Source organism: Chelonoidis abingdonii, chromosome 2 (assembly GCF_003597395.2).
Source record: "Chelonoidis abingdonii isolate Lonesome George chromosome 2, CheloAbing_2.0, whole genome shotgun sequence".
Taxonomy (NCBI): Eukaryota; Metazoa; Chordata; order Testudines; family Testudinidae; genus Chelonoidis; species Chelonoidis abingdonii.
In genome coordinates, this window is record NC_133770.1 from 244,891,100 (window position 1) to 244,963,188 (window position 72,089).

Consider the following 72,089-nt stretch of genomic DNA (forward strand, 5'->3'; position numbering starts at 1 on the left):
AGAAGCACACACAGCATGCAAACTGAGATGCAAGCATTACAAAAACTCAGATCTGGCATATGGATCTTGCCAGATCCAACTAATTTTCGGCCTCCACTCAAATTCCACAGCATCAACAGAGAATAAGTATAGCCACTCCTATTACACCCAAAAATTCCAGATTGTGATGAATTCTAGTGCATAACCCCTGCAATAACCTGACTCTAGCACCTAGGTCCAGATGGGTCTTGGCAATTGTTTGCCTCAAACCCCAAACTGTACAATCTAAATAGATCACAAGTTTACCTGCTCCTGTTTCAGTAGAGAAATCTGTATGTACTCTGATGGATCCCAGATCAACAGCACTGAAAAAACAAACAAACCTCACATAGCTGGTGGATCCTTCTGATCCTGCCAATTTTTAACCTCAGTCCCTTAATTTGTGTTGTCTTTATATATAAATTCCATGGGCACCAAAAAAACTTGCACCATGCTGCAAACTGAGACAGCAGTACCAATGGGTGAATGTATCCGGCACAAAGTCAGCTGGATCCTGCCATTTTTTGGACCGAAGCACCTAATTCATCAAAACAGACAACACCTTACCATTCCTGACCTGGCTAGAAAAATCCAAGCTCTGACAAAGCTCCATGTAAGAACAATGCAAAAGCACCTGTTTAACAGCTAAGTCTTGCTGCATTCAGCACCCTTTTGGCCGATAAACTTCTAAATTCTACTGGGGAGCAGGGAGAACAAGTGCAGCTGCTCCTATTCCATCTGGTCCCTGATAACTGGGTGGCTCCAGCGGGCTCTATGGGATCTGAGTTTTTGCAGTGTTGCTGTGTCCTAAGCCAGTTTTTTGGTTGGTTTGTTTGTTGTTGTTGTTGTTTGTTGTTGCAGCCGGACCTGTCATCCGTTTAGCTATTAGGTTAAACTGTAGGGACAGATGGTGCAACATTTGGCTGCATTCAGGGGTTTGACCTGGGTTTTCCCAGTAGGCATGTTGTAGGATCCAGAATGTTTTGCTGCAGTTGGAGCCACATTTGTCTTGACCTGATTTTGGTTTTTTAAGAATTTGGAGCTTCACGGTCAAAACTTGGCTGGCTGCAGCTGCAGGCTCTGGGGTTTTAACCGCCCTTGCTGCCGGTCTGGATTTGCTTGGTCCAGTGAGGACCTTTGTTCTCTGTTCTGATGGTACAATTTGGGGGTGAAAAATCTGCGGGAGGGAGGCAGGTAGCTGAGCTCAGAGGGAGCCAGCTTTTCCCTCTCCAGGCAGGGTTTCAGTGGCGCTAAGCAGAGCCCCTTTCCGAGTCTCCTGGCGGGTTGCTGGTGGGGCGGGGTGGCCACGGCACGTCACTGGGGGCGCGCTCTAGGCCCGGGATAAATGGGCGGGAGCAAAGGGGAAGCAAGCGCTGAGCTCCTGGCACTAGCAGCAGCAGAGGCCTTCGAGAGGCCGGAGCGAGCGCGGGAAGGGGACTCCACGTCCAGAGCAGGAGGCAGGGAAAGTGTCTGCGCTGAGGGGCTGGGACTGGTGGCACAAACTTCTCGCAGAGTTTGCAGGCGCAGCCTCCAGCGCGCCTCGGCTCCTGCTCTGCTGCTTGGGCAATTCCGCCGCATCTCCCGGCTCTGCAAGGCGGGGAGGAGACGCGAGCGGGCGGGCGGCGGCGGCGGCCCGAACACGGCTGTGGCTGGGTGGCTGCTTCCGGGACCTGGGGGTCCGAAAGGCCGGGCGAGGTAAGGGCTTGGCTCAGCATCGCTTGGGAACGGCTCCGCGCCCTTCAGCCCTGACTCCCGCAACCATCAGCAGCGCCCCAGCTGCGAGCCTGCGCGCGGCACCCCCCGGACCTGCGGTTCTTCCCACGCACGAGTCGGGGACTTCCCGGGGAGACCCAGCTCCCGGCTTGGGTTTTCTGTCCAGTTCTCCTCGCCGTGTAACAAAGGGCCTGAGGAGGGAGGGCAGGGGCCAGGGGAGAGCTCCAGGTCTGACTTGCTGGGACACTCAACTCTCCGCAGAGTTGTCGCTCCATCGCGAGCTCGCAGGACGCTTGCTGCTGAGCAGCAACTTTGGGGCAGCAGCAGTTGATTTGTCCGTAGAAGCCGGGCGGGCGTGTGGTTGAAATGCAGCCCAGATTGATATTTTTTTTTTCATAGAAACTGGAGCCAAAAAGCCAGGCTTTCTCATTCCAGCATCTTTATTTAATGCCTAACAGGTGCGGAAAGTGCAATTTTGGCCCAATAGTATAATACGATGTATCTTCCCTATTGGAACATTGGATATACTGGGCACCTATGCAGCCTTTCTGTGCATTTTCTTCAAGATGCGAGATGTTCCTTTCCCCCTCTACCCTCCACAGCTAGGTCCATAACTGGAGTGCTAGGGGATTGGTGTTACAGTGTTAATATATTTTGAGCTGGGATGAGGGAGCTACTGTAGATAGAGCACTGCAGCTTTCCAAACGGCAGTGGGCATCAGAAGAACGTTCTTGGTTGGAGAACTGCATCTTAAAACCTTCTTTTAAAATAATTCATTTTTGTTCTGCAAGTATAATAAATAAACCCTGTTTGACTAACAGGTTTTAATAATCTAACTTTTGTTGTTAAGTTTGGAGACTCAAAATGTTTTTAAATCATAAAACAAAAGCTTCTGATCAACATCAGATTTGATCGTTCTGATTTTTTTAAAGCATACTTCACATTCTTTTTGGGGGTGGTTTTCATTTTGGGATTCGCTGCAAGCCCCTTTAGTTTGAAAACAGCTATATTTATACACTGGGATATTCTAAGAGGACCTAATTTAATTTAACCATCTAATTTAGATTGCTTAAAGGGAGGCACTATCAGTTGAAGGCAGTTTATGAAAAAATTGCTTTTATTTATGCAGACTCTTAAGTGTCCTTTACATAACTACCTGAATGATCTTCAATTCATGAGGTCAAAGCCACAGTGTAAAGGATGGGTGTCTGTGTTCTCTGGCATCCCTAAAAACCACACTGGCACACTCCCCTCCCAACTACAGTTTGACTTTTGTTATTTAACAGATTAATTCAGGCCAACACTAACCTCAGAATCACTTTACTCTCTCTTATGCCTTTGCAGCCAACAGACCTGGAAGAAAGACTTTGTCCTGGAATTAACCCTGGGGGGTTTTGAGGTCATTCATCATGAAGTGTGTAGCACAGAAATGGCTCAGAGTAACTGCCTTGCTATTCATAGCTCAAACAGTTTCTGCAATGGTTCTTCCCAATGGTACACTATTAGAGGAACTTCTGGAAAAGTACATGGACGAGGATAGTGAGTGGTGGATTGCCAAGCAAAGAGGGAAAAGGGCTATCACAGACAGTGATATGCAAAGTATCTTGGATCTTCATAATAAATTACGGAGTCAGGTGTATCCACCAGCTTCCAATATGGAATATATGGTAAGGACAATTTGATAGTGGTGTCTAGAAAGAAATGTTAATGCAGTAGTTGCTGTCGTATAAAATAGCATACTTTCAGCCATTGTTTCTTGATGTTTGTCTATTTAAAACATTATTATAAAAGGATGAAATGCAACACAGTATCTTCAGGAGCTAAAAGATAAGCAGGGTGCTAAACTGGAAACATTGCATTGCAAAATAACACAGGTTCTTCCTAGTTCCTAAACTGGTATATTTCTATGTTTAATATATTAGTATGTGATAATTTCCCTTAGTTTTTGGCCTTTCCCCCCTTCAATATGTATTTGGTATTTGTTGAACCTAAAGCTTTCACTATTATCAACTTCTGTTTGTTTGGTTTTTTTATAGGATAATTTAGGTTTCATTATGACTAGGGTCCTACCAAATTCAGGGTGCATTTTGGTCAATTTCTAGGTCATAGGATTTTTAAAATAGTCAATTTCATAGTTTCAGATGTTTATATCTGAAATTTCAGAGTTTTGTAATTGTGGGGTTCCCGACCCAAAGGGAGGCCATGGAGGGGTGGGGGGCAGTCGCAAGGCCATTGTAGGGTGGGTTATGGGATTGCCACCCTTATTTCTGCTCTGATGCTGGTAGGGATGCTGCTATCAGAGCTGGGCAGCCGGAGAGCAGTGGCTGCTGTCTCAGTGTGCAGCTCTAAAGCCAGCATCACCGCCAGAAGCAGTGCAGAAGTGAGGGTCACAGGGTATGGGGAGTTGGTTACCATATGTTCCAGTTTTCCTGGCAGCCTCCTGCCTGGGTCCGCCTGACAGCTGCCCTCACTTGCCTTCAGAACTGGGCTCCCAGCCAGCAGGTGTGGAACTTCCTGGAGCCTGGGGAGGTTCCCAGAGGTGGGTCTGACCGGGCTTCATGAGTGGCCCATGCATGGGAAAAGGAAGTCCCATCCCTAGTCAACTTGGGCTGGGATTAGCAGCTGGAGCCTGGTGCATGATAGGAGCCCCCATCTGGGGCACTCCCAGCCAGAAATAGCCAGATTTCGTGGTCCATGACATGTTTTTCACAGTCAGGAATTTGGTAGGCCCCTATTTATGATCCTACTAACTTATTAGAGCACATTTGGAATACTAAAAGTCTATCCTTGGAACTACTCAAAAGGCCAGTGGCCTGAGAAGAATGAGGCAATTGTATTATTACTCTTACATCTGCAGAAAAAATAAAACTTTTGTCACAATGTTCATTTTTTTGACTATACAGATATTAAAGAGATTGCATTATTATAGGCAGGACTGACTGCACCCCTTTTAGTAAGGTTGCCCAACAGTTTCCATCATAAGATCCTGTTTCGGTTACTTATAATTTAGCCAGACTTGAACTGCTCAGCTGAAATTTTCCATGCCAGGTATCTGCCACAGGCTAGTGGGTTTTTTTTGTTAATTTCAGCCACAACAGTTCAGCCATAGGCAAAAATGAGGCTAGGAAAAAGTATGTTTCGTTCTTGCTAGAAAATTCTGCTGACCGTTGAAAAGCATGCTTTCAAACAGGAAATTTAAATTTGTCAAGCTGGCAGTGCTTTTGTTATCCATGTGAAATCCACCCAAGTTTAAGACATGTTAAAAGCCTTTGAAAAATCTCAGTTTGCACATGCTCAGTAGAGACTTCTTAGATTTTTAGCAGTTAAAGTTCCTGACAATTCTATTTGTGCTGAACATTCTCCAGCATGGGGCTGAGCAGGCTGCTGTGGGCTGGGTTTGGGCATCTGAACTGAAAGCAAGAAGACAATTTCTTTGGTGCTGTCAATGAGACAAGTGCTGGGCTCAGGCATGGAGGAAGAAGCTGCCTTATTTGAATGCAGAGGGAGTAATAGGTGGACCTGTGCAGATTAGAGTGAGGTAGATGGGACAAGGAACTGGGAGAGGGATTGAGACTGGGCCTAGAGGCTAGTTGGTGGTGGGGAAGGAGGAACTGGGACTTGACAAGACGACTGGGACTCAGAGCAAAGGGGAGACTGACTCACCGAACAAAGAGATTGGAAGGTGGGAAAGGAAACAGGTGAGGGAAGATACTGGATGAGGAACCTTGGAGGGAAACTGGAACTGGTTGGTCAAATAAACCATGACAATGAAGTGGTGGGATAGATGTAGCGGGACACTGTGGTTGGGTCAAGAGCCGAAAGAAGGAGTTTGGGACAGAGAGGTATTGAAGATAAGGAATGTGGGTGGGAAGTAGCTGGAGACCAGGGTGGGAGAAAGAAACAGATTGGATGAGTAGCTAGGAAATGGGGACCTGAAACTTACTCAACAAAGAGACTTAGGACATGGTGCTAGGGGTGGGACAGAACTAGGACTGGCTAGTCAGGAAGACTGAGACTAGGAAATGGGAGGACACTGGGACTGGGATGGAGAGTCAAGAATGCTGAGATTAGGACTGGGTGGGTCAAGAGGCTGGGACTGAGATGAGAGAATTTGAAGAGTGGAGACTGGGACAAGGAGAATGGGACTGGGATGTGGTGCCAGGGATGGGGAAGATGTAGGAATGGGTCAGGGACAGGTTGGGAAGGAAGTAATGGAAGGGATTATACTGGAGTGAAATGGACAAAAGAGTCTGTGCCCACTAGAACACACTTCCCCCGAGAGCCTGGAATGGAACCCAGGTTTCCTGAGTCTCATCTATCCTTTCTCTGCTATCAGCAAATATCTGTGAAACCCACTGGCAAAGCCTCTCATCCTTCTCTAGTGTTGGCCCACATAGAGGGTAACAACTTACTACTGCTATCACTTACTTTGTCAGCTCAAGTGCCAGAGGTACGTGTAGTGAATCTAAAGATACCAACCCTGCTGATGACCCACATGGATGTTCATATGATGCTACATAGTAGGGTTTCTGATTTTTCAGTTTGCTTTTTTCATAACCTAGGAAATTACAAAAAAAAAAAACCAACCAACTATGTTAAAAGAAAATAATTAAGGTTGCAAAGTGAAGCAAACACTCAAAAGTTAGGAAATTCTATAATTAAGGTTAATTTCTCCACTTGTAAGGTAACTCCCTTCTCTTCATGTGGCAATATATATTTATGCCTTTATCTGTTATTTTCACTCCATGCATCTGAAGTGGGGTTTTTTATCCATGAAAGCTTATGACCAAACAAATTGGTTTGTCTTTAAGGTGCCACCAGACTTCTTGATACTTTTGTGGATGCCACCACTTATGTGTATGTGTTATAATATAATAGAAGACTGTATCATCAAATACTAATTTTTCTACAGGACCACTGCCTAATTCACTGGCCAGGATGGATTTGCTCTGGGGATTCATAGATTATGAGGCCAGAAGGAACCACTGCGTTCATCTAGTTTGACCTCCTGTGTAATGCTAAGACCATAGGCCTTCCCTGAATTAATTCTTATTTGAACTAGAGCATATTTTTCTAGAAAAACATCTTAATCAGGGTTGTTTAGTGTGGGACACTGTTGTCTGGAGGCATCCCTGCTTTGTGTTGTCCAAGTTGGAAAGAGACAAGAGATGGCAGGAAGAGAATGGTTAGTCTCTTGGTTAGGGCAGTTGAATACAGTACTACCTAAGCAAACTGAATTCTGTCCCTGCCCTTTAGACAGGTTTCCTGTATGATTCTGATCAAGGCATTTGAACCAAACTCTTACAGCGGTCACTAATTGTGTTTTCCTCATTTTCTGGGTGCCTGACTTGAGACCACGGGGTCTGATTTGTGGAAGTGTTGAGTACTCACAGTGCAACGGAATTCCATGGGACCTGTGTTTTGAACAAACATAATGCTATATAATATTAAGTACTCTGAAAAATCAGAGCCTGGGTGTCTCAGCTTGGGCAACCAAAATTAGTGAACACTCCTGAAATTAATCTTTATGTGCCTCAGTTCCCCATCTGTACAATATAGAAAATACCACTTCTCATCTCTTAGCAGCGTTGTGACAATAAATGCTCAAAAAGTAGTTAGGCTCCTAACTTCTACTTAGACTTCTCATTTCTACTGATTTCAGTAAGTTAGATGCCTAACTCCTTTTTGAGCATTCAGCCCTTAGATGGGATGAGCAGGGCCGTCCTTAGGGTGGTGCTGGGCCTGGAACAACCCCCCATTCTGGTCCAGGCCCTGCCTCCACTCCACCCTTCCCCCAGTCCCTGCCCCGCCTCTTCCTTCTTCACCCCACCCTGCCTTTTCCTGACCCTGCTCTGCCACCATTCCACCCCTTCCGCCAAACCCCCACCCCCATCTCGCCTCTTTCCAGCTTCTGTCCCCTCCTCCGAGTGACGCCAGGAGCCAGCAGAGTGGAGCAGGCTGGGTCTGGGTTGCTTGTTGCTGCTGGCACCAGGCCCCCTGCTAACCACCCAGGCTGCCCTGGACGCTGCGTCCCAAAGCGTGGGGCCCCCCAAAGCGCAGGGCCCGTGACAGTTGTCCCGGTGTGTCCTATGGACAGGATGGCTCTGATGCACACCATAGAAAAGCTTGTGAGGAAATTAATAATGCCATCTCCAGAGCAGAGTTGAATTGAGTGTGTTAAGTAAAGCATGGGGCTACGTACTGAAAAAAAAATATAAATACAAAGACTTGGATAGCTGTTCATTATTTGAATTCCATCCATTCTGTATACTGAATGAGGCCAGGGCCCTGTGGAAAAAATCGTATGTGATCATGTAATTAAAGACTGTATTATAAGGCATACACATCTAGTGTTGCACAGACAACCTTAATTCTGGTATTTCATAACTTTTGAGTGCTTGACTTTGCACCTTTAACTTTTTTTCGGGGGGTGGGGGGGGGGAGGTAATATGGTAAATAGAGAACTAAATGCTGAGACAGTCAATGCACATTTTCATGTTCCAAGACACACTTTAGTAATAGAAAAGAGCAATTTATTTATTTATCCATGTTGATGGGACTACAAAGTATAGCTGGACCTTAGTTGAGATGTGCATGGGAGAAAGACTTCTTACACTCTCTGGAATTTTGTGCCACTGCACAATGCAGAATTCTGCATTAATGTTGGGCTGGGTCTGCAGAATTTTCTCTTCCTCCTCCCCTACCCCTCATTGGGCTGCAGAGATGTTGACCACCGCTACAGGTCACTGGATCCGGCAGAGCTCAGCTTGCCAGATAGAAGACAAGGCCAGGGGGGTGGGAGAGAGAGGAATCTGGAGGGTTCCCAGGACTCCCTGAAGGAAGGAGGCAGCAGTGTGCAGGAAACTCTGTGGAAACCCAGGACCCAGCATCTGGCTGTTTCTCCCTCTGGATCCCTGGGCTCTAGGAGAGTAGGGTCTATGAGTGTCTGGGCCAGGGGGACCCTGCAGCTGGCCTCTGGGGGATGTGGGATGTGAGTGTCTGGCCGCCTGACTGGGCTCTGTTAGGAAAGGGGCAGAGAAGCAGGAACTGGGTTGTCATGGAGGTTTCTTTAACTTTCTACTCCTGGGGGAATTTTTGTGTGTGTCTATACTGTTGATGAAATTCAGAAGAGAAATAGTAATAGATGTACTCACCAAGATCTGCAACAAGATCTGGCAGACCGGTGAGTGGCCCTCCATGTGGACACAGTCACTAATCATCACTTTGCTAAAGAAAGACAACCTGCAATTGTGTCAAAGTTACCGGACCATAAGCTTAATTAGCAAAGTGATGTTGAAATTCATATTGAACAGATTGAAGTTGCAAGTGGGGAATATCATCGCTGAAGAACAGGCTGGCTTTTGTGCTGAAAGAAGTGCCACAGAACAGATTTTCAGCCTTTGTTCTGTGTGAGAAGTACTTACAACACCAGGAGGACATTTTCCACATCTTTGACTTCAAAAAGGAATTTAACAGAGTATGGCATGAAGCTCTCTGGGCAACCATGAAGAAGTACAATGTTGGTTGCAAGCTTATTCTTACCATTAAACAACTGTATGCCAAGGCCAGCAGTGCAGTTCTCGTCAATGGCACAATAGGCGAGTGGTTTCGCACCACTGTTGGAGTCTGGCGAGGCTGCCTTGTTTCGTCCGCACTGTTCAACATCTACTTGGAGCGCATAATGACTGATGTCCTAGATGATCCCTTCTGCACAGTCAGTATTGGAGGCCAAACAATCTCAAATCTTCCGTTCGCTGATGACATTGATGGCCTGGCAGGCAGCAAAGATGAACTTGCCAACCCTGTGAAACGATTGGATGAAATCTCTTCAAAATATGGCATGGAAATTAGTACAGAGAAAGCCAAGCCGATGACAAACGTACGTTTGTCATCAGCTCACCTATCACTGTCAGTGGACAAGAGCTGGAGACAGTGAAACAGTTCAAGTATTTGGGGGCAACCATCACTGACGAAGGATCCAAGGCAGCAGTTCAGGAAAGAACTGCGCAAACAACAGCAGCAGTGGCAAAGCTAAAACCAATTTGGAGGAATAAGAACATCTCCCTGGAATCCAAACTGAAATTGCTGCAAGCATTGATCATCTCCATTTTTTCTGTATGCATGCAGAACTTACGGCAGAATTTGAATGGAAAATACAGGTAGTAGAGATGAGACACTTTGGTTAAATCCTGGGCATCTCCTACTTCAACCACGTCACTAACGAAGAGGTCTGCAACATCATTGCCCAATGTGCTGGGTCATATGAAGACCTCCTGATGACAAGTTGAAGTGGTCTGACCATGTAACAAGATCATCTGGCCTATCCAAGATCATCCTCCAGGAGGAGGAGAAGAGGTAGACAGAAGAGTGAACATAAAAGAGTGGACAGGAATGGACTTCATGGAGACTCAAGCACTGGCACACAATTGTTAGAGGTGGAGACAATTGGTTGATTGCTCATCAGTGATGGTTGCCCAGTGACCAATGTGGTATGGAAGATGATGATGATGATGATATTGATAGACATACTTGCTGATAGGTATTTTGAAATAAATTTCAAAAATAATTGAAACTGGTGTGATTTTTATATAGTGTTATTTTGACAAATAAAATCTGCAGAATTTTATAGAATTTTAAAATTTTTGGCACAGAATTCCCTCAGGCGTAACTGTAATTATGATGTGGCTCTTGGAGATTCCACTGGGTCTCTTGGTGTTTATGGTTGGCTACTAATTATTTAGAGCCTGATTTTATAAATAAGCTTTCACTTTAAATCCTAGTTTTCTTTTTCGCTATGAACCTTACTTTTCTGTACATGACAGGAAAGATTTTAGTCCAGAAATGTATCAAATCACAAGCTACGGTAAGATCTATATTAGCACTAGCTGTGTATGGTTACATTGCATCTTTTTTCACAGGCCACTCTCTTGAATAGTAAGGCAGTTTTTGAACTCACCCTCAAATAGTTATTCACATGAACCCCACCCACAATGTGACATCAATAGAATCAACACATCATTTTGGGTTATGAGTGAGTCATAACATGAAATATGAAAATGCTACATACAGTGGAAATGTGCATATGTTATATAAATATAGGCCCACATTCTGCCTTGCATTGTACAAGTATGCTACTGGGAAAAGCATGAATAAGGAGCTTATCCTCTTCTTGTTCCCCACTGCCCCCTTGTGCATCTGTGCAAGAGGAGCAGCTCAAGTCTAACTATCACTCTCAAGAGAGCACAAAGAGGCAACAACTCTGCTTTCTGACTGTCCACACCCTTTGAGGAGCTGTGTGTGTTGTGTAATGTGCTCCATTCAGCCTCTAGCAGTTACTCTGGTGTGCAGCATATACTAATCTAAGATGTTTGCTAATCTGTTTTAAAAAAAATGCAGATTTTTAAAATTGTGTCATTTCCGATCCTGCACCCTTGATTATTGTCTTGTTTGTACTCCAGACTCTGCATTGCTTCAATGGACAACCTATTTACTCTATAGCGAGTGTGGTTGTGTATAATTGTTTGTTTGATGTTTTTAAATATCTCGTTGAATTTCATAGTGCAGGAGTACATGAGACAATATGCTGTGTTTGTGGCTATATTCTTCACTTGGCATTTCACCATTCTTGAAAACTATTCATGGCCTTATAGACTCGTCTGCCATGAATGTTATCCTTTAAATAACTCAGTAAGTAGAATCAAAAGGACCCTTCATCAAATAAACCATGGAAATATTATAAATCAGAAAGGCCAGGTAGCCATATTTACATTTGTACTGTTTGGAAAATACAAGGAACTCTTTCTACAAGCTATTTACTCCTGTATTCCTAATAGGTGGTTGGGGAGCTCCATGTACTGTCCCTGCCCTCAAAACGCTGGCTCCACAGCTCCCATTGGCCTGGAGCCTGCACCCCAGTTCCCTGTCTCAGCCCTGAGCCCCCTCCGACACCCAAACTCCCTCCCAGAGCCAGCACTGCTTCCCACACCCCAACCCCTTGCTCCAGAGTTGAGCCCCCTCCTGCACCTCAATCCCCAGCCCTGAGCCCCCTCCTGCACCCAAACTCCCTCTTTTGCACCCTCATCCCCCCCTCCAACTCTGAGCCCCCTCCCATACTCAGAACCCCTTGGCCCCAGCCCAGAGATCCATCTTGCACCCCAAACCCCTCATCCCCAGCCCCACTCCAGAGCCCGTACCTCCAGCTGGAGCCCTCACTCCCTCCTCCTGCACCCCAGCCTGGAGCCCCCTCCCACGCTCCAAACCCCTCAGCCCCATCCCAGAGACCCATCCTGCACCCCAAGCCCCTCATCCACACGCCCCACTCCAGAAGCCGCGTACCCTCACAGCTGGAGCTCCTCCATTTCTCTCCTTGCACCCCACCTGGAGCCCCTCCCACATCCACCCCTCTTGACAGCCCTATTCCCAGCAGACCCATCCGCTGCACCCTTAATACCCTATCCACAGCTCCCTACACTTCCAGAGTCCGACCTCCAGCCGGCAGCCTTTGACCTAAGATGGATCCCGCGCCACACTCCCGGAACCCCTCAGCTCCAACCAAGAGCCCCCATCCTGCACCCAAATTCCTCATCCCCGGCCATTCAGAGCTTGCACCCCAGCCGGAGACCCTCACCCCTCTACCCCGCAACCTCCAGCCCCAGGCCAGTGAAATGAGTGGGTGAGGGGGGGAGAGAGCAATGTGGAGGTGAGGCGGTGGAGAGGAGTGGGGCGGGGCCTCAGAGCAGGAGCAGGTAAGGGGTGGGAAGGGTGTTGTTTTCTGCTACTAGAAGTTGCCAACTCGACATCCTAAACAACTGTGTAAGACCAACAATGGTTTCCACAAAAAAACCTTCCAAAGGCATCTTTAACATGAGTTAGCATGAATTCTGTTTTTAAACTTGCCTCTCCCATGTATTCCTGCATTTGTAGGTGTCTTTTCTGGAACAAAAAGAACAAAATATGAATTAGTGTAGTTCACATAAGACCTCATCTCAATATCTGTACTGCTGCATATAAGTTCCCAACACTATTGAATTTCTTATATAAGTAGTTCCATTAATGCAAATTTTGAATTCTTGACACTTCGCCATTTACTGAGAGTACTATGTTTTGTCTTTCACTGTAACAGTGAAGGTAGTTTTATTATTTACTTTAATCTTCCTGGGGCCTGATTCCCTTCTAAATTACCATAAATCTATAATTTAAGATTTTTAAAATATGTTTTATTTACAACCTGGGGAAGGATGATAAACCAACTACTACTTTTTTCTACTTCTATTTCAGATGTAGGCCATATAGCATTGGCAACTATGCATGTGTATGTGATCAGCATTTGATCCGATTTTGTTTGTTTGTCACAGAAAATGAAAAATAAACAGTTAACATCTACAGAACTATACTCTTTTTGCCCACGAGGATATAAAGAGTATGCACATTTATTAATATTGTATTGTGGTAGGCTATTTGGTCCTCTGTGGTCCTGTCATTCTGGTGTCTTTCAATAATGGTAAGTGATAGCTGAGAATAACTGACACAGTGCTGTCCCTTTCAGACTGTGGCTGACCCATGGCTTTCACGGAGCCTCACGTTCAGAAGCCATGACCCTTACCACACACATCTCTTAGGCCTGGTCTTCACTACGTGTTTAAACGAATTTAGCAGCATAAACCGATTTAACCTGCACCGTTCACACAACGAGGCCTTTATATCGATATAAGGGCTCTTTAAACCGATTTCTGTAGTCCTCCCCGGAACAAGAGAATAGCACTGTAGAATCATCTGGTATTTCCAGTCTGATTGGGGGGCGTGGCGGCAATTTGACGGTATGGCCTGCCGGGGGTATCCCACAGTGCACCATTGTGACCGCTCTGGAAAGCAATCTGAACTTGGATGCACTGGCCAGGTAGACAGGAAGAGCCCTGCGAACTTTTGAATTTCATTTCCTGTTTGCCCAGCCTGAAGCTCTGATCAGCACAGGTGGTGATGCAGTCCCAAATCCAAAAAGAGCTCCAGCATGGACTGTATGGGAGATACTGGATCTGATCGCTGTATGGGGAGACAAATCTGTTCTATCTGTTACAGAAGACGAAATGACAAAGCATTTGAAAAAATCTCCAGGCTATGATAGACAGAGTCCACAGTACAGTGCTGTGTGACAAGCGTAACGGAAAGCCAAAGAATCAAATGGACGCTCATGGAGGGAGGGAGAGAGTACTGAGGACTCCATCTATCCCACAGTCCCTACAGTCTCCAAAAAGCATTTGCATTCTTGGCTGAGCTCCCAGTGCCTGAAGGGTCAAAAACATTTCCCCGGGTGTTTCAGGGGTATATGTCGTCAATTTACACTCTTTTCCCCCCCCCTCCCCCCGAAGGAAAAGGGAAAAAAAACCATTTGTCGCCTTTTTTCAATGTCACTCTTTGTCTATTGCATGCTGCTGGTAGACGGAGTGCTGCAGTGCTGAGCACCAGCATCCTCTTCCCGGTGGCAGATGGTACAATATGACTGCTATCCATCGTCATCATCAGCCTGTGAGTGCTCCTGGCTGGCCTTGGTGAGGTCGGCTGGGGCGCCTGGGTAAAAATGGGAATGACTCCTGGTCATTCCCGGCAGTTGGTACAGAATGGCTGGTAACCGTCTTCATCATAGCAACTGGAGGCTGAGCTCCATCAGCCCCCCCTCTTTCATGTCTAAAGAAAAGATTCTGTACTGCCTGCACTATCACGGCAGCTGGAGGCTTCCTCCCTATCACTTTATCTCACTAAAAAGTCAGTGTTTCTTATTCCTGCATTCTTTATTATTTCATCACACAAATGGGGGGACACTGCCATGGTAGCCCAGGAGGGTTGGAGGAGGAGGGAAGCAACGGGTGGGGTTGTTGCAGGGGCACCCCCTAGAATGGCATGCAGCTCGTCATTTCTGCGGGATCTCGGGCTCTGACATGGAGCGGCTGTGCTCTCTGGTTCTCTAGTACACTTGCAGGACTCACTCTATTTTTAGACAAAACATAAAGAAGGGAATGACCCAGGGAGTCATTCCCATTTTTGTCCATACGCCCCCGGCTGACCTCAGTGAGGCCAGCCAGGAGCACCCATGACAGCAGCAGATGGTACAGAATGACTGATAACCGTCATCTCATCAATGTTACAATGGCATGGCAGACGGTGCAATAGGGATGGTACACCGTCTCTCTGCTACCTTGCAAAGGCAAATGAATGCAGCTGTGTAGCACTGCAGTACCGCGTTTGTCAGTAGCATCCAGTACACATATGGTGACAGTGACAAAAGGCAAAACGGGCTTGCCATGCTATAACGTCTGCCAGGGCAATCCAGGGGAAAAGGGCGCGAAATGATTGTCTGCCATTGCTTTCACGGAGGAAGGATTGAGTGATGACATTTTCCCAGAATCACCCACGACACTGTTTTTGCATTGGAATCTCAACCCAGAATTCCAATGGACGGGGGAGACTGCAGGAACTATGGGATAGCTACCCACAGTGCAACGCTCCGGAAATCGACGCTAGCCTTGGTACATGGACGCACACTGCCGAATTAATGTGCTTAGTGTGACCGCGTGCACTCGACTTTATACAATCTGTTTTACAAAACCGGTTTATGTAAAATTGGAATAATCCCGTAGTGTAGACATACCCATAGTTACCACCTGAGGACTGGCTCCTTAGAAGAAGAAAATTCAAAGATGACCATTTGATATTTTGTGGTTTTTGAAAGTCCCACATTTGGGACCAAATGCTTGCTCAAGTTTTCTGTTTTTACTTAATCCTTAGGCAAATTCCCCTTGAAGTTAACAATGCAGCATGACTCACTGCTACACAAAGCCGTTCTGTGAATGTGACGGTAAGCTGTTATTCAGCTCACCAACCTGTTGGCAATCTGGGATCATGGCTAAAGACCTTACTCAGACACCGTAAGATTCTTTTGGGCCAGAGGGTCTATATAAGTCCGGATCCAGTAGCTCCGTCCTCCCTATCCATTCCTGTCAGCCCCATCTCTGATGAACTATTTATCAGCCCCATTTTACAGCACACTCAGGTTACAGAGTCAGTATGGGTATGTCTGCACTACCTACCGGATTGGCGGGCAGCAATCGATCCAGCGAGGATCAATTTATCGTGTCTAGTCTAGACACAATAAATCGATCCCCAAGCACTCTCCCATCGACTCCTGTACTCCAGCGCCACGAGAGACACGGGCGGAGTCGATGGGAGAGCAGCAGCAGTTGACTCACCGTGGTGAAGACATCATGCTAAGTTGATCTAAGTACATCTTCTTCAGCTACATTATTCACATAGCTGAAGTTGCGTAACTTAGATTGGTTCTCCCCCACCCACCCGCAGTGTAAACCAGGGCTACGTGTGGTAGAGCCAGTCTCTGTACCCTGGTGTATTGTGAAGGACTAAAAAGGGGCTTAGAAAGGGTACAGGGATTTTCATTGGCCTACCACACTTTGGTGAATTTCTCCATTCTGTGTATCAATGCCCATATTTAAGTTCCTAGACCTTTCTGAAACATCTCTGGCATGTCTCTGTTTTGTTTGTCATCTTGTCAGTTTTTCCAAAGCTTCACAGGGATACTTGAAAAAACACAATTCCCATTCCTTTAGAGCTGAGAACTATTGTCTGTGGAATCCTTTTAGTGGCTGGAGAGCACTTAAAAAAACAATCTAGCTCCCTTTTCAGAGCGAACTCGTCTGCTTTCTTTCTGGCTTTCCACTTTCCTGCTTCACTTCAAAGCCTGGTGGAAGTGCTTCAGCTTCTTTGCCCGGTGCTGAAAGGCTACTGACGCTGCATCAAAGAATACTGTGACGTTGACTTATCCTCTTATTCTATCTGGCATTTTTCAGCAAAGGATTCTGCAGCTTGAAAGTGGCCCAGTGTACAAGTGGGTAAGTCTATGTTATGACTTTGATGTAATGCCAGTAGCAACTAAGTGGCTCCAGGAACAGAAGCTGCAAGTGGGAAAGCAGCAGATTGGTTTATTGTTTCAAAGTTTAAAAGAGCTTTACCAAAATAAAAATCAAAATTACAAAAGTAGGAGGGATGCAATTCATCTGTCATTTCCTTCACCACTGTTAGCAAAATTATTAATTTGCAATAGCAGAACACAGAGCTCAAGAAGTAAAATCTATAGCGAAGACAGAGAGAAGTGCTGATTTACACTGAGTAACATGTCTTCTCCATGTTGTCCGACTGGGAATCTGATTTAATTTAAGATTTGTTTATTGAGAAACATTGACTGAAGCTCCCCTGAATACTATGGATGAATTTGGCCTGTCATCTACAAAAAGAGGTGCCATCAACCCTTGATTTTACAAAGTAAAAGTAGCTTGTGAGGCCAAAAGTGACTCCTAAAAGAAAGCAGCTTTTGTCCATAATGAGAACCTTTTTTTCATATTTTGTGAAAACAATACCATTTTGTAATATAAATTGAGTTTACTTCAGTTATTAAATCCAATGTTTTGGGGTGCATTTACAAGAAAGACAAGTATTTGTTAAATAGCTCACCATATTTAACCTGGTAAGCAACTATTACTTGAAGACAGTTGCTCAACTCTGTCTTTTATGGAAAATATTTAAGCAGATCTGTTATAGGGGTGCTAAATCATATCTTATTATTCTGTCATCCTTTCCAATATTCCATTTCTACTGTATTAAAATCAGATTCACAGGAGTCACCATTAAAAAGCTAATATTCATCAGACCATAGTATCCGAGACACTGCAATTACTTCCCACAACACCTCTTGATATATTATATGGTAACAGTTAGTTGTTAAAAACTGGCTTGTAATGGTGGTAGAAGGTGATTAAAAGAATATTTAAGGCTCTGATCTTCACACAGGAGGATATATATATATATATAGATATGAATAAGTTGTAATAGAAGTAGACTAAACGACTCTTTGTCAATAGACGGTGTTTGGGAAATTAAGGTCAGTTAACACAGTTCTTCTGCTACTCCATAATACTATTGCTCTTAGAATATACAGTCAATAAGATGATTTTAAAATATTGTGGATTTTTATCTAGTTTTAAAACAGCAACATTGATATTGCAGACAAGTCACCTTAGAAATCTGAATATTTCAGCAAGATCTTAATATATTTAGATTACACTGAAAATGAAATGTGGTTCGTCATTTGTGCTGTTCCTATTTTTGTTTTTGACTCTTCTAAAACCAAAACTGCAAACACATGAAACTGTAATACAGGGTTACTTCAGAAATTGGTGTGGTTTACTCAGTGTTCAGGAACAATATTTTTGGCTTCAGAGCACTCTGCTGCTTCCAGGGAAAAGCCACAGTTTTTCCTGCTTTCTACTTTTTTTTTCCAAAAGAGTAGCTGAAGCCTCTGGGTCTATGTAGGGATCTTTTAAAGAAGTTTTATAAACATCAGTCTGTCACAACTGGAATGTGACAAAGTTCTTGCCACTTTCCTTCCAGTTAGTTTTTAGTGCTATAGCAGAAAATGGATTCATACTTTCCTCAGTAAGGGAAAGTATAATAACGTCATCTCTTCCCTCTTTTTTACTATCCTAAATATGCTTAATGATTAATAATGGAACTGGTGGTCTTTAGGGTGGTATAGTTGTTTTCGTATTTTGGAAGAAGGGTTATGTAATGGTTGGAGCAGAAATGGAGCATTTGATCCCAACTTCTGTCACTATCTGTGTGGCCTTAAGTAAGACACTAAGACCAAAGTTGTCATGGCCAAATTCAAGAGCTAGATCCATATTTAACTATTTAAATAGTGACCTGATTTTCAGAGGTACTGAGCATCACAACTTTGCATTGATTTCTCTCAGGTGCCTAAATATGAATTTAGATGTCTAACTTCAGTCATCCACATTGGAGAATTTGACCTTAACTACTCGTTGTGTCACTGTACTGCTCTGTATTAAACAATATAATAATTTTTACCTATATTGAAATGATATTGAGAGGATTAAGTGTCTGTAAAGTGCTTTGAGAACTTTGGATGGGATGTGCAATGAAATTCAACTTACTATTATTACATGGAACATATAGTCATCACGAAGTGAGTCTCTGGGCACCTTGTCTTTCTTACTAGCATAATATGCTGGTGCAAAGCTGCTGATTTTTATTTATTTTTGGCTTATTTGACCATGGTATTTTTCATCCAATATTTCATCCTTCCTTTTTTCCTTTCTCAATGTAATTAGTCTTAAAGAATACAGTGGAAGCTATTAAAACTTAAATACCATACTGTACCATGGTATTTTTGTTACAACTCTACTCCCAATATTTAGAATGTATACCACTGTGAGGTATTTATACCATGCCATGGTAAATGTTTACTTTCAGTGGAGCTCACTGTACTTATTTCCATCTTTAGCAAGTTTAAATTTACTTTCATAGAATCACAGAAATGTAAGGCTGGAAGGACTTTGAGGTGATCATGTCCAGCCCCCTGCACTGAGGCAGGACTAAGTATCATCTAGACCATCCCTGACAGATGTTTGTCCAACCTGTTCTTAAAAACCCTCCAGTGACAGGGATTTGACTCCTTTGGAAGCCTGCTCCAGTGCTTAACAATTCTTATAGTTAGAAACCTTTTCCTAATATCTAATTTAAATCTCCCTTGCTGCAGATTTAAGCCCACTACTACTTGTTCCACCTTCAGTGGACGTGAAGAGCAATTGATCACAATCCTCTTTTAACAACCCTTAATTCAGCTGAGCACTTATCTCAAGACTCAAGTCTTCTTTTCTCAAGACTAAACATTGCCCCCCCCCTTTTTTTTAACCTTTCCTCATAGGTCGGGTTTTCTAAACCTTTGATCATTTTTGTTGCTCTCCTCTGGCCACTCCCTAGTTTGTCCACATCTTTCCTAAAATGTGGTGCCCACAATTAGACACAGTATTCCAGCTGAGGCCTCACCAGTGCTGAGTACAGTGGAAGAATTATCTCCTGTCTTTGACATATGATGCTCCTGTTAATGCACCCCAGAATGACATTTGCCTTTTTTTTTTCTGCTACTCTATCATGTTGTTGACTCAAATTCAATGTGTGATATGCTTTAGCTCCCAGATCCTTGTCAGTAGTACTGCCTACCCCATTATTCTAGATTGCTTCTGCTAGCTCCTCATTACCCTAGGGTGAATTTAATCAAGTCTTGCAGAGTTTAATACATCTGACTTATCTAAATATTCTTTAACCTATTTTTTCCTTATTTTGGCTTGTGTTCCTTTACCCTGTTTGATAATATTAATTGAATTGAGTGTCCGATCACCAGCTGGTCTTTTTAGTGAAGACTGAAACAAAACAGGCATTAAACACTTCAGCCTTCAATACACTGCTTTATGCCTTTTTTCATTACCCAGAGTATGTGAATTTCTATCTAGCTATGTAAAATGTTATTTTGGTATTTTACCTCCCACTAGAAAGTGCTTTGAGATGCTATTTGAAGGTGTTACAAGGTATAGAGGTGCTGCACAGTTCTAGCGCATGAAAGATTAACTGAGATCCCTGCTTGTCACATGGGTGATCAAGGATGAAGGCATAACTGCAAAGGAAAAGTGGCTGTGTAAATGGTTCCTTAGGAAGAAGGGTATGTTTGTTTTTTTTCTTCTTCTTCTCTCAGCTGACTAAAAAGCTGGAAGGGTCTCTGGCAATTAGGATCCATTGTTCTGAATGTCTTTGTTTGTTTTGGAACTCCTTTTTTATAAATCGATAAAAACAAGCCCTAAGGAAAGGGATTGAAACTCTGCCACTGGTCAGTAATATTCACCTTCTTTGGCTGGGGATTCTGCCCATTGGCCTACAGAAAGGATGCTCTCAGTGCTTAATATGTAATGAAAGAGGTTCTGGAGCTCAAGCAATTACATGCTGGGATTTAAGCAATTTTTTACATTCATAACTGATGCAGCAAGCTCAGATGTACTGTGGCTCTGAACTGCTGAACCTAGAGGTGTTGGGGTCAGCCCTGACAAGCCCTGACACAAATTAAGCACTGGCTGCCCTATACAGATATCTGAGCACATGCTAGCAACAGGAAGAAATGAAAACAAGTGGCGGCATACACAACTGCCAGACTTTAGAATAGTTGCTGTGAAGAGAGTCATTATTACAGTTATGGTTGAATATTGAGGCAGGGCGATGTTAAGAGTGTTAGAGCTTGAATGCTTGGTCTCCTAGACTTTAGACCAGCAGGTAACTGATTGACTGGGAATGCTGAATGATTCTGTCCCAACTTCTGGAAATTAATTTTTAAAGTCCAATCCTCTTTTAACATCTGTCCTGTCAGTTACATCAGTCGGTTTTAAAATTCATTGTCTTGGGTTCTGAATAGTAGTAATGAAAAGGTGCTCCTTTTATCCACCTGATGCTATTGAAATCAATGGCAAAATTCCCATAGACTTCAACAGAACCTGGATTTGGGTTCATGTTAGTCAAAGACAAAAGCAAAATTTGGCAAGCTATCCATTCACTATTAACAAGCTTTGAAAGTCCAGCTCAAGAGTCTGATTAAATTGATATTCCTAATATGTTAATTTTGAATAGAGAAGTTGCTTCACACAATTGATTTCCATAGAAGCATGCCACTCTGAGGATGAGCTCTCATGCATTGCAGTCATATACATTTCTGAGCTTTGTATTCTCTTTGCAGACCTACTACTAAAGTAGACTTTGCATCAATAGCCACCAGCATCTTTGCAGGCTATGTTTTTTAGATTAACCCCCAAACCAATATATATATTTATCCACTTAAAAAGAGCCTTATCCAGACAGGTGTAAGAACAAGGTTCTGTGTGGTCTTTTCAGCATGTGGATTTTTCACATCCCTGAGAGACATAGCTGCATCGATGTTATTCCTAGTGTAGACCTGGCCTGAGTCAGTATAATGTTTGTCTTCTTCCTGTATACCATATGAGTTCTGACATGAACCAGAGGAAAAAAAAATATCTGAAGCTTTGTCTACTAGGGGACACCCAAGAAAAATCAATCTGAGTTAACTAAAGGTGTGAATTTGAAGTGTATTAGTTAAACTGCATTAAAGCCTTGTGTGGAAACCCTCATTCAGAAGTCAAGCGGCCTTAATTCAGTTTAGTTTAATTTAATTCCATTCCAGAGTGAATTAAGCTAAACCAAATTTAGACCACTTTAATTCTCAGTAACATCTCTTCACAGGGACCTAATCTACTTCACATTCACACATTTAGTTAATTTGGATTAAGTTTTCCTGCTTGTAACTCTTATTTCTGTTATATAGGGAGGTGGTGGAATAATGAGAGAAAGATTGACAATAGATACTGTTATTAAGAAGCTTCGTTCTTTTATGTTTTCTGGATAATTTTATTAACTTCACTGAATGTGTAATAATATGTCCATGTAAAATATAATTTTATGTGAAATTGGTGTAAAGTGCCCAGAGCAACAATAAATTAAATAAAAAACACCTTCCTATTAATCCTTTTTGTTTTGATGGAGAAGTAGAGGTAATTTTTCAGTGCACTGTAGATAGATAGCTCTGCCTGATGTCAAGAACACAGTTTCAGCTAGGAAGCGACCATGGTCTTAATGTATTGCCCACCCATTTCTCCACAATTCCCCCCTCTCTCCTTTGCAAAATAATCCATTAACCGAATGAAACCATCTGATAGACAAGAAAATCACCATACTTTTCTGTCAATGTGCTATGGTAGCTAAGTGCACTGTTCTCTTCTACTGGTTAGTCCACACAGAGGATAAAAGTGTCAGTTTTCAACTCAGATGGTAGAGTCAGAGATGCTTTTGGTACTTAGGTTCAATCCCCACAGACCACTTACCAAGTATTATATTATAATACTTATTTTAAATGGGAGCACTATGGAAGCAGGTGGCTGAGGCCTTCTTCCATAAAAATCACAGAGGAGAATTACTTGAACTCCTGAATGCTCTGGAGTAACTTCATGAGTGGTTTGTGTGTTTGGAGAGGAAGACGATAAGGAATTTGGCATTATTTGCTGCAGAAGCAAAGTCTATATGCATAGTCTCTCTGCTTTCTGGTTGGCTCCAGATATTTCCACAGCTCAGTGCCACTTACATTTTCTTTATGACCAGGTTTCACTTCAAAAATGATTATCTGCCAAACAATTGCCTATTATTTTAATATACATTTTAGTCATGACTTTTCATCAGGACAGCTCATTTCCTCTTTTATCGTGTCAATGAATGAATTAAAATCATGTTAAATTAATATTAAACATTGATATTATATGATGTGCCAGATACAGCAGTACAATGGGTCACTTGATAGAATTTAATTTTATAATTAAAGTGTGTATAAAAGGGAAATCAACTATAAGTGATGCAACTTTGGACAAAATATTGTAAATGTTAATGACCTTACAGGCAAACCGGTGAAGAAAGAAAGAGATTGCATTTATATTGTGCTTTTTAGTTTAAGTGATAAAGTGAAGAAGTAAGGCTAATGTTTGCAATCAAGCATGTTTTTGCTATTAAGTTAGTGAAATACACTTGTGCTGAAAGAGGCAGTAAATAAAAGAACTGAAACCAAATAATGTGTGTATAAGGACACTTGACCACAGAGTATAATAATCAGAAATTTAATTGTTTTATTAATAATATATGGACTCAGCTCATCCGTTCATACTAAGGTTCTACCACTGATATTAAAACAAGGAGACCATAGGTGGAAGATTTATCCAGCTGTTCTGGCTTGCTGGAGAACAACAGTTCTTGAAGTGACTTTGCATTGTGTGATGGACTGTTAAAAAAAAAGTTTAAAGAGTATCAAAGAATATGGAGAAAATTGTATACATTATATGAATGTTAAACTGGACAGTTCATCAGCTAGCATAGTGTTGATGGAGAAACTGCAAGTTCAGCAAGAATAACTGCAAAATTCGCTGAGGTATGCTCCACAAAGAGGCCCACGGAAAGCAACTTGTGCAGGTAAATTGCTGACCCAAGCATGCCAGGTGCTGTTCAGGGTATGTCCCAAGATGATTGTACCAACAGTTAAAGCCTAACTGATTATCTTACACAAGCTGGTGTGACAAGGTGTTACTCAGAGAGACTGGAAAATTCCAGTCGCAGTTTCAAGAACTCAAAAGCTGATGTCCCGTTTTGTAATTGGATGGTGAGAGAGGATGACTTTCATTTTCGCTGGACATTTCAAATGTTAGCCAGAAGTATTGGACACTATCTGATTGGTCCATGCCAGCACTTTCAAGAAGAGAAACCAAGTTGGGTAAGAACCAAGAAATAGGATAAAGTGACTTGTCTCCTTTACCACATTGCTTCCTGAAAGCAGAAGACACCTGTTAAGACAGAAGACTGAGGTCATGGGCTAGTCAATGGTGGAGTCCTTCTAATGAAATCAAGTGCCTGTCTTGGATAAGCACCTTTAACTGTCTCTCTTTATATTTTCCAACAATTCATTTTGCATCCTGCCACATCACTAAAAGATTATGATAGTCGTATCCATCCTTCTTTGAACCTGGTTTCATTGTCGACGCCTGCCGTGAACAATAACTGAGCTTAAGGTTGGCAGCTGAGTAAAGATCTGATGATAAGTCACATAGACTTTCTCTTGGGTGGTGATCCAAATTAGTTAGTTGACCACTTCCTGAAATGGAGTACCTCATTAGTAAGGAAGTAAACATGCTTTTGCATGTGCTGTAAAGATACTGGAAGAGGTTCTAATTAAGATGGTTGTAAACTAGCTTTAAAACTGAACAAGTTACTGTTAAGTAAGATTGTAAAACTGTACATTTTGTCTACCATTGGTTATGGTTTTGTACTGCCTTTCAAGTTCTAGGTGTACACAGACATAAAATGAGACCAAATGAGCAAGCTTCTTGTCTTGAACTCATTCTATGTAGTCTGTTATAAATGTCGGAGTTTATTTGAGATAGTTAGGAATTTTAATCAGATCTTGGGGCTAATCTTACTCCTTAGGAAATAGGTTAAAAGGGTTGATTACTATAGATTGGGAAGAATAACTTGGTGAATTGGCATGTAAGTAATTGATCAAAATGTGTTGTGATCTAGCTTTGGATTGTTTTTCCTTTGTGTCAGCAACTCTGGAGCTGATCATCAGTTGGCACAAGTGAGGTCCTATTCTGAGTGACTCTTAATCAAAATCTGAACAAAGTCACCTACCCAAGATAGTAATTGAGTATATGTTATTTTCTATTGTGATTGTGTAATTTGATCTGAAACCTGAATGGTTATATCAACCAATTTTCTGGTTAGTGTTAGCCAAAGCATAGTCAAATACCATTTTTCCTTTTTATATCCTATATTATTAGTTGCTATTGTTACAAATATTTAATAAAGTCTGTAAAATTAGTTGAAACTATTGCGTCCTTTTTCTTTAGTTATGCAATTGAAATTAAAAGAACCTTAAGAAAGGTGGCACAGGTAATCAGTTAAGCAGTTGATTAACAAAGGTTTGTTTTATACCCTATTCTTTTTATAAAACGTATTCAAAACTAAATGGGTGTAGTAATTTCTGGAATTTTCATTACACATTTTTCATAGGTCTTCTCAATGTTGATACGGATGATCTGATTTTTGAGATAGTTGCTATGAGCTATTAAGAAACTCAAATGTATTGCAAATGCATTGTAATGAAACTGCCTGAACTTTAGGCATCAAATTCTTTCTACAAAGTTTTACAAGTAACAGAAGTTATCAGAGCTATTATAAAGCATTATTTGATAATTGGATTAAAGGGGTTTATTTTATTGTGCCAAATGCTGATGTCCTGACTCCAATTAACTTGCTTGAGAAAAGAATAAAGAATAAAAAATTAAATGGAACTTGTGTTTCCTCTCACTTAGAGCTGGTTGGATTTTTTTTTCCTGTAGAAGATTTTTACTTTTTATCAAAAGAACTCAAAGTTGAACATTTTTAGCTAAAAACTGCTAAAAACAACTTATTTCAGTTTTCTAGCATTTGTTATTATGCAAAATTGTATCTCTTTGAGAGAAGATGCTTTCCATTAAATTTTAGATGAACATCCATATTTTTGTCAAAAAAAAGTATTAACCAACAATTTTTGACCAGCTCAACTCTGGTTGCCACCTCTCCTCAGCTGCTAGTATGTACTGTATCAGGGACTGAAGACTCTTTGAGCTTCTCTTGTGTGACAGTCCTTTTTTGTAGGTAGAGAAGGAAGGGCCAAAGAGGGGTGATGATATCATTTCCTGGCATCCATCTTAAAGAGATGGAAATTCTCCAGACTGGGAGATGCAAAGGGAAACCCAAGAGAGAAGCCATCCTGTCACAGCCCTTATACAACTGTGCCTTGCTCACCTTTACTGCTAGTGCTGCCACACCCTTGAAGGAGAAACCCTGTGTAAAAATCCCACCTGAGTTGTAGACACTCCAACAAAGCAACCTAAGCAGCAGAGACACTGGGCACCAAAGTGGAGTGATTCTTTGAGTTTTCTCCATTGTGGATGGAGTATGTTAAACTCAGTAACATTGGCTCTATATTGTTCTAAGTGACTTCTTGTTTATCTGTTTTATTTGCTGAATATTTTTTTAACCTCTCAATCTAAGTTCCCCATCCTCTCTGCCTATATCTAATAAATGTGCCACTTTGTGGCATATACCATTTGATAACTTCAGAGTCCCAATCTGACTACAGAATTGTGGTGTTCCCCTTATATTGTGCAGTTTTTGTTTTCCTGGAGATTTCCAGTTGGAGGCACCATCTGCTAATATAAAAAACATAATTTAGGGATTACCCCAAGGCCACAGCTTTAACCTCTGCAACATTAAAACCTTGAGTAGTTATGTATCAATAGTCCTCAGAATGTGTCCCATTATGAAACTTTGAGGCCCCAAATCCTATGACATACTCTGGCTGTTCTCAGCTGCTCTGCCACAGCAGATCAGCCCTAACCCTGTAGACCCAGGCCCTAAAGGATCTCACATGCATAGACGGATCTTCAGTTGAAACAGACTCCTACAATGGCTCATAAACCACTACTCTTCTGCTGCTGCAGTATGGGCTGTGGCTGGGGGGCACGCCTAAGGCATCCCTGAACCTCAGTAATCCGCTGCTACTTGAATGTTTCCTTAAGTCCATTGGCAGCTGGTGCAAGTTAGAGCAACTGAATCCAGGAGCCTGGAGCAGGAGAGAGCTGTTCTAAGATTCAGAGTCTGCACAGGCCTTTTTTGCACCAGCTCTACTCAGCCATACAGAGTGTTTCTCAACTGCAGCTGAAGATGTAGCCTAAGAGCAGGAAGAATTGTACATTCCTATTTTTGGTGTAATAGAGAGGATATTTTTTAATGTGGACAAAGAAGAGATGAGAACACTGACTGCACTATACCTTCTGGCCAGAAAGCATTTTGAAAAATGGAAACATTTCAGAAACTTTTTGAAGATTATCCAATCTCAGCAGTGCCCGGGAGTACAGTTGTTCATCTGTCATCAGCAGTGACAATTAATAAAATGTTTTCATCAGAGACAGTTCTTGCAGCTCTCTGGATGGATACATTTCATCATTCTCTGCAGAAAATGTATTAAAAGTCACTTAAGCATCAGCTTTAGGTCTTGCTCGCCAGCAGACACAGACAGACTAACTAGATTAGATCTAACAGTAAATCAGAATTTGATTTTTGGATTAACTGTATAAAGTATTTGAAACATCTGAAAAGGAAGATGGTAAAATTCTTTTCTGAGTGACTAACTGCTTTTAAGGAAGAAGACGTAATGAGGTCTTCAGAATAGAATATTAATATAGTTTGAGTGGTTCTTTAAAGAGTAAAATTAAGCTTAGTTTGCCTTGGAGAGAGAATATTCTAGAGATTTGCAGGAAAGAAGATTACACTTTGTTTTTGTATTAATGTAAGGCACGTCCCTAAAATCTACTTAATAAGACCATCCATATGGGTAATTGTTTAGAGTGCAGTTTCGATTTAAATTTGGACTGGGCACAGAGTTCAGAAAATATATGAAACAGCTTGAACCAGCCATGTTCACGTTCACTGAACTAAATCTAAATATAGCAAAATCTGAGCAGACTTGAATGGAGTAGCATTGTCACAATGCACATAGCAAAAGCACAGTGTACTGACTTTTAAGATGCAGCATTACCAAGTCATGCTCCATCTCAGAATGCTACATAAACTGTACTTCTATTGATTTATATGGCATGATTAAAAGAGCTAATTCTCTGTAGTCTTTTACTCTCACCTCAGCCAAGGCAAATGTGCCAGAGGAGCAGAAAAAATGCTACAGGGACATTCTCAAGGCTAATATGAGGAAATGCCACATTGATATCAACTCGTGGGAACGTATAATCCAGGATCGATAATAATGGAGAAACTCAGTTCTTTGAGAATCAGATGTGATTACATGTACCAGAAGAATGGAAGTGACAGAACATGCTCTGGCCCAAACCAATGCCCCACGTTCACCCTCCCTGCTCCGAAACACATGTCTGCAATGTGGCAGCATCTGCGGCTCCAGAATGGGCCTTGTCAGTCATCAGCAGACCCACTGATAATTTGAAATTGACAATGCATAAAAGACAATCATACTCAACTTTGAAAGATTCCCGATGGTGATGATGGTTAAAGACAAGGTAGAAGCCACTGTGTTAGACTTCTTGAAAGAAGTCTCTGAGAGACAGTACTCAGAGACTGGAAAGGGGAGATAAAAGTTAAAGTCTCTAAACTTCTTGGTAAAATGTTTGCATAACCAAAGGCACACTGAACTTACAATAAGTGTCTGGTTACTAAGGTTGCAAACAACCAGATCTGCAACATCATAGGAAGATATGATGACAATGAAACATTGACTGAAGATATAATATGACTCAAGAAATTTGGCTGAATTTCATGGGACATGTCATATTTTCCTATGATGTTGCAGATCTGGCTGTAACTGTAGTAACAGACTCTTCTATATTCTTCAGCTCTAGCTTAGAGTTTTCAATTTTTAGCTCTGCTATAGATTTTAGATAGCAACTTCAGCTTTTGCATGGGAAGTGGGGTTAGGAAGCACTGAACAATTTTTTTTTTTTTGATGACACAAACTCATTTTTAAGAAACTGCTAGACTGAACATACAAAGGAATAACTTTGTTTTCAATCAACAAACCTATTTACTTCCTAGAAATATTCCAGTTTGCCGACCTGAGTAATTTCAGCTTCAGTGAATCCAAGATAACTTTTCAAATATTTGTTTCTATCACTACCAGTTAAGAGGTAGAAGAAGTCAGGCAGCATTAATAGGATGCTTGAACTAAAAAAAGAGATACCTGCTCGACTTTGACAAAAGCCTCTTCTAAAATTAATATTGCATAGTTAGTGCAGTACAGACAGTACAGACATAGTAAGATGTGGTCTCTACTGGTGATGTGCATCAGAAAAAAGGTGGGTTTTCACATATGGTTGGAAGGAGAGGGAAACTTCCAAGTTTCTGTTTACCTCTCAGCAATAAGCTTACTCCAACAATTGTTTCTAAAGGACATTGTGATAAACAGACCATAATTCATACATCAGTTTATTTTACTTTTCTAAAACTCTTTGGAATGGACAGAAATATTTTTCACTTGGTGGCATAGTGAATTGCTTCACGTGCTGAACATAACCTATTTTACCGCCTAACCATACAACCAAGACAGTCATTTTGTTTATATTCTGGAAGCTTGCACTGTTCCTCAAGCAGATGTTTGCATTTTATATTATTTCTATGAAAGCTGATTGTGAAAAAGAAGGAGAAAAACCTTTCATTTCAGATAAACTATTGGATTGTGGGGGAGAACCCTTCATGCTGAAAGTGTGTTGGATAATACCCTTTTGGCTAAGAATTGTGCCTTCTACTATACAAGAAATCTCACAAAACAGAAAATATAATTCAGCCTAGGAAAGTTGAACTGAGCTTGTCACTTTCATAGTTTCTTTTTCCTGCACTGGACAACACTGCTGAAATGTAAATGGGGGGAAAAACATTTTTTAATATTGTGAAAATATTTCTATTACATCATGGTTTTATAAAGAAGTTTTTTCTTACATAACCCAAATGGGGGATAAGCTATTTAAAGCTGCCTTTTTAATTAAAAAACAAGAAACTTAAAAAAATATATATAGTTTTGGTGAGATTCTTTTCAAATACATGAAATAGCCAATATCTCAGGTCGTGCCTATCTTTTTTTTCCCTCTTGAACTGTAGGTGTGGGATGTAGAGCTGGAGAGATCTGCAGAATCCTGGGCTGAAACTTGTCTGTGGGATCATGGACCTGCAAGCCTTCTTCCGTCAATTGGCCAGAATTTGGGGGCACATTGGGGAAGGTAGTTTAAAATACCATTTTATCTCAAACAATTTTGAATCATAAGGAAATCTATTTCTTATTTAAAATTAGAGTGATGAAAGATACTTTTTTTTCAGGATTGTTCTACAGTGGTTATAATTTTATTAAACATTGTCATTTTTTTATAGATACAGGCCTCCAACATTTCATATCCAAGCATGGTATGATGAAGTGAGAGACTTCACCTACCCTTATCCTCAGGAATGCAATCCCTATTGTCCTTACAGATGTTCTGGTCCTGTTTGCACTCATTATACACAGGTGTGTGTGTGTTTGGTTTACAACAAAGTTACTCCTGTTTTTCACAGTTGTAATCCCATGGTGCCTCAGGAGGACAGCATTAGGGAAATACCTGAAAGAAAATGTGGAAGCATCATGTTCCTATGATTCTTGGGAGCAAAAGTCTATAGTGCTTACTAACATTTCACTCAGTTTCTACTCTTATCCATTCACATTGGGTAAGGACCTTAGAATTTAACTTATTGTTAAGTTTAAGGTTAGCCAAATATGTTCCACTGAAGGATGTTTGGGTCTACTGAATTCATCACTGGCTGTAAATCAACACAATAGGTGGTATGGAGTGAGGTTGTGCTGCATATCTATTGACTTCCTGCAGCTTGGGGATGTACCAGTGGTAGAGTGAGAATTCCACCTTCTCAACCTATCCAGGGATTCTCTGCAAAGCCCAGTTCTCAAGGATAATGGGGGTGCAGTTGTGTGAATTTCATCCACTACTTGCAAAATCTTCTTCACAAGTCCACTTTGCAGATTGCAGATTCTGCACTTAGGTAGTTGACAGCAAGGGAAGTTTCACATGCAGATATGTAGTAGAGATTTATAGTGCAGAAAAGAAAGAAGAGATTTGACCTATGACTAATCAGAAACAAACATCATATAGGAAATAAACCACCTTTTATGTAATAATAAAGTCTTATAGCAATGGACTTATATTGCTACTATAGCAGTAACCTTCTGAAGTGGCATAGGATCTTCTGTTCTCTGTATGGGCCCTGTCAGCACCTTGACTATCATGTGGGGAGGGTGGGGTGAACTCTTTCTAAGAAGTTCCCTGCCATATTGCCTTGGCATTGACAGAGAACTTAAGGCACAAACCACTGCAGCCATGTATCAGTAAAAGTATTTAACTTGAAGCCTAAGCATAGTGGTTAAATAAAAAGATTTGAAAAGTACCAGATTGTACAGAAATAGCCAAACAGGATAACAAAAAATTGTTAAAATTATACTTAGTCAGTACACTGTCCCAAATAACTCCTCCTATCTAGAACACGTTTTTCAGTTTGCAAAGTCTCTTTTGCCTGAATGTTTCCCCAATGCTGTGTATTGTATGCTTCTAAGTCAGGGGCAAGAAAACTTTTTGGCCTGAGGGCTGCATTGGGTTTCGTAAATTGTATGGAGGGCCGGTTAGGGGAAGGTATTGTGGCCTGGCCTCCACCTCCTATCTGCCCCCCCGGGACTCCTGCCCCATCCAACCCCCCCATACCCTGACTGCTCCCGGACCTCCGCCACCCCATCCAACCCCTCCTCTCATTTTTGACAACCTTCCTGGGATCCCTGCCCCATCCAACCACCCCTTCTCCCTGTCCCCTTACTGCCTCTGGAACCCCTGCCCCTGACTGCCCCCTCATCCAACCCCCTGTTCCCCACTGACTGCCCCATCAGCTATCCACACCCCCACCCCCTGACCACCACCCCGAACTCCCCTGCCTTGTGTCCAACCCCCCCTGCTCCCTGCCCCCTTTCCGCACTGCCTGGAGCACTGGTGGCTGGCAGCGTGGCCAGTTGGAGCCAGGCCACGTCACCGCCACCACCACGCAGCACAGAGACCAGGACAGGCCCGGCTCTGCAGCTGCACTGCTCTAGGAGCTCACAGCACTGCTGCCCAGAGCATTGTGCCAGCAGCGGAGCAAGTGACCTGAAGCTATGAGGGGACAGCAGGAGAGGGGCCGGGGGCGAGCCTCCCGGGCCAGGAGCTCGGGGGCCGGGCAGGATAGTCCCGCGAGCCGTAGTTTGCCCACCCTTGTTCTAAGTCCTGACCTAGGAATTTCTCTGTCATTTGGCAATGAAAACAAAAAAGTATTTCTAACTTCTACCAAAATCTGATGGGCAAAACTTCAGTTAAGAAACTTATGCAAATTACTACTAGCAAGAAAATTGACAGTAAGTTTTCTGTACAAATTTTCTTGCTAGTAGTAATTTGCATGAGTCCATTTTACCTAATATTAAGACATGTTTTCTACTAAAGTTCTTTTAGAAACATCCATAGATTATCCTTCTCCATTACAGGCAGGATCCCCACCACATGGGTATTCTTACGCTGTATCTACACAGTGCACCACTGATGGCAGTGTGTAGAGTATGTGTGTAGCTTCACACGACAATGAAAAGCAGGCTGTGTCCACCCTAGTATGTAGCTACACATGCCAGAAAGAGGCTCAGGTGGGGGAGGCAGAGAGGAATGATTCTGGCAGCTCCCTGCTGCCGAAGCATTTTAATGCACCAGGATAAGAGCCTATCCTGGCAGTGGGGAGCCTCCAGAGCCTTTCCCTGCTGCTGAAGTCTTTCTCTGCAGCGGGAAAAGGCTCTGGCACTTTTCTGCAATGGAGAAAGGCTCCAGGGAGCAGCTGGGGTCTTCCCCAATTGCCAGGATCTTTCCCGGTGGTGGGGAAAGATTTCCACAGCAGGGTGGCAGCAGGACATCATCCTGCTAAAAATAGCAATGTGGATGGGAGAGGCACCACTTCAGCATGTAGAGAGCCATGTAAGTTATACACCCACAGCATTCAGGCATGTCTTTAGTCACTTCAGCAATGCCTCACTGTCTACACTGCTATTTATACCTGTCTGGGGGTGGGGGGAGGGGCATGTAGTGTATGTACTCTATACTCCAGTGAAAGGAAGGTGCAGTGTTGACATACATTTAATGTGCTGGTGGTTCTGCACGGAATTGATCTGAGCCTTTAGGCTGGGATGGTACAAGAGTCTAAGGGAATGAGATTTGCATTGCACCTAACTCCCTTCAGCACTTTTGAAAATCCCAGCCTTAGTCTTTCAGAATCTTTTAAAAATTATGTAATGAGAGTTGTTTCAACAGCTGAATGAAGGAAATACAACTTTCCTTTCAACTGCAATGACACAAATTTCCTAATTGTTTAAAATTTGTGGTCTGTTGTAGACATAAGTATTTTCAGTGAATGAAGCTTTTTGTTAATAGTTTAATTACTTGTGTTAATTGCTTGCTTGTTAATTGTTAGCGATTATTGGCTATCGTTTGTCTACCTACCTAATTATGAATTTCTTCTGTGTTCTTAGATTGTGTTCATAACTGTGATATGTAAGAGCCCAACTTCTCACAGTTTAGCTTTATTTTGTGAAACCTTTATGCATCAGCATAAAATTGTTCTTTATAACAAGGGATATAACTGAATGGCCATATCATCAGCTGATGAAAATCAGCATTTCATTAATGTCATTGGAACAACACAGATTCATACTAGCCAAAGATCTGAGCAGCAGCAACCAATACACATGACCCTTAGTATTGAATAAATTGAATAAATAATATTTGAATTCCATGCTTGAGTGTTTGCCCTGTCCAAAAGTATGTGTGTATGAGTATGAGAGAGACAGAAACATTGCTGTTTTTTTGTGATTTGATTTTTATAGTTCAGTGTTTCATAGATATGTTTGTTTTGTGTTAATCACTCGTTTAATTTTCATATGTATTCTTGTTTCCTGTCATCTAGGTGGTATGGGCCACAAGTAGCAGGATAGGTTGTGCTATTAACTTGTGTCATAATATGAACATCTGGGGACAGATCTGGCCAAAAGCAATCTATTTAGTGTGCAATTATTCTCCCAAGTAAGTATATGCAGTAGGCTAACACTTCCTGTACAATTTATCCTGAAAGGGGAAAATACTTCATAATCCAGGAGATAATCCCACAGAAAATCAAGATAAATTTTCTATTTCTGTACAGCCACAAAAAGATACTTTGTTTCTAATGAAGCTGTAACTGAATGAAGCAAAACATGCTGTTTGTTTTCTGGCCTTTCTTTTAGTCCTCTGGGGTTAGAGACCTTTATTTGCCAGACAAAATGATACGTCAGACCACAATAAAGCTATCTCCCCATTATCATTTTAGCAGATTTATAACATTACCAAAATAAACAATAGATTCCTCATTTAGAGAGCCTACCATGCCTAGGGTCAAATTGTACCTTCAGGTGACTGAAGTCCAGGACAGCAGGAGTCCCCTTCGGTTATGGTGGAGGAATTTACTTAGGTGGCATACTAATAACAGTGTCCCACCTGATCCAACATTGGACCATGCTACTGCCTCAATTTCCCCTTCATGAGTTTCTCAGTGACTGAACCCAGACTCTTGTAAGTCAAACACCCCTCTTGGGGACCTGGTTTATTATAACAACATCACAGTTCAAATGTCAACATAAATAGAAACAGGTTTTTCCTCATTTTGTTTAACCACATATGGAAATGATGTTAATATTAACGATGAATGCATTTATGCATATTTTATTAATTAGCATTTTTATTTTTAAGGGGCAACTGGTGGGGTCATGCTCCTTACAAACATGGCCACCCTTGTTCTGCATGTCCACCTAGTTTTGGAGGAGGCTGCAGAGAAAATCTTTGCTACAGGGGTATGTACCATTTCAACAAATGCAGCCGCAATTGGATTTTGTGGTTGGCTACCATAAATGTAACATTTTTGTTTACTCTCTTTATTATGCTTTACGACAGTGAAGTATACTATAGTATAATTTTGCTTAGGCAACTCTTAAAGGTCTGATATTGTGACAGTCTGGGACCTTTTTACGAAGAGTTAAGTGTGCTGACTTCCCACTGACTTCAGAGGTGGTTGAAGGTGTAGGATGCAGCTGAATGCTGTTTACATCACTTACTAATGAGTAAGGCTAAGATTGTTTTCATGGTTATTTTTAGTAAAAGTCATGAACAGGTCATTACTTTACTATGAATTAGGGTGACAAGATTGCAACTATGCAAAAACAGGAGAGGGGTCGGGGGGGTAATAGGCGCCTATATAAGAAAAAGTCTCCAAAACCGGGACTGTCCCTATAAAAACAGGACATCTACTACAAATAACCAGGGGCAGGGCTAAGTAGGCAGGGAGGAATGGAGTCCCATGGGGTGGGGAGGGGATGACTGACAGGCTGAGCCCCCCACCAGGGCAGGAGACACAGCCCTGACTCCAGTGGCTGCAGCGGGGGTGCAGCCATGCACACAGCTCCTGCCCTACAGCTGGCCCAGGTGCGGGATGGGGTCCACAGCCCCTAGTGCAGTTCCTGTCAAGCCCCGTCTCTAGCACAGGGCCCTGGGAAGCTGCAAGAGGAGTGCACGGCCCCCAGCTGCAGGTCCTGGGAAGCAGCGGGGCTGGGGCGGACAGCCCTGGCTGCAGTCCCGCCAAGCCTGAGACGGCACGGACCTGGGGTGCATGGCCCCAGCTGCAGCCCCCTGCCCCAGCTGCAGCCCGCCAGAGGCAGGGGCGGCTCTAGGGATTTTGCTGCCCCAAGCACTGCGACAGACTGCCTCCGGTGGTTTGCCTGCAGAGGGTCCGCTGAAGCCGCGGGACCAGCGGACCCTCCGCAGGCAAACCTCCGGAGGCAGCCTGCCTGCTGCCCTCGTGGCACCGGCAGAGCGCCCCTGCGGCTTGCCACCCCAAGCACGCGCGTGGCGTGCTGAGGTCTGGAGCCGCCCCTGGCCAGAGGAAGCAGTGCAGCTGGGGCTGCAGGGTCCTGGTTTCAGCCAGCCCCAGTTACAGGGCAGGGGCTCACAGTCTTGCCTCCTCCTTCTGAAGACCTAGACGTCATGGAGGTCCAGAAAGTCACAGAATCTGTGACTGCCATGACCTCAGTGATTAAGTCGTAGCCTTACTGATGAGCCACTGAAAAGTCTATGTAATAATTTGTTTAACTGGAAATTCCTGCTATCTCAGCAAAATACCAAAGAGGAGTCTATAAAGGGAAAAAACCATTGTCAGCAAAAAGAACATATTCATTCCAGTAAAATACCAGCTTGCATCGTTATTATCTTCTATATTTTTTCAAAATTGCATTAATTACATTTTATAAGATTAGAATGAAGCATATTATGAGGCTTATATTTCTTTTCTTTTTTTTAATATAAGTGACTGAAAATTACTTACATTAATACTTTTCAAAAGTAAGATTACTGAATGCAGTTCTTCAGCTGTTAATCTGGGTCAGAGCTGAGTGCCTAAATCCAGGTACCTAAATAAGGGACTTGCGCTCAGATGTGAACACCTCTGAAAATTAGGATCCTTATTAACTTACCTAGAAAAGGGCCTAATTTCAGGTGGATATTGATTTAGAAGCCCAATTTCTTTAATTATAGCAAGCTGCACTTAAAAGGTTGGTTAGGTAGCATCATGTGAAGAAATACCACTATTGGCTATGGATTCCCTCATGACAGAGGGAAGTTACCGCAATAGAAATATTGCCAGCACATTCACACTTAAAACTGTGCTGTCAGTGCTACAAAGTGAGCAAGACATCCATGTAAAGACACCAGTAAGGTATATGGTGTATGTTACCAAACATCAGGTATTCATCTAGCGATGAGTCCTATGAGTCAATGGAAGGATCAAATTTTTCATTTTATTTATCTCTTTTTAAACCGTTCCATGAAAACAAGATATTAAAAGCATGAATATTCACAAAAGTTGCCACATTTATGTCAGTGCCATTTACAAAAAGAGACTAAAAGCTGTTCTGAGAAATTATTTGTCTCATTCATTCACTAAAACAGAGGGTTCAGACAGGCATTACTCCCCTCATGAACCAGAGGAGGAAACCAACGAGATTGAACGGCAGCAATCCAAAGCACAGGATAGAACATCACAAAGTCAATCCAGGATCCATTCACCTGCAGGCTCTACAAGGAGCGATGATAGTGAGAGAAATGAAGTAATAAGCACACAACAAATGTGTAAGGAGTTTGCATTTTTTTTTATATGCCAACTATTTTGAATCAAGTGGTACAAAAAGCATTCTAAAACATTTTAATGAAACTGGCTTCTTGTTATTTAGCTCAGATTGTTTCTTGTGAAGTAAAGCTAAGAGACCAGTGCAAAGGGACAACTTGCAATAGGTATGATACATTCTACAGTTTGCCTATCTGAGGTTATTCTAAACAGTTGTGTGTATGTTATCTAAAATATTTTTCCTGTTGCAATCATAGGATCTCAAACCAATGTGTATTTTAAATTTCTAGGTATGAATGTCCTGCTGGCTGCTTGGATAGTAAGGGCAAAGTGATTGGAAGTGTTCATTATGAAATGGTAAACATATATATATATATATATATATATTTAAATTGAGTTTAGTATAGATATAATTAATGAAATTCTGTCTTTTTAATTTGGAATATTAGCTAAAATGTGTTATCAGCAAGAATGCATTCTGAAGAAGTCTATGCTCAGAAAAGTAAAAAGCCTACAGCAAATTGTTAAGGTAGCCTCAACCTGGTCTAGATTTGTTCCTGCACTTCTGAACATGTAATTTTGGGGTATATAATATCTCACATTTTCCACATAAGCAGGATTTGTGGGTGCAGATCATTTAGTCCAATATAAATCTGTACAAATGCTGTGTAGGATTTTGTGGGTGCATATTTATAGGCTGCTTTTAGGAATATGGGTCTAGATATATAAATTTTATCCTTAGTTTTAAATATCTGGTCCTTCAGCTTTATCCTGTTGCATATCATTATGGGGCACTAAAACAAAAGGGAGAAAACAATAGACACTATGAAAACATATGCTTTCATTCTGAATAATGGGAAAATAACATTTTCTTCATGTGGGGTGATGGCTGTCCTAACTACATTAAGCTCAGCAGGGATGTCTGTGGAGGCTTCAGCCCCAGCCAGTAATACTACCTATGCCAAGTTTGGAAAGGGCTGGATTCAGGACCATGCTCCTATGACTTTGCCTCACTTTGAGGGCACAAGCAGCCAGAAAGTGGTTTCACTGGCTACCTCTGTGTAGGGGAATCCCCAAGTGGTGAAAGCCTCATGTAGTGACTCACCACTCACCCTCCCAGTCCCCAGAGGGTGTGGGCAGGAAAAAATGGTGGAGTTGCTACTATATGTGACTGATTCCTGGTTTTTGGAATTGCTTGATGGGCATGAGGACTGCAAAGCATAAGACTGAATAGCTTTAACAAATGCAAATATTGGATATTGGGCACAATTGTAATGATGAACTGCCTTTTCACATTTAAATACAATGGAAAATAATTGTTTCACCTGACGTGAAAATGATTTTCTTGCTCCATTTTTTTAGCAATCCAGCATTTGTAGAGCTGCCATACATTATGGTATCCTAGACAATGATGGTGGTTGGGTTGATATCACTAGGCAAGGAAGGAAAAACTATTTCATCAAATCTTATAGAAATGGCATTCAGTCAATTGGGTAAGTCCAAGATTGCTGATACTTTGAGTGCTTACAACTAAAATGTGTGATGTTTCCAATATATTGCATTTTTTTTTTGCATCTGAAATAAGTCACAATAATAGTTTTCCCATATACTTCTTTTCATCCTGAAGGATCTGAAAGCATTGTAAAAATGACGCATACTGGAATACAGGTATCATTTCACCCACCCTGAAAGTGTAGCCATTCTTAAGAGCATACTGCAAAATGACAGAATAGCTATGGGCTAGGAAGTGACAAAAATGCCATATCAAATAGAAGAGGCAGGGAAAATGTATAATTGTTGCCCTTGGCAATTAAGTCAGATAGTCAGACCTGAAGAAGGCACTTGTCTCTCTTGCCCACAGAAGTTGGCCCAATAAAATCATGCCCCCATCTCCTAAATAGCTAAATTAGTATTTATGATTAAATTACCTCAATGTTTGCAGCATTCATCTATTTCCGATACAAATGTAAAGATGTACCACAAAGAGCAGTGCTTACTAAAACTGAGTTAAGGCAGGTCTACACTACAGCTGGGATTGACGTTCTGAGATTGATCCACCAGAGGTCGATTTTAGCAGGTCTAGTAAAGACCAGCCAAATCAAGTGCAGATCGCTCTCCAGTTGACCACTGTACTCTACCCCCAACAAGAAGAGTAAGGTAAATCAACGAGAGATGTAGACCCCGCAGTAACTCAACCTAAGGTACATTGACTCCAGCTACGTTATTCACTTAACTGGAGTTGCGTAGCATAGGTTGACTTACTGCAGTAGTGTAGACATAGCCTGAGTTAATATGATCTGCTCATCCTGTGTAACACTGGTACTGTAATGTTTTTTAAGGACTAACCATGGCAGTGCTGCCTAATTTTAGGAGATTAATAATATTGTTTATACAGTATGGGTTATAGGCTCACCGAATAATCTGATCAGAAGATAATAAGGTTCTTGTCCCTGAATCAGGCTACACAGAGTTTGCAAGGACCCTCAGGATGTATGACAAGGACACTTATACTGAGAACAAAATACAGCCTTGAAGACTTTTATTGAGATAAAAGTAATCAAATAGTAATCAGATGGAAAATCATCGGAATTACAAAGGCAATAATATTGTTTTAGAGGTACATGTGATATTATATACTAGAAGGGTTTCTAGATTAGCATACTCACACCCTTCCTTGATAACCTGGTAGAAAGAGACAAAGGACCAGCTTTGCCTCTTGCATGCTAAGAGGGTCCGATGGTTCAGGTTCCTCAGGTCTCAAATGGGTGGTGAATAACTTAGGAGAAGCTAGAGCTAAAAAGCTATAGAAAGACTGCAGAAGCTAACTTAAGAGTTTGACTCCACTAAATAACTTGAGAACTAAGAATTAAGAACTAACAAGGAATTAAGAAACAACTACAAACTAATGAAGTAAGTGAACAATGATGAACTGCCCTTTAACATGGTGGGTTACCCTTCTTATAGAACCTAAGCACTATATGTCCTCCTTCCATGTCCAAACTGAATTTCCTCACTCACAAAGTATCAGAGTACATGTACTCTATAGGCTGGCATGTTTGAACATATTAATGACATATTCATACCTATTAATGACCATTTACTCATTCTCACATCTGTTATTTGTGGCCAAACCAGTTATTTCCTGCAAAGCACTTGCAAAGTTTAAAGAGGGTATGAACTTAGGTAGCCCCTACCTATACCAACTTGATTGAGCAACCTCACTTATCTGTGTTAAAGGTCACAAACATATATATCCTTTCTGCTTTAGCTCATCATCACCTATTTAGGCTAACAGTCTCAAACATATGTATGCTAACTTGCCTAAACTCAAATACAGGATGTGGCCTGTAGTTTCTTTGAGTTACGGCCAAAAATACTGTAGTACAAATCTTTAAACCGATTATAATAAAACAAATAATCAAACCCATAAGAAAAGCTATATAAGCAAGCAAACAGGCTAGCCCTGTAGGGCTACAGTAGGCGGAATATTCTATAATAATTAGCTAAACTGGAATTTTCCCAGGATACTGGAGCACATCCCTCTCTGCTGTTCTGAAGAGTGCAATGGGATCTTTAATAACCATAAGAAGTTGTATTTAGAAGTGAATCACTCCTGCTACGTGCTCACATAAAACACAAAAGTACATCTATTTAAGTAAATATTTAACAGTTTCCTTACAAGGCTAAGTATGTGAAACTTCAGGCAAATTTACAATTCTGTACTTGGCACAACCTTTTATATTTGCTAGAGATGGGATAACTTAAAACACTCTGGAGGTCTGATTCAGAAATGTGTGGCAAAGTTTAGAGCCTTATCTGGAGACTTGTTGGGGTGATTGTACAGGAAAACAGGTGCAACTACTTCTCAACTTGTAAAAGAAAACAAACAAAAAATGTGGTGGGTGGGAATGGAGGATATAGTCTGCCAGGGCTCAACTATGGCGCAGCATCAGTACTAACTCTTTAGAATACTAAGAGGTTAATGTTACTTCAGTGTTAGTATTAACAAAGTAGGGTTCACCCTAGCATATTATGATGAATTGTCAGTTGTTGTTTTTGTTCATGGCTGTCTTGTATAAAACGGGATGTGGAGTGAATGGAGCCTGGCCTCTGACCCCAATACAGGCCACTGAGGAGCACATAGGCTGGTGCAGTTGAACCAGCACAGAGGAGAAGTCACAGTTTACTTTCCACTTAGACTGGGTCTGAGTTCTCGTCCTGCTCTGATGTGCTGCTCCTTACTCAGGCTGGATTGCCACATGCAGATCTGGCCTTTGTTTCTCAATGATGCAAACCTGAGTGAAGGTGAAACAGCATGTGATTAGCCAGAGGACATTACTTGCAGCATGGATATTTGTAATACTGACCTCACTCCCAATACTGGTATTTTTAACCATAAAAGATATCGAAAAGAAAATCCTGCAAATCATGACTGACTTTATATAGCATATGGGAATGTAATCTAATACTACTTTTACTACCTTAGTAAGGGAAAATGCAATAATGTCCAGCTATAATTCACATGCTTCTGTGTATATAGAATAGTGTGCAGTACTGAAAAGTCTAGAGCAGGGTTACTATGCTAAACTAGGGATTGGACAGAATATCATGTGAGGAAAGTTTTCCTGAGGTAAAGCTCATTTGTCTGGCTCACTCTGTACTTTGCATCAGCCACGCAGCATAAATTGGACAGAAATTAGCTTTGTCTTCCCAGGTGGAGATTATCGCAGTATGGAGGAAGCTCCAGCAAGCATACAGCCAACATAGCTGACTATTTTTTTCAGCCCTTGATGTGCAGGGTGGGAGTATGGTTGGAATGCATGTTGCCCAGTCAGTCTCCAACTGGCGGAAGTCCCCTTGCATGCCATAGCCAGATGGTATAGATTAGAGCAGACTCCAGGTCTATCTAATCTATGTTGGGGCAGGGGCCATTGTAGAGACAGCCATAGGAGCTATGAATAGCCCCCTTGTTGCTCTCTCTCTGCTGTGCCCAGTGGTGATCAAGTTAGCATGCCAAAAATAGAAGTGTAGCTGTGGCAGCAGAAGGGGCTAGCTGCCCCAAGTCTGTGCTTAGGGTCTTGGACAGGACCATACTTAGGGCAGGCAGCCCCTTCTACCACTTCCAGAAATACAGCTACACTTCTATTTTTAGTGGTCTACTCAATCGAAGCACAGGTATGTCTACTCAAGCTGAAAATTATACCTTCCACCTTGAATGTAGACACATCCTGAGTGTGTTAGATGGTCAAGATGAAGCTAGACTTGAAATCAAGACTATATTTTTCCTCTATTAGGGTTCACCTTGACCAGCTAACATGTTAAAATACAACTTGCCCTGTCTATGCCACCATCTTTATCCTAGTCTAGGTGTACCCTAAGGGAGCAAGGATCCAAACCATTTATATAATAGGTTAAAACCAACATCTTGTATTACAGCTGGAGGCAAATTGGAAGACAGTGGTGAGTTTAGAGCACATGTGCAATTACCATGCAATAGGAATAAATCAATTAAATAAGCAGGCAAACCATTCCAAGTACAGGATGTAGCCCAACAAAAACACATCACAGTAATCCATTCTGGAGGTGACTAAGGATTCATCTCCTCCTTTAGTAATTAAACTTACCAAAGTCAAACAAGGTCATTACTTCTTGGTTAAGGGTATTGTAAAAAACCCAAAGATTTTAGGACTAGTAGCAGATCCCTTGATATGAAGAAGTAATGAAGAAAAGTACTGATCAGTTATTAGATAAAGGTTCAGAGACAGGAAAAAGGAATTTCCATTGCTGGTGACCATGTAATTATTAATAAAAAGAAAATTTGTATCCTTTTTGGTGCCCTGATGATGATACCAGTAACAATGTGAATGTAGAAACTGAATCTAAAAGCAGAAATGAATCTGAAAAAGCGTGTTCCAGATTCTGACACTGGTTTTGACTGAACAGCATCCTGTGTCTGCATGATGCTAATGTTGTGGTTAGGTCCTTAATGAGGAAATGGACAATGAATGCTCCTGTTGATTGGCACGTCTGACTAAAGCAGAATCACTGATCCCAGTTACATTAGCTGTTATTTTACTGTCAAATGAAGTTATTGACAATGTGGGAAATCCAGTGCTTCACAGATCTTTGTGCTAAGCATTGATTTCATGCTGAATTTCACTGTGAATGTAAACTAAATGTAGTAATTGTAGTGAACATGCAGGGATTCCATACTTGGGGTCTGAACTAGTGGATTCCAATGAAGCATAATCATTGATGGGCCTATGTCTGGAAATCAGTGAAATAAATTGTTTGATTGTTGACTTTTTCTTTTCTTTCTTCTTTCTGTTAGCAAATATCAGTCTGCTAATTCCTTCACAGTCTCCAAAGTAACAGGTTAGCATTTATTTATATATTATCTTCATCATACATTGGACTGTATTTTGACTGCATATATCTATTAGTTTCTGTTTTATTTCTTCAGTTCAAGCTATCACCTGTGAAACAACAGTGGAACAGCTATGCCCATTTCAAAAACCAGCCTCGCATTGCCCAAGGTAAAAGTCTTGAATCTTTCTGTCATATCAAAGCACAAAGAAATAGTCTTTTGTGTCAGAGGTGTTGAGCACCCACTATCGTTACTGGTGTTAGTGAGAGCTGTAAGTACTCAGCACCTTTGAAAATCTGGCCACAAATGTTTTGCTTATCTTTCAGTCTCTGGTTTAAAAACACTGTCAGCTAGTAAATACTTTCTGAGGAGAGGAGGATCTGTATACTTTTATTTATTTTAAATAAAGGGTCTTCTACACTTTCTATAGCACGAGTCTATTTTTCACTTTTGAGAAGTGTGGCCTAATGGTTAGACCAAGACACTGCAAGAGTGTGTGTGTGTATATATTCCATTCTATATTACGGACTTGCCGTGTGCCTTGGGATTGGACTTCTGAGCCTCCGTTTACTCCTCTGTAAATAGATATCATGAAAGGGTCTGACACAGCCCTGTGTCTTAGGCATTGTTTATTTGGGTTTTTATGGAGAATAGTAGGTCAGGAAAATATTTATGTTTACAAAGAAATATTAATAGATTGGTAAAGTAGGCCATGGTGAGAATCCTATGTATAAGCCAATTTATAGCTTTCAGCAAAATGTGTGAGCTGTGTATTTGAAATGTGTATTTGAAATTAACATTTTCACTCTTTGAAAGAAGACTGTGCCTCAGTAGTTTGAGGAAGGAAACCTGTAACAGTTCTTAAAACCATAGATGAGTCAGAGGTAAATACAGTGTAGCATGATGTACTGCAAGAGTGGAGCTAGCCACAAGAGTAGTTTTATAGCTGTCCTACAGTCAATAGAGGAAGCAAACACAGAGCCAGAACTGCTAAGAAAACATCCCATAATGTAGCATTTGGGACCCTGGACTCATGTGGTGTTTGGCTATAGCTGCATAGTCTTGCTGGATAAGGTGCAGAAATAAGTAAAAGAGTGAAATGCAGAAATAGGTGGTGCAAATCCCATCCTTATACCCATCTTTCTTCTTTCTTGTTACTACACAATATAATACATTCTGAAGTGAAAAAATAGGAAAACATTTAAAAATAAAAACCTGAAGTCAAAGAGTGACAAGAGATCAGCTTTAAAAACTCCAAAGCAAAGTCTGATGCAACACTGTCTGGGGACACATCTAAAAAAAACAACCCAGCAAGTTATAAGCAGCAATAAATTATGGCAATAGCACTTCTGCTCCATGGTCTCACAACGACACGTCATATATTAATCACAGGTGATACAGGCATTTACAACAATGGCAAGGTCTGCCTTCAAGAGGAAAGGCTGTAGCAGAATGGCCAGGCACAGACTGGAGAAAGGTCACTATTGCTATTTGATCATCCAGAAGTAGCTGGGAGTCTAACCACAACCCCAAATCACAACCTTTGGTCACAGATGTTGGAGGAACTGATATAACATCCAGCTTTTGTGCTTCCTTCCTCCAACCTGCACATCACCACAGTATTCTCATGACAAAGTTTCATCCAGCTCACTCTTACCCATGCCCCAGAGGTGCCTTGACACTGGGAAAGGCATTTGATTGATCTGTCTGGATTGGATGCAGTAGAGATGGCTGTCATCAGCACAGTGAAAATAATTTAGCCGGTGTGTTTTTTTTACCCACTTTCCTAACAGTCTTGCACGCACATTGAATAATAGGAGGGTACCAAGCAGATCCTTATGGTACTCCAAACAGATATCATAAAAGGGTCTGACACAGCTCTGTGTTGTTTCATTGGGGGGTGGTCTGGGGTTGGAGGATAGTAGGTCGGGGAAATATTTGTTTACAAAGAAATATTAATAGATTGGTAAAGTAGGGCATGGTGTTTATAAGTCAATTTATAGCTTTCAGCAAAATGTGTAAGCTGTTTCTTTGAAGCCAACATTTTCACTCATCGAAAGAAGCTTATGCCTCAATATTTTGAGGAAGGAAACCTGTAACGGTTCCTCAGGGCAGAGGCAGCAGTTGCCCAGCACTGCCCCTTGGGTCTTCTTTGCCAGAAAAGCCCAGAGCTACTGAAGTTTTCCACCACCCACTCTTGCCAGGGACCAGGAGTGCATCAATAACTCCTATTAATCCATAGCATCAATGCTAGCTGATTGATCTAATATCGGTATGGATACCTTATCTTTATCCATTACTGAATTCATTGATTGTCAAATCTTGAAGCCCAGTTTAATGAAATATCATGCGGTATTGTAATATTGTAGTCACATTCTTAAAATGTATGTTTGTGTTCAATTTTCAGAGTGTATTGTCCTCGCAACTGTATGCAGGCAAACCCACACTATGCTCGTGTAATTGGAACTCACATTTATTCTGATGTAAGTAGCATGATTTATTCAAGCATATTTATAAATGTGGATGATGAAACTATTACAGTGTACAATGGAATACACAATGAGAGGATATTGTATAGTGTGACAGTTCAGGCCTGATCCTATATATCTCATGCACTCAAAGACCAAAGTTTTCAAACTTGGATGCCTAATGTTAGGCACATGCTACTGTCCTGATCTGAGCACACACAGCTCCCACAGAATTCAGTGGTACTCAGCTCCTCTGAAAATCAGGACAGTTCTTTGGTGCCTAAGTATAGACTTACATGCCTTACTATAAAACTTGAAAATTTTGATCAAAATTGCCACTGACTTGTCTGACATGAGCAATGAATGAAGGGTTAGACCCTTAATGACCCTCTCCAGATACAAACATATTTTCTAGACTCCAATGAAACAAAATACCATGTTATTCTAAAAATAAATATACATAATCCCATTATTTTGGACATATCGCAGTTATGTACAGTCACATATTTGTAGCAGTCTTTAAAATTATAAATAAGACTTTCTGATGGAAAGCAAAAGAATACCATAAAGGTATTTTTGGAAATCAGAAACTGAAATCTAATTCTCTGTCATCTTTTTTTCTCCAGTGGGAGTACAGTACCCATTCATTGTTGTTAGAGAATGGCTCCTGAGCACTGAGATGCTGACAGTTATTCATGTTTAATTCCTTTTAAAGAATCATGTTTTCAAACATACAGCATGAAAGTCATGCCCCAGCTCCCCCCAGTCACACACACTCTCTCTCTCACACACACACACATGCTTGGCTTGGATGGAGTTCACCCACCAGAAGCAGAGCACAGCTCCATTTCCCCTTTTTGAATATTATTTTAGCCCTTGCCACAGTAGGGTTCCTGCTCACAAAATCTGTATATGGTGACTGCTCTTCCAGTCCCCTCAAAAGCTCTCCTGAGGACAGCATATATGGAACTGGCACAGATCCCACTCCTCTCTGTTCACAATGTGCTTAAATGGCTGTACCCCCTGCACTTTTATAAATTCCCCATGGAGGGTCAAATCGTTTCTCACTGGGCTCACGAGAGGTTGAGGTGAGGCTCTCTCCTACTTTGTGTGGAAAGAGAGATGGGATTTCTCTATGATACTTTTCCTCCTGGACCTGGTGATGGGATCTCTGAATGGGCTAGGGCCCACACAGTGAATGGGCTAGGGGTTGAATTGGAGGATGGGGACACAAATGATCCTTCCTCTGGTCTTGCAGAAAATAGTCAAAAAAGTTAACAATCTTATGTCTGAACTTTCTCCTGATTCCTCTGTGTCACTTGGTGCCACCTTGGCACAGAGGGGTCCCTGGTAATGCAACTCTGTTTGAGCCATGATTATTCAATCTTTATATTATGGGACAACCCAGGATCCTCAGGCAGAGCCCAAGGTCCCCAACCAGGACCACATTGTGCTAGGTGCTATATAAAGATGGAAGAGAGACAGTCCTTGCCCTGAAGTGCTTACAATCTAATATACAGACAATGGATAGGGCCAGAGCATACAACATACAAACAAATGGACCTGGTGCAGATTGGCCTGGCTTTATTATACACATGTATAGTATTATTTTTTTTAATTGAGATTAGAGGTACTGAAAAATGGTGTAAGGAAGGGAAGAGCCATGATGGCAAGCAGTCAGCAGAGCTGCAAAGAGCCAGTATGATTGCAGGCCTATCCACAAGATCAGCTGTGTTTTGGAGTAGTATTACTGTGGAGGCAAACACCACTGATTGGACAGTGCAGGGGGATCCCCTCAAGGAAATCTTCATGGGAAATCTAATGAAAAGTCTCCTTCCATGGATTTGAATATGAGGGAAAATATGAGGGAAAATATGAGGGAAAAAAAAGAAGTTTTGTGGCATGAATGTCACAATTTAATGAATCTTCTCCAAAAAGCGGAAATGAGGTCAAATTACAAAGATGAATATAAAAAAAAAAACTACACAAGCATGTAGGGACAAAATTAGAAAGACCAGGGCACAAAATGATCTTAAACTAGCTAGAGACTAGAGGGTAACAAGAATACAATCTACAAATACATTAGAAATAAGAGGAAGACCAACTCAACTCAACTAAGGAGGAAAGACAATAACAGAAAATGTGGAAACGGAAGAGGTTCTAAATGACTTTTTTCTTTCATTTTTCACCAAAAAGGTTACTAGTGATCAGATGTCTAACATACTGAATGCCAGTCAAAATGAGATAGGATCTGAGGCTAAAATAGGGAAAGAACAAGTTAAAAATTACTTAGACAACTTTAGATATCTTCAAGTTGGCAGGGCCTAGAATACTCACAGAGCTGGCTGAAGAGTTATCTGAGCCATGGAAAACTCATGGAAGCCTGGAGAGATTCCAGTGACTGGAAGAGAGCAAATATAATGCCAATCTGTAAAAGGGGGAATAAGGACAACTCCAGGAATTACAGACCAGTCAGCTTAACTTCAGTACCCAGAAAGATAATGGAGCAAATAATCAAGCAATCAGTTTGCAGACGCCTAGAAGATAACAAGGTAATAAGTAACAGTCAACATGGATTTGTCAAGAACAAATCATGTCAAACCAACCTAATAGCTTTCTTTGACAAGGTAACAAGCCTCATGGATAAGGGGAAAGCAGTAGATGTGGTATATCTTGACTTTAGTAAGGCTTTTGATACTGTCTCACATGACCTTCTCATAAATAAACTAGGGAAATATAGCCTAGATGGAACCACTATAAGGTGGGTGCATAATTAGTTGGAAAACCATTCCAAGAGAAACAACAAGGTAGACCAAGTTTTAGACCAATTGACTTTGACAAAGTTCCTCTTTATCTATCAAGTCCAATTTTGTGCAGTTAATCATTTGGATTATACTCATTAGGCATTAAAATTATGTTCATTTTTAGCAATTATGATACCTGGCAACACTTTCCTAGTTTTACCTTCAGTTTAATTAATTGTTTAAAAATAGGTGGGAACTCTTCTTCACCTTAGTCTATGTTCCTTTAAACTGAACTGCTTTTTGACTTTCTAACAAACCAAATCCATTTCCAAAACACACATTTTTCAGTCAGAAAACCAATGGATTTTCCTTTATTTATCTATTTTGAGGAGAAAGTTGTTGCAGCAGAGCAGAGGTTCTACTCAGAGTTGTGTTGTTTTGTTACAGTATGCGGGGAACTTTAGATACAGACTGCACACTGTTTCTAACCTGTGTAGGATTTTTACATAGGAGGAGATATGCTTAGTCTTGGGGCAGGCAGCAGGGGGGAAGTAGGGAGGATGCAGTCCTCTGCACTGTGTTCTTCTGTCATCTGTCCAGGGAGCAGCAATGGGTTAGCTACAGAGGAAGCAGTTCACCATTTTCCCAGTAAGAGGCACTAGCCTGCATATTTAATCAGTCCTCAGTAATGTGATGACAAGTAGCTGACCAAGGTGATGATACTCAAACACTTTAAAGCACTTTGAAATCTATGGATGAAAAGCACTATATAAGTACTAATCATTATTAGAAAGAAGTAATACTTAGTAAATAACTTGGGCTCCCACCTTACAAACACTGATGTACATGAGTAACTTTATATATGGGAGTAGTCCCTTCACTTCAGTACATCTCACTGAGTTATTCTTGTGCATGTTCGTTAGTATGTGTGTCAACAGGGGAAATGGAAAAGCATGTGCCTTTTGAGGAAGGAATTACTTTCAGCTCCTCAGTAGCAATCTGAAGTCAACACCCTGGGGTCAAGATGAGTTACAGAAGATTATCCTGTTAGAGGATAAACACTAATTTCTACTCCCCTCATTCAAGCAAGAAGTCCCATTGATCTCAAAAGGCCAAATCCTGTGTGCTTTGCTCAGTAGTCCCAAATAGCCTCTATTTAGTCTCCTAAGAGTTCTGCTTTCAAACAATTTACTTTCTCAACATTCATCCATGGTATACAGAAATATTTGCAGCAATGTTGTTTGGAAAAAATGCATCCATTGTGCAAAGGAAATAAAAGTTTTTGCAAACCTATTTTTGCAGCATTTGTGAAGCTCTAAGACTTTTTTTTTCTTTTTAACACTAGCCAGGCTAGACGGTTGAAAATACTGCTACACACCAGGCTGAGCAAAGTGTTTTATTCTTAAATTGATTTAGAAAATTTTGGTTCTGCTCCCGTTCTCCCTGGGTATAAGCAGGGATGACCCTGAATCCTCCATGGTGCCCCACAAAATTTTTACTATTTTCTTCTCATACCATTTCCACCAAGCTCTGAGGTTACAGTGACTGCTCCTAATCTTGATGAGATTGCTAGTTATTGCATTACTCTCTGCTCTGCCAGCAGTGCCAGTCTGTTTGTCAGCTTTTCCTACAAATTAACACAGAACCATATACTTGTGCACAGTGTGTTGGTAACCACATGTGGGTTGCTGTCACTGGTACTCATCCTCCCTTCCCCTGTACCCTCCATTGGTTTGTGCGCCCTCTTGTTTTGTCTTATCTAAAAGTAGATTGTGAGTGCTTTGAGGCAGGGAGTGACTCTTACTCTGTGTATGTACAGTGCTAGGACAATCAGGTTCAGTGCTGACTAGGGCCTCTGGGCGCTATCATAATGTAGGTAATAAATAACAATAATATATGCTGCTCTCACTAGGGGCCTGCACATACTACCAGATCCCTGCTGGCCCAGCAATGCAAACTGTCCACCTGGCAATGTTTTGTCCTCTTGGTAGACCACCCAACAGCTTCCTCCCTTCCACTCATGGGAGCAAGAAGTCCATACTTTCAGCTTCCCCTGTTCCAATTATCTAAGGCTTAGAGCCTTATTTCTGGCATTTCAGTATTATGCCTTATGCCACAGAACTCTTTAACAGTATTTACACTTCAACAAACAGTTTTCAAAGTTGACTTTAAAACTTTTGCAAAAGGTGTAAGATTTGCAGGAAACTGAGTCAGATGAGGACTGAGGTGAATTGTCAAAGCTTTATGGAGATACTTTTGAAGCACCTACAGTGACTGGCTTTTGTCACTGCTGTTAGTCCCTGATTCTGAGCACCAAATACATCTACAGAATAAAGAGAGACTTTTGAAGTTGTCACTTGTTTCACACTTAGAATTTGTTTTGATAGAAGATTTGATGCCTGGTATGACTCCATTGACAGTGATGAATCAGCTACATCCCACATATCTTCTCTCAAAATAAACTCTTAGCAAATTCCTGTTTCATCGTCTTATTTTCATTCTAGGCATCACTGCCCTGAGAACACTCTCTTACAATAGAGAATCCTGTGGTAATATTTTTGAGTCAATCATAAATGTTAAAAAGTGGGCCAGATCCTCAGCTGATGTAAATCATCCCAGCTCCATTGACTACAGAAATTAATGGAGCTATGCCAATTTACACTAGCTCAGGATCTGGCTCATATTTATAAATGTTTTTGCTTCAATTAACTACATGGAAATACTTTTCCTAATATCTTTGAATAATTGTCCATAGCATTCTGCTATGGAACAGTGTAAAGTACTGAGAGAAAAACAGAACTATTAGCAATACTATCTGTTATGAATAACATTCAGAACAATTGCTATTTGTGAAAGGGAGGCTTGTGGGTAAAGTGCCTTTGCAGAGTAATGGTATGCTGTGGTATTTTGCTGAGTAGCAAAAGAAGGAAAATGATTAAGCAGCTTGGTATTCAGATTCTGTGACCTGTTAAATACTGATAAATATAAGAGAGTTCACTGCACACCGATAAAGCAAGGTCATGTAATGCTGTATGAAATGTTTGTTACCTTAAAAATGCATGATGTTGCCTTATATATGTTTTGGGCTGAGATAATATCTGAATTAAATTAACAGCTCAAAGCTACTGATGGAGACTTCCAAGGAGAGGTATGCCTTTGAGGCTGCTAATAAAATGATTTGTTAAGTAATATTTAGAAACAGAAAGTAAACTGTGGGGGTGAAATCCTGGCCCCACTGAAATCAATGGGAATATTGCCATTGACTTCAATATGGCCAGGAATTCACCCAAAATGTTTACCCAAGAAAGCCTGGACAAGATGTTAGATGGTCTGACCCTTCAAAATAGGAAACCTCCCTCTATTTAAAATAAATTAGTTCTATACAAAAATTAGTTAAGAACTAAGACTGAAGATCCAGTTAACACCCAGAATTAAATGACACTTCCTTTAGAAAACTTTATACATTTGTCCCATATCCTCACCTCTTGCATCAGCCCACAGAGCAGGCCAGGACATCAGGGTAACCAATCTCCTCTCCAAGCCCTCATCCCATGTCTTCACTACTGTAACCTCCTGTTTTCTGGTCTTAACTACTGCATATTTGCATCTCTCAGGTCTATTCAGCTTTAGCAGCTTTAGCTGCTTCTAAAACCAACTTTTTGACTCATTATTCTTACCACATAAATCCCTCCTTTGAGTCTCCCACTGGCTTCCTCTTCTCACTGTATAAGCTTCTTGTCTATATTTTTAACAACCCAAATATCATATCCCCATTCCACCTTACTGACTAGTAACCTGTTGTGATATCAGCTCTGCCAGTGTTCCTAACCTTTACCATCCACCCTTCAGCTTGTCCCTTAAACACCTCCAAGCTTTCTCCCACACTGTCCCTTTTGCTTAGGGAAAAACACACTGATAAAATCCAAGCAGCCATTATCTTCCTTCAGATTCTTCTGGAGCGTTCACCTCTGCCATGATGCCTACAAAATCCAACCTGCTTATCATGCTTAGACAGGTGACAAGCTGTGGCCTTTCCTCTTCCTCTTCTTTCTTTTTCCTACTCCCTTCCTCACTTCCTCTAATGCCAATTAAAAACAAACAAGCAAATGAACTTCTTAAAATACATGTAACTATCTGGGCCAATTCTTCAGTGTACTCATTTGCACCATACTCATTGTGGAACTTTGCATTCACATCCCCTACCCTTCATTTGTATCTTTAGATTGTAAATCCTTCAGTACAAGGATTGTCTCTTCTTTTGTATGACGCCCAGCACAATGGGACCCCAATCCTAGCTGGGGTCTTTGGGCACTACCATAATATTAATATTTAGGAGCAGCAATAACCTTAAATAATTAAAATTAGTCTCTTGATCACTGGCTGCCAGGTTGGGAATACAGCAAAATCCTAAGGCTGTTAGGGAGGAAGGAAAGAAAAGTACTGAATAGTATAAACTGTATCCCTTCTGGCTTGTTTAAAAGCTGCAGTCAATCATTCTGAGGAGGAAAGATTAGAAGGGCCTTTGGATAAACTTTGTCAAAGTTATATTCTCAGAAATGTTGTGACATTAATGGACTGACAATATAACAGTGACACTGGCAACTTCAATGGTTGGAATAGGAGTTGGAAAATAATTGCTATTTTGAATTTCTGTATTTTATATAGCATTTAGATTACAAAATAACTACAGTTACAGATATATGGTATTCCAGTTATGGCTGGAAGGTAATGCAAGCCTTATTTAAACTGGTCTTTTAATGTTGATATTTATACTGGTTACGTTTTTAATGTTGATTCTGTGGAATCCTCTTACAGTGAAGACTTTTTTTCTTCTTCTTTACAAAAACGCTTGGTTATAAATGGAGATTCCCTGTACCTGGAGTTGCAAATTTCACAGAGCTGCGCATTGAAACAAATAAAGACTTATCTTCTACAGTATAAATGGAGTTTCACTATATCTGTAGTTTGCTGAAAATAGCATTGTTATTAAAAGTTTTAAGTAATTAAAAAGAGAGATTACCAGTTCTCTGAGTAATTGACTACTCTTCTGTGCACTTTATTTAAAATAAATAAGTATATAAATCATCAGAGTTGGGCAGTTTCATGAGAGCACATTAATGGCCCAGTTCTGCAGATATTACTGAGACAGAATTCCCATTGACTTCACTGAGAACTTTGCCCATGTAAGGTTTGCAGGATTGGTCCCCACGAGTCAAGGTTCTTTAGGAATGTACTATCAGAACTTTCTTTGCAGTAAGAGGACATGCAGTTCAGGTCCAGCTACAGATTAATATTATGGGCAAGTTCTGTTATAAAGCAGTATGGGGAATTAGAAGCTCCAGATAGGAATAACTGCAAACAAGATTGCAGCAGCTGGGTAAAAATTGAAGACTCAAACCAGTCAATGATATTTCTCAAACTGGCTTAAAGGAGTAAATCTTCCTAGAATGCTATAAATCTGTGCAAATACTATTTAGGGACAAATACAGGATTTTGTGGGTGCATATGTATAAGCTGGGCTTTTGGGAATATGGGTTTAAATGTATACATTCAATTCTTAGTTTAACATATCTGATTCCTCAGTATTATCTTGTTTCATATCACTTTTATACATTAAAACAAAATGAAGGACTGGTGAAGGGAAACCGATGTGGTGGTGGCTTCAGCTTCCTCCTGCAAAACACCACATCGGTTTCCCTTCACCAGCCCTTCACTAATCTATGTACATCCAGGTTTTGGCAAAACATCCATATGTACATGCAGATGGTTATAGATTATTCTATACCATTGATCTTGAAGTGCTGTTAACTCACCTGCCGATCTCATGGCAGTAGATGGAGCTGGTCTTCAGTGGCATTGTTCATTTTCTTTCAGAGAGTTCTCTACAGGTAGTTGTAGGCAGTTGCTCCTCTTCCCAAAGAGTTCTCAAATGCAGACTACCATTCTGTCTCCCTTCCATTTCTGTAAATATGGGGCTGGTAATGATGAGGCATCTGGTTCAGAGTTTTCAATATGTGGATGGCACCTACCTCTGTCTCTCTATCATCTGATTGAGATGAAGTAGTTCAGCTCCTCAGTCAATGTCTAGTTGAGATTTGGGCATGCATGAGAGCACTCTGAAGCACAATCCAGACAAAACTGAGGTGATGATGGTGGTTTGGAGAAAGAGCAAGATGAGCTGGCAGAGGGAACACCATCCACTTTGATGGAAGGAGTATGTCTGTCATTAGTGTTCACAATTTAGGAGTGATTTCAGATGCAGACCTTACCACTGTTATCCAGGCTTTTGTTACCTCTCAAGGTTAGACTATTGCAACATGCTCTACATAGGGCCCTTAAAAACATTTGGAGGCTGGCACTTATTGAATGGGGCATCTTTCTGGGAGACTTGCTGTACATTGGTCTCTGGCTGGAGTTTATGGTATTGGTTAAGAACTTTAAAGCCCTGGAACTGGCCTACCCAAGGGATCACCTCTCTTGCTGTTTTTTATGGCACAAGCATTAATTCTTGTTGAGGACAGACTGTCTGAGTGTGATGATGTCACAGCGGCAGCCAGCAGGGGCACTTGAGCTGGATCCCTCTCATTATAAAAGTGAGAGTGAGGCTGACAGAACATCCCTGTGAGGGTCCAGGACTCTGGAACTTGTTCTCACCTCCTTTTACACCTTGGTCCTAAATATCCTGAATTTGGTGACTTTCCAGACATGCGGCAAAAGATACCTTGTTCTCTGGACAAAGCTAATGGGGCTTGCTTCCAGTTGATGGAGGGGGCTGGTGTCCTGCTGGCCAGCCAGCTGAGTTCCTGTGGAATGTATTTCAGTGCTGCTGAGGATTAATTTAATTGCATTTATTATATGACTAATTATGATAAGGTATTTAGAGCCATGGATATGCTTATTTATTATTATTTTTAAATCTAAAAGTTAATGAAAAACATAATAGAACTAATAAAAAAAAACTCTTTTGCTCTTTTCTCAGGTGTCTAGTATCTGCCGGGCAGCAGTACATGCTGGAGTAGTTCGCAATCAAGGAGGCTATGTTGACGTTATGCCAGTAGATAAAAGGAAGATGTACATCGCCTCCTTTCAAAATGGAATATTTTCAGAAAGGTAAAATTCTCAGTTTAAAAGGCTGTAGTTTTCCCTTCTTCTAGTAATGCATGCCATCATTTTCAAGATTCTTGCGCTAAGTCTCTGTGTGTGGTGAGGTTAAGGGGTGTGTGTGTGTGCTTGAAAGCTAAATAAATAGGCTAACATGGGTGATTTACAGGGTTGTGTAAGAGTCACAATGACTGGAGAAGCTGCGGTACCAGAACTGCCTGTCTCCTCTAAGCTCATAAATCATAACCCTAAAAAGCCGCTTATAAATCAAAACAACTCTCTTGTTTATTGATCCTGTGGCAAATAATGCAATGTTTGCTAAGAAAATTACCTTTGCCTCCTTTTGCATTTTTAGATTAGTGATTCATTCAGTTTAGGTGAGTGGGGTTTGGAATGGTCCAGTACTTGCTGTTTATATGGCACCCTCTTATTGAGGATGGATTATATGAATGGCCATTAACTTTTTGCATCTTTTTATCAATGAGCGTAGTCTACAAATGATACGGACAATAGATTAACAAATAATATGATTTCCTAAGATATACAGATGTGTATCTGAGTCTTTTAAAATCACTTACCATTATATAGTACCTTCTGTGATGAAATATTTCCAGTTAATTTGAAGCTCTGAAATATTTTTCCAGGTTCTAGTAGAACAAAATTTTGACTTTACAATATTCTTGGTACATCCCATCCCACAATCATGAAGCTAATTGTGAACTCTGGAGCTGCAAACAGTGTACCAGATCATCCCTTACACAAGAATTACATGCATGTGGAAAAGAGGAAAAAGCGAGAATGATTGTGTAGCCTGGTGGTAAGGGTACTCAATTGGGAGGCCTAAATTCATGTCCCTGCTTCAACCACTAATTATTTATACATAATGGAACAGCTCCACTAGGTGAGATTAAGACAGCCTCCCCCCTGCCCCCAAGAATCTTCCATAGCCCAGGGACTACAGCATTCAGCTATACTACTCACTTGGGATGTGGGAGACCCATAGTTCAAATCCCTTCTTCCTATGGGGAGGGTGTTTGAAGTCAGGTCTCTCATAGCTCAGCTAAGTGCCCTAGCTATTGGGTTATAAAATGGGTAATGCCTCCCTGCCAATTTTATGAATGGCACCTAAGTCCCCCACCAAAAAATAAGTTTACCTAAAACTATTCTGTGAATTTGTCAAATTAGTGACAATTTTGGGGTCAACTAAAACTTCAGTTTATGGTAAATAAACAAAATGTCTGAAAATTTTTGCCCCAGTCTAACTATGATTTGTATCTGATTAATTGCCTGGATTTTATGTGTGCAGAAAAAAATGCTATTTGGGCACTATTAACCCATTGCAGCCTTTTAACAGTATATTAAAGTACATAGATATCAGTTGTGTGGTCCATGTAAACAATGTGGCAGGTATTGAAGAACATAGAAGAACCTGCATTGTTAATCCATATCCCCAGGCAAGAGGCATTTATAAACTAAAAACTAACATTTCAAAGCACTTATAGCAGTTGCACAGCTACCACTTTCAAACGGAAAGAAGCCAAGATGATGGCTCCAGTGTGCCATCTGACTCGGGACTGTTTGTCCTAAGGAACCTGCAGTTTGTTCTACAGAACAATGACGCTGTTCAGCTGTGTGGTTGAAAGAACAGCAAAACTAAGCAGTTCTGCTATTGCTAATGTTTACAAAACAGCATTAATTCCATAAGTTGTACCTTTGGGTTCTGTAATAATTGACTAGAAATAATTGACACATTCAAGGCTTTCCCCTAAATATTAGTATTTGCTTTATTTGTTTTGTTAATAAGCATTTCTTTTGAAGTAAAGAGCATCAGTGGTAGAGCTATTGTTATAGATTACTTTATTTCTGGCAGAAAGTTCTATCATTCTGATAAATTAACGCAATCCTGCTCCCATTGAAATGAATAGCAGGGTTATATAACAACTTTGCCATTGACTTCAAGAAGAACAGAAGTAGGCTCTTATTCAGGATTCTCTAAAACCTACTTGCTATATGTCATATAGCGAATTATGGCCTGACTCTGCCATGGCATCAGTTGGCACAGGTACCAGCATTCCTCCTGCACAAAATAATTTGCAGGATCAGAACCTAAGAGCCCAGTCAATGAGAGTTCTGGACTCAGAGGGCTTGCATCACTTCCTGAGAGTGCATTGGAGTGTTGTTGTCTTATAAATAACCTCTGGGATTGTTTTATTTTGCAGTTTACAGAATCCTCCAGGAGGCAAGGCTTTCAGAATATTTGCCGTTGTCTGAGTCCAGTTACTAAAGTGTAAAAAAACAAAATAAACTGCAACCAGAGCACTTGGAAGAGGATAATAAAGATCACTTAGTATACTTCCTAAAGTTTGTATAAAGCTGTAACATTATTGTACAGAAGATATCAACTATTTTCCGCCAAAAGACTTTCAGCTGCATGTAGATCTTAGTGGAGAAAAATCTGTAAAATTAAACATGGGAGAAAATGCATTTGAAAAACTACAATGATATATCACAATTTTTGAATCCTGTGTTAAATATTGCTATATTTTCTTAGCAGTTATTCCTACACAGTTAATTCAAATCTCATAAATGTTCTACATTTTTTATCTGAATACATTTATTATACGGTGCTTTATGTATGCCACTAACAATAACTTAAAAACTATACCATGGATAGACCAGTGATTTTGTATCCAATTTACATTAAAAAATAGCATCCCAATAAATTGACACAATAAATCATGCCTGTAAGTCAGAAGTATAACACTTTTTGTGATTTACTCTAGCATTAACCAACCTGAAAGAAGAGCTGGAGTGTTTTATACTTTACACTAATTATTAGACAAATATCAGATGTTTTTAAAAATTGGAAATGGAGACGCCAATTAAAATGTGTTCCTTTAAAGAAACATTTTTTTGTTAAGAATGGTAAATTTACATTTTCTTTATTTTCTAAATTAAATTTGATAATTAACACACTGTTATTGGATGTTGGTTACTTGGTCAATTCAAATAACCAGACACTAAAAGATCATTTTCACACTGAGAGGAGGAATAAACTGAAAGGATTGAGTTTCCGATTCTGCAAACTCACACAAGTTATACTTTAAGCCTCTGACCAGTTTCATTGAGATCAGTGGGCTTCCTCACGGGAATAAAGTTAACCACATGCATAAGTAATTGCAAGTTTCAGGCCTTAAACTGTACATGGTATCTGTGTACTACGCATAGATTTGAGGGTGAACAGTCAACACAATCTCTACACTGTTAAGAAAATGATAACAAGGCCAATCTCCCTTCTCACAACCTGGCGGATACTCCTGCAGGCCAGGACGTATAGTGGTATGGAGCCTAATGAAGATTAACTCATTTATTGCCTCACCATTTCCTTTTAATTCATTTATGGTGAATAGCCTTGTGCATTAATTTTACCATATTATGGTATATGAAGAAAATATAATGGTGATACTATGTTTCTTTCTATGAAAAGTGTATTGTGCTTTAAGACTGAAAAGCTGTTGAACTTTATTTTTGGTGTTTTTGTTTCTGCTGATGAATTTATTATTTCTTTCTAACTTGTAAACTTATTGGTATTCTTCATATTTCAGAGTATTATTTTCTGTCCTTTGTTTTGCTGCATGTACTACCTCATGTAGTTAGGCAAGCCTTGTTAGTTTTTTTAATCAGTTTTGAATAAAATTAATTTACATAGTAACTGTAAAATTGGCAATCTTTATTTTTTTCCCCACAGAAAATGTATGTTTGTCCTAGCTCAAGAAGAAAAACACCAGCTAAATAAAGTTTACTTTTGTTGCTGACCGAAACATTGCAAGTGGTTTGTAGGACATGGCTATAGAAAGAGGTTGAAGTTTTAAAAGCTGGCTAGGTGATTTAGCTGCATAGCTCCCATCAATTATACTGGAAATTGTAAGGATAATTCCTCTGGTTGGTTTGGAAAGTCACAATCAGGATATATGGGATTAGGCTTCTTTATAGTCCATTCTGTATCAGGAAACTGACTTTGTAAAAAAGGTCACCAGTTTACTCAACCCATCTACTTCCTTTATATGTGTTTAATCTTTTACTAATGGAATTTCACTAGTGCAAAGAGGCCCAAACAAGAAATATTCCTGGTAATATCTGCTTATAGTTCTTACAACTTTAAGGTTTTAATACTTTTTTTTTTCATAAACCCTACAGAACCCATGCAGCTCTTGAAGAATGAAATGGAGTCTTTTCTGGCTTGCATTTCATCAGCAGAATTGTTCATTGAGTTCTAAGGGGTGGAGGGATAGCTCAGTTATTTGAGCATTAGCCTGCTAAACCCAAGGTTGTGAGCTCAATCCTTGAGAGGGCCACTTAGGGAACTGGGGTGAAAATCTGTCTGGGGATCAGTCCTGCTTTGAGTAGGGGGTTAGACTAGATGACCTTCTGAGGTCCCTTCCAACCCTATGGTTCTATGAATATTTACTGATCATGATCCCAATCTCTGGGCCCCAAAGAACTCAGCTTGGCTTGCAGACTCAAGGATCTGGTTTAAAGAGCTGACAGTTAGCAAAAGTCATTATTTATAATAATTTTGGTGGGATTTTTGTTAGAGCCCCTCATTTGATCAATTGTGAGGTGAATTCCTGCAACCCCCACAGTTGCTGTCACCCCTCCTTTTTTCTATCTGTTCTTTCTGTCACTTCTGATCAACTTTTTGCTCTTCTGTGTGATTTTACTGACTCTTCTCTCCCCTCTCTGTTTTCTCTAATCCCCCTCCCCATTCACCAGAAGGCTACATGAGGCAGGGCACCACTGATGCCACCCAAGCCTGAGCTGAATACCAAGGAAGCAGAGAAGAGAAGCTTGGTCTGCAGGGGGAGGGACTGCCACCCTGTATATGAGTGGCTCCTGTAACCAGCCTTACAAGTAGCTCTATAACAGGGCAGTTGTATCCCAAGCACCCCTTGCAGCCTCAGGTGGCTCTTCAGCACTCTTCCTCTTTTACTCTTCTCTCCTGGGCAGGGCCGGTGCAACCATTTAGGCAACCTAGGCAGTTGCCTAGGGCACTAGGATTTCGGGGGCACCATTTGCTTTGGCAGCGACCACGGTGGCCGGATCTTCAGCCAGCCCTGGTCGCTGCCGGCATTTAGACAGAGGGAGCTGGGGCAGGAGAGCGCAGGGAGGGCCGCCTGCAGCAAGTAAGCGGGTGGGGGGGCGGCATGCAGGGGAACTCTCCGCCCCAGTTCACCCTTGCCCCTCTTCCCCTAGCACGCCATGGCCGCTTCACTTCTCCTGCCTCCCAGGCTTGCGGCACCTAAGCTGATTGGCGCTGCAAGCCTGGGAGGCAGGAGAAGTAAAGCAGCAATGGCGTGCTCGGGGAGGAGGTGGAGCAGGGGTGAGCTGCTTCACTTCTCCCGCCTCCCAGGCTTGCGGCGCCAATCAGCGTAGGTGCCGCAAGCCTGGGAGGCGGGAGAAGTGAAGCGGCCACGGCGTGCTCGGGGCGGAGGCGGAGCAAGGGTGAGCGGGGGTAGAGGGGTGCCTCAGGGTGGGGGGTGGGGAACTGCCACGTGGGGGGCACCTCAGGGTGGAGGGGCGGAGCTGCTGCAGGGGGGTGCTCAGGGCGGGGGCTCAGGGACCGAGGAGGGCGCAAGGTGGAAGTTTCTCCTAGGGCACGAAACATCCTTGCACCAGCCCTGCTCCTGGGAGCTCCTCAATAATTCACCATCACAATCCAATGATAGTTAAAACACTCTCCTTCCAGGATCCAATTTATTTAGTCCTTACACACATTAATACTCCACACCAGTGGCCACTGATTCCACAGTTCTCTCCTTGAAACTGAATCCCCTAGCCCTCCTTCCTGGAGTTGGATTCAGTTCAAACTTGTCTTGTTATTCCCTGTAGCACTCACCCACAGCTGCTTTATTTCAGCCAGCTGTAGCTCTCCAGGCTTCTGTCATATTTAGCACTCCCTACTCTCTTAGCTGGCATGTTACCAGCTCCTATTCAAGCTCCCCCTCTCAGGGACTACTCCAGGAGTCTGTCTCATCCGCCCTTATATCCCCACACCTGACCTGAATTAAGCCTATGATGATTTCATTACCTTGTTCATTATTACCTATCTGAAGAAGCAAGGTGATCTTGTCACATTTCCTCTTAAAGGGCCAGCCACCCTGTGACAGGCCCCTAAGGAGAGCAGGGAAGGAGGGTGAGTGGGTGACTTATCTTTATGACACAACTCTCATTATAGCTGCCTGGAACTTTTCCAGTAGATGAGGCAGCATGTTTGCAGCACATATCCTGGTGGACCTGGGCTGCTACAGCTTTCTCCACCCATCCTGGTCAGCCCCCCCTATGTTGCAAAATTCTGCTATAAATGAACTGTAAATTAAGCTGGAGAGGCTGACAAGGATGGTGTTTCCAGGCAGTTACAAACCTTGGGCCAGTTCATCAATCGTTGAAGTCAACAGCACTACACCAATTTACACCAGCTAAGGCCCTGTGCCTAGAATTTGATGACAGGGTGTGGAGGGTATTACCCCAGACAATCATTAGTAATCAAGAAAAGCCCATTTTTACTATTATAAAATGTGAAAATATACAAAAGGAAACCCCTCTGTTTGCTCCACCGGCTAGCACACACCACCACCCACAGGGAATGCTGCCAAGGAGAACTGCAAGCTGGGGAGCCTGGTGGAGTTTCCAGTCCTTTAGGTGGGTACTTCTGCAGTGGAGACAATTTGGTCTGTCAATTCTATGTACAGTATATGGGGTAGCTGAGTCAGGGAGGCAACCCATATATCCCCAGGTAAGAATAGCTTTGTGTAGAAGTGTGTCATTTCTTGAGCTGGCAAAGTCCTAAATTTCAAGCTAGGTAAACATCATAGACATTTGGGTGGAGAACATCAGCTGATTTTGAAGCATGAAAAAACCTAGTTTGTTTGGCTGTATTGATATATATGCAGAAAAACTTAAATGCCGTGTAGCTTGAGATGGCTGAGATGTACTCATGTCCTTACGCACAATGTCTTCTGGGGGGCTATCGCTTTTGAAGGATGCTTTGGATTTGGCAAAGATATAAGATAACCCAGATTCATGTGAACACATTAGAGGATATTTACTTCCTGCATTTTCTCTGTTCATAAAAAAGAACAGACTTAGAAATACAAATATCTAGAAATGAAAAAGATTATGCATATAGTACAATACTGCTTTTGCAAGATTATGCAATAGCTTAGACTGAAATATTGTGCTGTCATATTCCTTTAGTTTCCAACTATCTTAGGGCTTTCTATAGGACTTAGAAAACTATAGGGAACTATACAGAGAATGAAGAGCCTGAAGAGCTTTGTCTCATTGCCTATGTACTGTGCAAGATGCACCTTGTACAATTTTTCTAAAATACTGTGATATTATATTCTATTACCTGGGAAAGTGCTTGTGATTATGTAATTCAGGACCATCTTACAATGTATATATTATGAATATGAAGGTACTTAAAACACTGACCAAAGTCAGGCCATGGGCTGGCATGATTATTTTAATTTTTCAAATGAATATAATATAAAGCCATACGTTCAACCTTAGCATATTCTTGCTGCTAGACACCACTGATGGTAAACAACATTTCACCTTTAGATCATTGGTTTAAATCTGACCCAGATTGATAGTGAGAGCATCTGAAACTTGTCACCAACTATTCAATAGTCCATGTTAAATGACTTGGTTGGGTTAGTCTGAGTGCTAAAGGTCTGGTGTCTATGTCACAAAATATCACCTTTGTTGTCTGCACTAAGACTTTATATTTATTCATAGATTATAAGGTCAGAAGAACCACTCTGATCATCTAGTCTGACCTCTTGCATGATATTGGCCACTGGACTTCCCTGAATTAACTCCTGTTTGAACTTCAGCGTATCTTTTAGAAAAATATCTAATCTTGATCTAAATGTTTCCAGTGATGGAGAATCCATCATACCCAGTGGTAAGTTGTTCAGTGTTGAAAATGTGCACCCTATTTACAGTCTGAAGGTGTCCAGCTTCAGCTTCCAGCCATTTAGTATATATTATTTAATGTATCTATTGTAGCAGTGCCCAAAGGCCCCAGTAAGACATGGGACCCTGTCAGGCTAGACAGTGTACAAACATATAGGAAGAGAGAGTGTACAATATGATCAGACACAAAAAATCTGAAAGGTCGAGGTGGAAGGAAAAAGAACACACAAACAAATAAGTCAGAATCATGATAGGCATAGGTCTAATTATTTCCAATATTTTTCTTTGATAATAAAATTAATGATTTGTGTCACAGTCCAACTTTAGTTCCCAGATTCCATATCTAGCCAACGCTGACTCTGTTACTCTTGTTCATGACCTTACTCTTTATCAGCCAAGAGGCCAAATATTGGAAGATGTTTAGAAGTGTTGTGAATGGTCAGAGTTGAGGTGCACTGGCAAAAGCAACATGGGAAAATTTGCATTGCTGTCGTACTTGTTTAATGGATGTACAAAGGACTTCAGTTTTCTCAATAAATCCACAGAGGTCTTTTCAAGCCCTTATATTCATTTGAAAAATTAAAATAATCATGCCAGCACATGCCCTGATTTTGGTCATGGTTTTAAGTACCCCTGACATATAAGTTTTATTGTTGTTATGACTAGAAATACCAGAAATGCTTTGACGATAAGAGATAACGAAACTAGGAGAATTGGTGACCCAATAGGAGTCATTGTGAGTTATGTGCTTTATTTAAGTTATCTATAAAAGATTAAGCAAAAGGATACACTTTAGAGCAGTCCAAAGAAGCTTTTCTTTGTGCAAGGAGCTGACACATGAACTCCCAAGGAAGGTCCTGGAAGGCTGGTTGCTGATCACTCAAACCCAGTTCAGATTTTGGGTAAATATAAATGTTTGGAATGCTCTAAATCTACTGCTACAGCATACATGTGTGTGTTCTTAAGACCTAATAAAAATAATTTTAGGTAAAAGCACTCTGGTTTGTATCAATAATTTATCAGACAGAGGGGCTGTGTCCCCTTTGATTTATTCCTGAGAGTGAATTTTTTTACAGAAGCATTGTAATGGTCTTTGAAAGCCTGGAGCCTTCACTGGCCCCAGAGTATTCCTGCAGCTCTGTAATCAAATGGTAGTAGATAAACAGATAGATCAGTTAAAGGCAAGAGTGGAGGACTCAGAGAAGGATAGGGTCAGGAAAGAAAAGGAAATAAAGGAGTTAAAGAAAGATAAAATTGAGAAAGACCAGGAGATATCCAACCTGAAGGCAGCGTCAGACACGCTCTACATGAGAAACCTGGTTTAAACAGAGAGAGTAATGGGCTGGAGCAAGAGGTATTTGGTTTGAAACAGCAGACAATAGAGAGTGAAGGAACTGTTACAGCCTTACTGAAGAATTCCCAGGATAAGACTCAGGCAGATCATGGGGAATGTAAGAGACAAAGTTGTGTTCTCAGAGCCAGGTTGGGAAAGCAGAAGGGAACAGTGGCTATGATTCGAGGCAGGTGTAGTCTGGGAAGGGGAGGTGGGTCAGAGAAGGACCCCAGCTTGTATCCTTCTTCTTATGATTATGAGAGAGATGATCCCCATGAGCTTTCCTTTCAGCTTGGACCCTTCAGTCCCCATATGGTCCCTTGCTTGAAACACTGGAAGAGTTGTAGAAGCCCCCACCCATAATTTCCATAGTAAACACCCAGTGGAGGAGATTGGTCCCCAAGGGGCTAACCAAGGTGGGGAAGAATGACCAGGTCAGAGTTGCAGGAAAATTGGTTGACCTGTTAAATTGGAGCACAGCCTTGGGGTGGCTGGTGAGGATCCCTAGGTCTCACTTTGGCAGATGTGTCGGCATCCCCCACTCTCCTCTCAGAGCCAGTTTAGGGGCCAGGAGTATGGGTTCCCAGATGCTTTGGCCAAGGGAACTCCACTTCTAGATTTGTTGCTGTCTGTACTTTTTCTTAGGCTTAGGTTTCCCTTGCTTCCTAAATTGTTCTTCACACCCCTCTCCTGCTCTCCCCTCCTCTTCCTCTTCTTCATTCTTCACATGCCCCCTTTCATTTCCTTCCTCTCACACGCTTTTTTTTTCTTTTGTGTTTTATTTTTTTGTATTAAAAGTTAAGGGTTAAGCCACAGCTTGAAGTATTTTACTGTCCTTGAAGATACGGTTGCCAAGCAATAGGAATGTTAACTCTGCTACTGATCTTAATTACTGCCTTGAAAACAGTTTTGAGAAAAGTAGTAAATTAACAAAAGAAGGATTGAGCCCAAAGATTGCCTTTTATTTTTATGGACATAAGGGGGTCTGTGTCTCCACATGAAGCAATCCCGTTTAAAGCAACAGCCCTCCCAGATAAGACTCTAAAGGAAGATGACAGCTAAAAGCGAGAAAGGAAAGAGAAGGGAGACAGGCTCTGCAAAAGTCGAGGGAGAGCCCCTGATCCCTGGTGGGTGGAAATTTGGAGACAGCTCCTAAGATATGAGCTGAAGGAAAAGATGGATGGCTTGTCCACTGCGGAATGTTTGTAAAAGCTAGCTGAGCACATAGGGAACACCCTGAGTGCACCTCCTGAAGGAGGCCGGATGCCCCTAGCTCTCCTATAGTGGCACGTTTATACACCGATGCACGCAGGAGGTTCACGGTTTATGTGGAATTTGAAGGAGGTGTGTTCAGACTCAGAATTTGTTGTTAGATACAGTTGCCACTTATTCCTTGATGAGTACCCAGAATAAGAATCTGGTTTGAATCTCCGGCTGGAGTTAAGACCTTACAGGGATTTAATGTAGCAGGGGGAATTGTTCCCTTTTGCAGAAGGATTTTGTATTGGATGGGGCAAAGGAAAATAAAAGGACAATTTGGCTTAAGGGATTTGGGAGGAGAAGAGATCCTGGGAATTGATGTTTTAAGGGAATTGAGAATGCTGGTTCATTTTGCTAACAAGGTCCTGGGGAAAATGCTTCCTGGCACACCCTGGGAGCCAGTGGAGATTTCAGTGAGTTACCAGCTAGCAGCACTTAAGGCATCTGAAGAACTGGAGTGACAAGTGACCTCCAGAAGTTCTAGTAATTGCAGAGAAAACACCGAGAGGCGTGGACCAATAATAAAATAGAATATGGTAAAATTGATGCAGAAATCCCAGTTACAAACCCCGATCCCTCACTCCAGAACCAGTATAGGTATTCAAAAGAGGCAGGAGTGGCCTGAAAGAAACAATTGATGGGTGCTTAAGCCAAGGACTTTTAGTGGAACAGTCAATTCCCAATAATGCTGCCCTATGGCTGGTCCTTAAAGGTGACGACAGGACTTTGAGGCTGGTAATTGATTTCCACTCCCTTAATCGGGTGAGCCTGCTGATGATTTCCATTGTAGGAGGGGCCCAGTGGTTTTTAATATGAGATTTGACCAATGTTTTTTGGTATCCCTTTGCATTGGCACAGTTACTATAAGTGTGCATTCGCCTTTAAAAGAAGCATTTGTGTTTTGCCAGGATTCCCATGGGCTGGAGCAATGCCTCTATTATTTGTCATTCCCTTGTAGTCAAGATATGGGATGGGATGCCAGAAAGAGACAGTGTGATTTCTTATGTGGATGATATCCTTAGACCAGGGAAGAGAATCTGGAGGTATTGAACAGGGTATTACAAAAGATTCAGGAAATTGGATTTAAAGGAAGCCCAAAGAAAACCCAGTTGTGCTCCCAACAAGTAAATTAACTTGGAGTGCCTCTGAGACAGAAGGGGTGCTCTCCCTGACCAACAGGCTGTGGAGCTGATCCTTAAACTCAAGCTCCCACAGATGTAACTACTCTTAGATCCTTTCTGGGAATTATTAATTTCTCCCAAGATCTCATTGAGGGATTTTCAGAGAAGGCAGCGCCCCCACTGCATGAATTGTTGAAGGAGGGAGCAGAGTGAGAGTGGGACTCTCAATAGCAGGAAGCCATGGTCCAGTTAAAACAGGCCTTGGTTCGAGCTCCAGCTTTAGCATGTCTTCACTGGAACAGTCATTTGTGTAGCAACTGGAAATTACTAAGAGGGGGATGGGAGCTGTACTGAGTCAGGAAAATAACACAGGCCTCTGCCCTGTGACATAGACCTCCAAACTTTATGTGAAATAGAGAGGGGATTTACTCTGTGTGAAAAGGAGGTTTTGGCACAAGTTTGAGTTTTGCAACACTGGGAGTATCTTGTTGGATTGTCCCCTATGTTACTGAAAACTGCCCACTCTCCAGTAAAATATGTACTCACCAGCAAAATTAATTGTAGTCATGTGTCCAGCCTTAGCAAGCCCTCAGTAAATGAGGACTGATGAATTTGCTGAGCCCCAAGAGGTTGCTCAAAGCTCAGTTAAAAGTTCAAGAGCCCCATAGGGAGAAGAGGAACTCAGACCCTAATGGCTCAGAGTAAAAGTTAGTAAGTTTTGCTTAAATGTCTAGTGATACGTCCTATATATAGAGAGGAAAGGTTTGTTTTGCTTTGTGTTTTAAATTACTGTGTGGATGCTGGAAGAGTTTGGAGATGATCCACTTCTGTCTGCTGCTTTTGTTGGTGTTTTGATTGCAGACCTGCTCCTTTGGTGGTGTGAATCCAGAACCTGTTCTGTTCAAGGCATGGGGAAACTTCCCATGGATAACAGTGTAATATAAAGTGAACAATACCCTCAACACTACTACCGATCTCAACATCCCAGAAGAACAAATCACTCTTTTAGGCCCCTTGGAGGGATATTATCTCACTTCAGTAAAACTGAAAGTCTTAAACTTAAATATTAGTGTGGGAATGTGTGTGAGAACTGGCAATGTATTATGATTTGGGATGCAAATGGTCTATGCTGGCAGCTATGGAATCCCTGTCACTTTGGTGGCAATAGCACCATCTTCATGTATCACAAGGGGCTAGTGGGGGGATCAGATTTGTTAGTGGAGTGGATTGAAAGCTACCCAGGTTGGTATGGTTTTTGCTAAGTGTCACCATGCCTCTGTGGATCACAACTGAGATTATCAGATTCAGGACAAACTGCTAAGAAATAGGGCAAACATACTCCAAAACTGGTGGTTATTCTTCCATAAGATATACTATACCAGTAACAAAAGTAAACTTCTGTCTCACCACATTGACTAAAGATACTAGACAATGATGAATGGTTATTTAAAACCAATTCCATCAACTAAGGGATTCTTCTGATCCCAAAGGACCAGCCACATACCCAGGGCAATATATAACCCAGATCTTACCCAATAATCACGCTGTTGCTAATCCTTTAGTATCTAATATCTAAAAGCTTATTTGTAAGAGAAAAGAAAGAGGAGAGTTAAAATGGTCAAAGGAATCAAACATATACAATAATTGCAAAGTTCTTGTATCAGGCTTGAAGAAGTGATGAAATAAACTGCTGGCTTGTTAAGTCTCTGGCTGCTTCCAAAAGATTGGAAGGTCCTCAGTTCCTTGATTAGAATGCTCCCATTAGTATAAGCAGGGCCGTCCCTAGGAGGGTGCAGGGCCCAGGACAACCCCTTCCTTTCACCCCAGGCCCAACAGGAAAATGGCTCCAGCAGAGACCCATCCCATGGAATAAAAGGTATAGAAGTGTGGATTTTGGAACCATCTGTAATTAATTGGGTTGAGGCATGTGTAGTTCAAACCAATGTAAAGAAGCAACTGGTAATTAATCAAACCCACACTCTGAAAAAGGTCATTGTAGATTTTACTTTAGCAAACATCTTGGCAATAAAAACCCACTTTGAAAAGTTATATGAGCATTGGAAAAATTGAATTAATCTTCATGATGCCCCCAGATCCCACAAGGACTGAGCAAAAAAGGACATATTGGGAACATTTGGCAAAGGGGTAGGGGTTTTTAATCGTATCAATGAGGAGGTGGTTGAGAATAAAATGATTGCAGTGTGGCAACACCTAAAGGTATCATTAGATCAGCTAAGCTCCATTCAGGATGGGGTGGAATAGGAGCAATCCCAAGAAAAGGACCACCTCCACCTCTTGAAGGTTATTGGTGCCCTCAAGGATAATGTTTCCTTGGCTCTGGCATGCAAATGCAGATGTGAATTATTGATGTGGTAAAGGACATGATTCGAGATAGTATGAGTGAGATACTCCCACTGGAAATTAGGCGCATTATTTGGAAAAATTCCACCCAGACAGAAAGAGATTTGCAATCCTGTTGGAAAATGGTAAATTTTACCAGAATCTGGACAAATCACTGTGTTTGTCTTGCTAATGTCAGAAGCAGAAATAAAGTGGGTTTCCCCCATTGTAGCATTGGGCCTTTATGTTAATCAAATAGTGATGGAGCCCATAGACCACAGGATATGGGTAACAAAAGAGGTCTGGGGTGGAAGAGAGTAGAATTGGGAGCCTGCTTAGAAGAACCTTGGATTGGGTATGAATGTACCAAAAATACCTTGCAGCCACAGGATGTGTTTAGATATAACAGAGGGAAAATGTCATTATGCCATTAATCTATTTGAAAATAAATTTGTGATTGTGTACATGGGTGATAATTGCATAGGTCTTAAAAGCTGGTGCCCAGTGCTCACAATTAAGTATATCATGTACCTCATAATCCCCATGAACACAGTGTTTTGCTATATTTTAGCTATTGAAGGATGCAAGTTTAAATTTCAAGTGCCTGAGCTGAAATATAGCTAATTAAAAGTGAAATTCAGATTATATTCAAATGTCATCCCTGTAGCTATTGTAATTGTTTTACAGATATTGCTTCAGCATTCCATTTTAAGGAATTATTTACATGCTGCTAAAAAGGGAGCATTTAAAATCTTGATCACTGTTCATTGCTCTACGAATAAAATTAAATAAGTAATTGAGAGGGTTAGCAAAGATTTGGAACACAAATGGTGGGAGATATGTTGGGATGGTCCCACACAGACTTTTAGTCTGGTTTTGCATCCGATTGTGGTGGTTTTGGTCTTTCAGATATTGGTGGTTGTTTTGTTCCTGGCACTGACATGCTGGATCTGGAGGAAGATCAATCAGTTGCAGAAGGAATTTATCAGTTACAAGGGAATTTACATGAGGTCTGGTCTCTAAGAAGGCAGAATGAAAACTTAGAGTGCCAGTGAGAAGATCATTTCTCAGTCTGGGTCAAGAACCTTGAGCCCAGACTGGGCCTCACTAGGAACCCACTAAACTGGTTGTGTACATGTGTACAGATCTTAATATTAAAAATATGTGATCTGCAAGGAGGGGAGTGTAACCCCATAATTTAATATTACTGCATGTAACCCCAGGTCTTGATATGTAATATTACTGCATGTAATCTCAGGTCAGCTTGGGCATGCCCTGTATAGTTCAAGTTCCTTTGGTGGCTTGTCTGCATCCTACTACAGTCCCAGGTTTGTCCAGACAAGGCAACCATAAGTTTGGTAGTGTTAGAACCTCACAAGTTCTCCGAGCTTCAGTCACCCAGGTTCCTCCTAGGCATCTTTCTCAGCCTCCTTTGGCCAGGAAGATGCTGCTTGGTTTTTGGTTGCTGACCTGGTGATCCTTCCTCTCAGGTAGGGAGGGAGCTAGCTCCTGCCTCTTTGCCTGTCAGCCCTGAACTGAGCCAGGCTCCCTCTTTTTCTCTCCCCTCCAGGCCTTGCATTGGCTGCAGGTATAACAGGGTGGAGTTTTATTTTAACTCCTTCTGTGCTGGTGAGTGGCTTATCTACTTCACCACAGATGTCACAAGGATTTGTACATACTGTACTACAGACTTTGTTTATGAAACAATGTCCTCAATAAGGGTCTAGACTTAGATGGATTTCAGGGGAAATATCTTAAATACTCATTCAAATTGTAGTAAATTAACTTGCACCTATATATTATATATCATTTGCAAGGATTGAAAGATTCTGCAAGGTTTTTAACAATAGGAGAGCTTGTCTACATGGTGCAATAGTGCATATCAGTGGGGTGTGAATTTTAATACTCACCAGTGTGTCGCACACTAACTGGCCCATGTAGATCCTGCTGATGTGCACAAAAAATTCCCCAGTGCACTTTACCATAGTACCATTTCAAGCAGAACTATGTTAATATGCACTAGGGAACTTCTCATGCACGCCAGCAGGGTCTACAGCGGCCAACTGGTGTTTGACACATTGGTGTGTATTAGAATCCACACCCCACTTGACAGGCAATACTAGATTGTCTATACAATTTTAAGTTTTGGTGTTATATTTTGCAAACATTAGCAAAGAAACAAAAACTGCTGCAGAGACTTCTAGCCTTTCAGATTTAACCTAGAGTTTGAAAAGCTAGTACTTCAGTTGTTTAATTATTTACTTAAGGGTTACTTCCCCTCACAACACTGTAAATAGCAAGTTGTTTCTGATTTGCCATGAATTGCTG

The 72,089-nt window shown here is 41.3% G+C and overlaps 1 protein-coding gene across 2 annotated transcripts; it reads left to right on the forward strand.

Moving 5' to 3' along the window:
* The first annotated feature begins 1,546 nt into the window (after positions 1-1,546).
* On the forward strand, positions 1,547-59,443 carry CRISPLD1 (cysteine rich secretory protein LCCL domain containing 1). 2 transcript variants are annotated; one of them, XM_032784779.2, is made up of 15 exons: positions 1,547-1,713; positions 3,076-3,398; positions 29,905-30,023; positions 30,172-30,304; positions 33,808-33,923; positions 34,626-34,726; positions 36,873-37,052; positions 37,154-37,214; positions 37,338-37,404; positions 38,410-38,540; positions 43,379-43,422; positions 43,511-43,583; positions 45,822-45,897; positions 55,606-55,736; positions 57,947-59,443. In XM_032784779.2, the coding sequence occupies exons 2-15, from the start codon at positions 3,141-3,143 to the stop codon at positions 57,996-57,998; spliced, it is 1,542 nt and encodes a 513-aa protein (XP_032640670.1). In that variant the 5' UTR covers positions 1,547-1,713; positions 3,076-3,140; the 3' UTR covers positions 57,999-59,443. The 2 variants fall into 2 exon arrangements, with proteins under 2 accessions (XP_032640670.1, XP_032640671.1); XM_032784780.2 differs by lacking the exon at positions 1,547-1,713 and adding an exon at positions 2,129-2,189.
* The last annotated feature ends 12,646 nt before the right edge of the window (positions 59,444-72,089 follow it).

Coding starts and splice junctions, on each gene's coding strand:
- CRISPLD1 (XM_032784779.2), top strand. CDS start 3,141: ATGAAGTGTGTAGCACAGAAATGGCTCAGAGTAACTGCCTTGCTATTC. Junction 33,924..34,625: donor GTGTGCAATTATTCTCCCAA/GTAAGTATATGC, acceptor TTTATTTTTAAG/GGGCAACTGGTGGGGTCATG. Junction 37,405..38,409: donor GAAGTGTTCATTATGAAATG/GTAAACATATAT, acceptor CCATTTTTTTAG/CAATCCAGCATTTGTAGAGC.